This window comes from Akebia trifoliata, unplaced genomic scaffold (assembly GCF_017979445.1).
Source record: "Akebia trifoliata isolate Shusen 1 unplaced genomic scaffold, ASM1797944v1 Contig00283, whole genome shotgun sequence".
NCBI classification, from domain to species: domain Eukaryota; kingdom Viridiplantae; phylum Streptophyta; class Magnoliopsida; order Ranunculales; family Lardizabalaceae; genus Akebia; species Akebia trifoliata.
Genome location: NW_028236931.1, coordinates 1 through 67,657, shown reverse-complemented (window position 1 = coordinate 67,657; position 67,657 = coordinate 1). Strand labels below are relative to the sequence as shown.

The 67,657-nt window shown below is 34.5% G+C and overlaps 6 protein-coding genes and 1 pseudogene across 10 annotated transcripts; 2 read left to right on the top strand and 5 right to left on the bottom strand.

The window, feature by feature from the left end:
* Positions 1-192: 192 nt before the first annotated feature.
* LOC147381734 (uncharacterized) lies at positions 193-3,387 on the bottom strand. Its single transcript, XM_086430031.1, has 4 exons — positions 2,701-3,387; positions 2,540-2,590; positions 618-1,229; positions 193-523 (listed from the first exon to the last, which is right to left on the bottom strand). Exons 1-4 carry the CDS (start codon positions 3,319-3,321, stop codon positions 440-442), a joined length of 1,368 nt encoding a protein of 455 aa, XP_086286157.1. The 5' UTR covers positions 3,322-3,387; the 3' UTR covers positions 193-439.
* Positions 3,388-8,964: 5,577 nt separating this feature from the next.
* On the bottom strand, positions 8,965-10,978 carry LOC147381733 (uncharacterized). Its single transcript, XM_086430032.1, has one exon. It carries the CDS (start codon positions 10,338-10,340, stop codon positions 9,651-9,653), a length of 690 nt encoding a protein of 229 aa, XP_086286158.1. The 5' UTR covers positions 10,341-10,978; the 3' UTR covers positions 8,965-9,650.
* A 13,886-nt stretch (positions 10,979-24,864) lies between these two features.
* LOC147381732 (uncharacterized) lies at positions 24,865-25,985 on the bottom strand. Its single transcript, XM_086430033.1, has 2 exons — positions 25,280-25,985; positions 24,865-25,174 (listed from the first exon to the last, which is right to left on the bottom strand). Exons 1-2 carry the CDS (start codon positions 25,919-25,921, stop codon positions 25,094-25,096), a joined length of 723 nt encoding a protein of 240 aa, XP_086286159.1. The 5' UTR covers positions 25,922-25,985; the 3' UTR covers positions 24,865-25,093.
* An 8,412-nt stretch (positions 25,986-34,397) lies between these two features.
* On the bottom strand, positions 34,398-35,197 carry LOC147381731 (clathrin heavy chain 1 pseudogene; annotated as a pseudogene). The gene is made up of 3 exons (XR_015174387.1): positions 35,088-35,197; positions 34,809-34,892; positions 34,398-34,724 (listed from the first exon to the last, which is right to left on the bottom strand). The product of XR_015174387.1 is annotated as a clathrin heavy chain 1 pseudogene (transcript).
* A 278-nt stretch (positions 35,198-35,475) lies between these two features.
* On the top strand, positions 35,476-41,557 carry LOC147381730 (serine/threonine-protein kinase AFC1-like). Of its 4 annotated transcripts, XM_086430035.1 has the most exons (9): positions 35,476-35,758; positions 38,103-38,194; positions 38,335-38,491; positions 39,045-39,082; positions 39,218-39,288; positions 39,580-39,636; positions 40,469-40,617; positions 40,822-40,927; positions 41,216-41,557. In XM_086430035.1, exons 1-7 carry the CDS (start codon positions 35,716-35,718, stop codon positions 40,560-40,562), a joined length of 552 nt encoding a protein of 183 aa, XP_086286161.1. In that variant the 5' UTR covers positions 35,476-35,715; the 3' UTR covers positions 40,563-40,617; positions 40,822-40,927; positions 41,216-41,557. The 4 variants fall into 4 exon arrangements, with proteins under 4 accessions (XP_086286161.1, XP_086286163.1, XP_086286160.1 ...); XM_086430037.1 differs by having other exon boundaries at positions 39,052-39,082; positions 40,469-40,927; positions 41,216-41,548; XM_086430034.1 differs by having other exon boundaries at positions 40,469-40,927; positions 41,216-41,540.
* Positions 41,558-63,560: 22,003 nt separating this feature from the next.
* LOC147381729 (uncharacterized) lies at positions 63,561-64,701 on the bottom strand. Its single transcript, XM_086430030.1, has 2 exons — positions 64,039-64,701; positions 63,561-63,641 (listed from the first exon to the last, which is right to left on the bottom strand). The coding sequence occupies exons 1-2, from the start codon at positions 64,699-64,701 to the stop codon at positions 63,561-63,563; spliced, it is 744 nt and encodes a 247-aa protein (XP_086286156.1).
* A 1,011-nt stretch (positions 64,702-65,712) lies between these two features.
* On the top strand, positions 65,713-66,354 carry LOC147381728 (uncharacterized). Its single transcript, XM_086430029.1, has one exon. It carries the CDS (start codon positions 65,713-65,715, stop codon positions 66,352-66,354), a length of 642 nt encoding a protein of 213 aa, XP_086286155.1.
* Positions 66,355-67,657: the final 1,303 nt, after the last annotated feature.

The window sequence follows — 67,657 nt, the reverse complement described above, 5'->3', positions numbered from 1 at the left end:
TTATTTTATTTTATTTTGGGGCTTGATCCAAGGTTGACCACCGAACCTCTGAAGTGAAAATTATGTCTTTTTCGAAATTTTTTCAAAGTTCATCAAATTTTTATTCTCTACGTCTCTGTGGCATCAGATCATGTTTTTAGATGTCTTAAGGTGGGATTTATTGGTAGACCATTATCAGTAATTAGCCCTCACTGACCAAAAATCTTGGCTCCGCCCTGTAGCATTGGATGATATTTTTTAACAACACAAGGTAAGGGTCAACGACTCTTGGGTTTTTACTACAAATTAGTACCAGATCACCAAAACCCACGCACTGAGTATCCTTCCATAGCCATTCAAACAAAGTTAAAAGAGTCTAGAGAATCTTGATTTAACTCTTAAGAAGCTGAGACAAAGTTCCTAAATATGTTTACAAGAAAAAGCAGTACTACTCCAACATTTAATGGCTTTCTCTCCTCCTTTCGAGGAAAACATCAGTTAGAACTGTGGTTGATGACAATGATGCTCTCAGCAGTTCTAAACCCTGTCACCACCAAAACAAATAATAATTCTCAAAAGTAGGAAAAGTAATTAAAAAAAAAAAAAATGCATAAGAAAGAAGATGGTTTCTTACTTACTTCTTTCATAGTTAAATCAACCATCTGCTCCTCAAGACAACTGATATTCCCAATGTTAAGCCTGTTGAGGTGAGTAATACTAGAAATGGTGGACATAGGATTTACCTCTAAATTATCGGTCACCATGTATGTTACCACATCCTTCACATAACCTTCCTCGATAGATGATCGTTTCGCATAAATAGATCCTTGTGAATCAAAATGGATACCAAACGTTGAAGAACTGACAGGACGGGTATTAAAACCGAAGTTGACGTCGGGCTTTTGGTTCACAGTGTCAGATGACATGGGAGGTAGGAGTGGAATGTTGCCAGAACAGAAAGATGGCTTTGGTTTCAAGAGAGTATCTTTGTTTTGGTTAGGCTGCATGTAAGTAGAACTAAGGTTCTCCACACTCCCATACAGATTTCCAAAGCTCCCCACCATTCTCTGCTTTGTAAGGAGATTAATTACGGTGCCTAGAGGTAGAGTTAATAGACCGAAAAGAAAATCAACGAAGTCTTTGCCAGCTTCGGCAAATAAGACTCTGTTGGCATTCTTGTCCACCAAAAGCTTAATCGTCACCTTTTTTGTTGTTGCCATCTGTGGGTATTTAGTTACTTCAAAGCCAAGCTATCGGTATTCATCTATTTATAGATAAATGTGTGTGAGGAGGAGATGGAAATAGTTAGGGCTGTCAATGGGCGGGTTTGGTTGGGCCCTAACCTAGCTCTAGAAAAGAGGGCTCTAACTAGACTAGTCCGACTCCTATACCCCAATCAGGCCTAGTTCGACTAAACCCTAGCCAGTCCTTGATAGACTCGGTCTTGACTTGGGTTGGTTTTGGGCCAACTAAAATGTTTTGAAATTAGAGTCGTGCTGGGTGACACAGGATTTAATGTGACTCTCACAATTCTGGCGTGGAGATGCATACATAACCATGGATGATTTTTACTCGTATCACGAGAAAATACATCTATGGTTATGTGCATATCCCCAATAAATACCTTGTGTCATTCCAGCATTTTCCTTGAAATTAATATCTTATTAATCTATAAGACTAATGCTAGGGTGACACAGGACTTACTGTGATTCTCGCAATTCTGATGTGGAGGTGTGCAACTACTCATAGATGTGTTTCTTCGTGATATGAGTAGAAATCATCAACGGTTATGTGCACACCTCCAAGTCAGAATTGTAAGAATCACACTAAATCCTATGTCACCCTAGCACGACTCAATCTATAATTGTCATAGATGAGAGTTAAATTATAATCGTAAAATATATTTTAATTTGAAAAAAAAAAAAAATCATATAATTAAATATATTATGAATATTTCTATAAGATATAGTAGTGGACAGGGCTGGGCTGAGCTAAGTAATACTAAGCCCTAACCCAACAAAGATTTTATGAGATGAAAATTATTGAGGTCAGCCCTATCTTTGAAGGTTCAATATGAAGGCCCTAACCTTATATTTCCAGGTTAGTTGGGATGAGCTAATGGGCGAGTGGGATCAATTGACATGAATACCTTAGATTCGAAAGTAATTAAGAGATTGTGTTCAATTGAACACACAAAACCAAATTGAAATTTGAAATTTGAATCAATAGATTTAAGCTTGAAAAAGAAGGAAAAATAAAATTTGCACATATGTTTGCAAGAAGCTAATAAGAACAACAAACCAAAACACATAAATGATTAGTAAATGAGTCGTGATAAATGCACGTGGTTTTGGTATGCGGCTGACACGGCAATGGCATAGAACCATATATCTTTTTCATTATGATACACAAGAAAAAGATGTGCGGTTCTGTACCCTTGCCAGATCAGCCGTGTACAAAAATTGCGTGAATTTATCATTATTCTTAGTAAACACATATGTTTTACGGCAATATATAAAAGACTGCAACACTTAAGGGGTTACTTCTTCTCTAGGAAAACTTCAGATAGAACTGTGTTTGAACACAATGATGCTCTCAGTAGTTCCAAACCCTGACACCACAAAAACACAAATAATAGATTCATAATTCTCACGAAATGGAAGACATAAAATAAGAGATTTATATGAAAATGCATTAGAAAGAAAAACATTTCTTACTTACTTCTTTCATAGTTAAATCAACTATCTTCTCTTCAAGGGCACTGACATTCAGAACGTTTAGCTTGTTGAGAAGAGTAATGCAAGAAATAGTTGACATAGGTGTAATCATCAAATCATCCATCACCATGTATGTCACCACACCCTTCACATAACCTCCTCCTTCACTAGACGATGATGCCACATTGTAAGTCTTAGGACCAATGTAAGTTATCTCCGTGGATATGTAGCCCCTACAATTAGGACAGATAGTAATCCCTGCAGTGTCGGTCATGTACTTGGGTTTGTAGCAACTGTTACACGTGTAGTATTTTGGCTGTTTTCCATCCATGTTTGGAAGTAAGACAGGAATGTTGCCAGCATTGAAAGATGATTTTGGTTTCAAAATGGAATCTTTGTTTAGGTTTGGCTGCATGTATGTTGAACTAAGTTTCTCCACACTATCATAGAGATTTCCTAAGCTCCCCACCATTCTCTTCCTTGTTAAGAGATTGATTATGGTTGCTAGTGGTAGAGACAAGAGACTGAAAATAAAATCAACCACATCTTTGCCCGCTTCGGCGAATAATACTCTGTTGGCTTTCTTGTCAACCAGAAGTTTTATAGTCATCTCTGTTGCTACCATGGCTGTTTGTAGTAATAGTTAGTTCTTGTAAACCATATATGCTCTCTATCTATGATGTTCTGTTTAATATTTATATTTATAGATAGATAAATGTGTGAGGAGGGATATTGAGAATCACCACCGCAGCTAAATTCCATCAAATCAGATCTGTTATGATTCGGTTGCTAAATCAGATCAGTTATGATTTGATCCTTAACTATCTTCTTGATTCAAAATTCAAAGAATAAAGATAAAACGACTCAAAAAAAAGATACTCTTAAATACTAAACTGATGACGTGGAATGTGCAGAGAAATTTTTTTGCCTTGTGTATCTCGAGGAAAATATCTATGGTTTTGTGCACATGCTACGTCAGTTGAATATATGGTTTTAGTCAGTTTATCACGACTCAAATTGAAAATCTGTTGGAGATACTTATTTATCTTCTCCCGTAGATCGGGGATTGATTTTACTCTGTATTTTCCTTTTATAAATACTGTAAGTGGACGGATAATGGATCATGGGACATATATAAAAATAATGTAATAATAATAAATTTTCAAAATAGAATTAGAAGTTTCGGATTGAACTGATTTTTTGTGAGGATGATCTCTATGATGACAAAAGATTATCCTAAAAAAAAAACAGTCCAATCTAAAACTTCTAACCCCATGATTTAGAATGTGGACCGTGATTTTTTATCAATAATTTGTAAATCACTTTTGATGAACTTCAAAATTTCAGATTGAACTGATTTTTTGTGAGGATGATCTTCTCATCATAGTGACCATCCTCACAAAAAATCAGCTCAATCAAAAACTTCTAACCTATATTTTGAAAAACCATTGTTTTTTACATATGCCCCATGATCCGCCCCCCTAGCGTAAATGGATGATGTAAATAAAGGCATTAAAATATTTTCTCTAGAAAGGAGATAACTCTTCATATTTTTGGGAATATTACTTAAAGGATCCTGATGGAGGGATTTCTTTCTAACTAATCCCTAAGCTTTAGGGATTCTCTTAATAGTCTATTTAGTAAAACTTTTGTTTTTACTAATTAGTCTCTAAACCCCATTCACCACATTTGTCATGATTGAATGTCATAACTTTTCAATCTTACTGTTTTTGTTTAAAAATTAAATAAAAAGACTTTTGGCATCCAAATTGAGTTCGAAGATTCTATTCTCTATCGGAAAGATTTAAAAAGAAAGAAGAAATCATTTACAAGAGTTTTTTCAAGTTTTCTGAAGACATGTAAAAAATTAGGATGGTTTTTTTTTTTAGTTCTTTGTTTTTGGATGAAAATCGATCAAGCTAGGATGGTTCTTTTGGTTTGAAATCATTTATACAAGTTGTTATCTCAAGTATTTAGTCGATTTTTCTATGTATTAAAGTAGGAAAAACTTGAAAAACGAAGATAAAAGGGTTTTACTGGAGTCGTCCAACCATGATATCGAGTTAACTCGGACGATACGTCTCGTCTCGTTCGGCATTGAGACAATTGTTATTAACCATTTAAAAAATCTAAAAATTTTGAAAAAATTCATAAATAATTCATATTAAAAAATGAAGCCAAAAAGCATAAAACTTTAAAAAAAAAAAAACATAATATACCTATCAAAATAAATAAATTAAATACTTACATGGTTACATATGTTTCATTTTCATTATAGTGCACAAAACTTGTTTTCCAAACACAACATTTAAAGATCACAAAACTTGTCATAAAAAATATGAAAGCACTACCATCAAATAATTTATGCTTGAACACCGATTCATTTGAACTTTCTCGAAATAACACACAGGCACTATCAAACTTTTAAATGAACCATTCTAGAATTCCATGTAAACGTAAGAAAATATTGAGTTATTAGGAATCAATCAAAACACTAATTGCAATCCGATAAAATGGAAATGCATGATAACGAGTAGGTTCATACATGCAAAAATAAATTAAATATTAATATAATCTTCAGTTTGAGTTTAGCCTAATTCGAATCCAATGCAAACGTTGACTAAGAAAGACTTGTAAAAATATAAATCATAGAAGCGAAGCACCATAACGACATGAATTGAAATTTACACCGATGTCCGTTAGAGCATGTAACCCACTAACTTACAAAAGATATTTTGAACAAAAAAGTAAATCAGAAAATGATTAATTAGATATATTTGATAAAAATTAAGAAGACTAATAAGTTAAAATCACATAAAAGTAATTTTAAATCAATGTACTATTCTTATTCCTCATAGTATGGATGAGATTGATAGTCTCCAAGGAAGAAAAGAAAAAGTAAAGACATTAGTTGTGGTGTCGTTATGGGAAGGGAAGATGAGAGAGTGTGGATGACAAGTAAGGATGAAAGGTTTTCGGTGTGTTCCTTTTATTAGTTCTTGTGTAATAATGAAGATATTTCCTTTCCTCATGTCTCAATTTGGGATCCAAAAGTGCCAAGTAAAATTACTTTTTTCACATGGACGACATCTTTAGGAAGGGATTCAAATGGTGGATTTTTTTATGTGGTGTGGCTTGTGCAGGGCAAGTTGTTGCGTGCTATGTATGGATAATGAAGAATCATCAGATCACTTTTTTCTTTACTGTAAGTTCATGAATGGAATTTGGGCTCATTTTTTTTAAAGTTGTATGGAGTTTTAACTTGTTTACCTAAAATAATAAGGGATATCTTCATTTGTTGGTCATCAATAGGGCACTCGTTTGGTGGCACGAAAAGGTTGCTGTGGAGTATTACACCATTCACAATCTGTTGGGAGGTATGGTTTGAGAGAAATAGGTGTATCTTTGATGGGAAACAGAAAGATTGCACAGATACGATTACATACTTTTTGGGTCGTATTTTTTATTGGTCGAAAGTTTATAAGGCATTTACAGGGTTTTTTTTTAGGATTTTATTTACAATTGAGATGGGATTCTTTGTCTTTCTCGTGAGTAGCGTCTTTTTGTAAGGTCTTGCTAGGTTGGTCATCTTGATTGGCTTAGTTCTGTTTTATGAAAGAACTACTATTTATCAAAAAACAAAATGAGTGAGCTTAATAATAGTAATGCTAGGGGGAAGGTCGTCGGAATTCATCGACACATAGTTTTTTAACCAATGCATGGTGGGAAAATAAAGGTCATAAGTGGCTATTGCCACATAAAACAACTCTTAAACCATATATATATCACCAAGCATTCTTAAGAGAAATTAAGAGTAGAAACCAATTCGAATCAATTTCAGCATTTACGCTTTAAGGAAAAATGTCAAAACAGTCGATAAACTCCTCATAACTCTGTCATCACTTGTCGGGAATGCAACAATACCCCTTCTTAAAGATTCCCAAGCCAAACCTGATCACTCCTTTTAAATCTTACAGCAAAGAAATCACCCGAGGCCCAAAAATTCGAAAGATTGTATTTTTTAGGAAAGAATCGGGTCAGTGAAAAACAATGAGTCAAAATTGTACCAAAATCATTACAAATCGTGATGAATCAAGATTTATTGAAGCACACCCCATTCTTTCGTGTCAGGCCAAGGGCTGACATTAGTAATGACACAAGTTGATGGCAGTGACAACAGCTTGAACTTCATCCCTCCTGCTGTCTCTGTAGCTCTGATACCAACTTGAAATAGATTCTTGAGGAAAAGATGAGAAATATTCAAAGAATGAGGAGAGAAGAATAATGATCTAAGGACTTGAGGAGAAAAAGCAAACTACTATCAAAATCATGCTTTAGAGAGTCTACTAAATGTTTCATCCCATCTTTCAAGTTTCTTAAATTTTGTTGCATCATAGCAGTGTCACATTCACTTGTCAAATGGTCGTTGACACTCTTATTTGAAGTGATCGTATTTTGTAGGATATTTGTTTTCATCTATATTGGCATGTTTTTTATTATTATATAGTTTTAATTTTATTATACAAGTTTTCTAATGTGAAAAGATGGCAGGAGATGTAAGATTTATGGCTATGAAAGCCATTTAAATATTCTTGATGCATCTAATCCCAGGTGGTTGGCCTAGTGGCAAGCATGGTTTTTAAACTCGGTATTTGGTCTCGTCTCGTTCACCTCTGATACCGAGTTGACTCGGACGATACGTCTCGTCTCGTCGAGTCGTCTCGTTCAACATTAAAACAATGGTTTTTAACCATTTAAAAAATCTGAAAAAATCTGAAAAATTCAGGAAAAATTCAGAATTGATTCCTATTAAAAAAATGAACCCCTCAAAAAATATAAAATTAAAAAAAAATTATAATATACCTATCAATCAAATTCAAGGTAATTAAATAAGGGTCCCGTTCAATGGCTAACTTTTTGGCAAAACATTTTTCAAAACATGAGTTAGAAGTTTTGGAATGGGCTGATTTTTGGTGAAGATGATCTCTACTGTGAGGAGATTATCATCACCAAAAATCAGCCCAATCCAAAAATTCTAACCCCATAAAAAATAGTTTACAAAAAATGGACGGTCCACGATTTTTCAACTTGTAAACATGGGTTAGAAGTTTTGGAATGGGCTGATTTTTTGTGAGGATGATCTCCTTACCATAGAGATCATCCTCACCAAAAATCAGCCCATTCCAAAACTTCTAACTCATGTTTTGAAAAATGTTTTGCCAAAAAGTTAGTCATTGAATGCTACCCATTAAATAAAACACATGTTTCCTAAAGATTAGTATAAATTTCTAATGAAATTTTCATCAAAAAACTTCTAAAGAAAAAATAAAACAAATTATCAAAAATACATTTAAGTATTTATCACAAGAAAGTAATAATATCACTCAATAGCTATTGCTTGTAAAAATAAAATAGAAATTTTCATTTTTAACTTTTTTTTCACAAAACTCGGTTGTCTCGGTTAACTCGGACGAGATTTGAAAATCTCGTCCGATACAACTCGTTTGTCTCGCGAGTTAATGTAAAATCTGTAATATCTCGGATATCTCGTTTGTCTCGGACGAGTTTTGCGAAAATATCGTCCGAGACGACTCGCATAACTCACGAGACGCGTTCGTCTCATAACTCATTGTGAGTTGGTATCGTTCACCGCTGATACCGAGTTAACTCGGGCGATACGTCTCGGTCTCGGACGAGTTTTAAAACCATAGTGGCAAGCCGGGCCTTACTAAGCTCTTTAGGAAGAGTAGGTCAAGTGTTTGAACCCCACGAAACTATGAATTTCTTGGGATCACCCTCCAAGGTCTGATTGACCTTGACTCAACCTGTTGCAGGTAGGATTTTTCAAAGGGGTGGTGCATGTAACCTAGGGATTAATCCCACCCCAGGGTGGAGATACCCTTGATATCAAAAATAAATAAATAATAATAAAAATTCCTGATGTATCCATTAATTGAATCTAGCCGTTGGAGGGAATTAAAATCCCTTACAGGGTTCATAATGTAAGTTAAGAACCTGTCGCATATGCTATTGTACATGTTCCCTGTATAAAATGGGTAACAGGTTTAGGAAGAAGACATACAAGAAAATGCTATCATACCTGTCCTTGCAAGTTGCAACTGCAATCCTAGTTTGTTGGTTTGCTCAGTTTGACTTTGGGTTCGTGGTTCATCACTCTTGAATGAATCCAGATCGTAGAGGCCGTTAGTAGAGGATATTTAAGCTAGTTGTGCTAATCTCATAGAAGACGACTTGCGTCAAAGGGGGCATATCATCAGTTTGAAAACAGAGGGGGTGTATCTTTAATATTGACCAAATCTTGGGATTTCCAATGAAGGTAATCTCTGCATTGACCAAACCATGGAGGTTCTCTCTAAAATTCACCAAAACATGGGGTTCCTCACCGAACCTCAAATTGTTCCAATTTGTACCAGTTCACAGTTCGGTATTATATCACTGAACCTCGTAACACAGGTCAAGAGCATTTCATTGGTTTGAAGACAGAGTATCTCAATGGATGCGATTCTTTTACGGCATATCTACCACAATATATCAAAAAGAGTGAAAAGTAGATCTGCAAAGTAGTGTCCCTGCATTAATAGAAGACTAGAAGGATAATTTATCAGCCTTACAACACACATGTTGCCCCTGTAGAACGAAACCAGCCTACGAAAAATCCATTTCTTTTCGACATTACAGAACACATTACACAGAACTTCATTTTTTTCTATGTTACAGATGACACATTACACAAAGCAAAACAAAGAAAAACATGACCAGCAGCACAAGTGCCTTATCTACAAACATTCTTCGTGCCCATTATAAAGACAGCCAATATTGCATCTATATAAGACCCGCAAAGCAAGCAAAAACGTCTAGGAAAAGGAGACAAAGGAAGCAGATCACATCTAATAGAGGCCAATTTGGCTTCATCAAGCGACGATAACAGGAATATCAAGCGGAAAACTTTTTTCGTCTAAGTTTTACGATTTTCCGTTTAGACTTGTTACGACCACCACAGCCCAATGAGAAGCTTCCACCGGCAGATAACCCAACATTACCTGACGCCTGAAATGGAGATGGGTTTTGCGGAGCCACTGTATTCTGTTGGTTCCCAAATTGGAACAGAGGGGGTCCTCCTGATGGAACCGGTGAACCGAATAGGAAATTAGACGGAGGTGTATTAGTTGGCTGACCAAACACCGACGGGGTACTAGAAGCTGAACCAAACGTGAAAATTGGATTTCGGGTGGTTCCAAACATGGGGAATGATGGGGAGAGAGATGCAGAAGAGGTAGTAGCATCGGTTGAGCCAAATGTCATTGGTGAACTACTGGTGGTAGCTGCCGAGGATAATCCAAATGAAAACCCGGGTGCCGAAGATGTAGAACCAAATCCAGAACCAAAGATGTATGACGTAGTAGCAGACTGTGTACTGTAACTAAACAAACCAGTAGTAGTACCACTGCCCGAGCTGAAAGAACTGAGACCACTGGTTGTTGAGGAACTCAGACCAAAGCCAGAACTTGAGCCAAACGGATTAGCACCAGCGGTGGAAGAACCAAATAGAAAAGTGCCAGACCTGGAAGAGGAGGATCCTGTGAAACCGAACATTGGAGACGAGGAAGGTGAGCCAAACTGCATCGGGATGGTCTGTGTAAATGGTGAATCACCCGTTTGAGTAGCAGTGGGAGCACCGAACTGGTTATTGGTAAATGATGAGGGGTTTGTAGAACTAGATGAAGCCAAAGCTCCGAACGGAAAAGTGCTACCAATGGTGCTTGTAGTAAATGCAGAGAATCCCAAAAGTCTAACTCATCTCACAAATTCATCTACTTCATTCATCATTTTCAAAATTCAAATCCATTGAAATAGAATACATTTTTCATCTTTTAACCATTAGAAATTATAAGTTAAAACACATATTATACATACTATTAAAAAGAAAGGAAAAAAATAGAGAAAAAGAAAAAAAAATCTCAAGAGGAAAGAAGGAAGAAGATGAAACTTGATTTAGAGAAAGATAAAGTAAATTCACTTCGATTTCGTCTTAAGTCAGATGAAGAAGACGAAATTTTTTCCCAAAACCTTATTTTTTTGTTCACTTGATTGAGAAGATGAAGAAAAATCGATTTCAGTGAAAGAATATAAGGGTGAGAGGTTCTATATCATTTAACTCAGATGAGATTTTGCAAAATTTAATCCGACACGTCTAATTAATCTTGTGGTATTTTGATATATGCTATGTAACATTTGTCTCGGACAAGATTTTGCAAAATCTCATTTAAGACGTCTTGCTTATCTTGTGATACATAGTTATATCAAATTAGTTTGTGCATTTATATCATTTAGGTGGTGATCCCACCAATAAAGAGGGATATTAAGAAAAAAAAGTTTCACTAACTGGAGTATTCAAAAGTTACCCAAAACTTTACGATTATTCAAAAAAAAAATCCTTCGATCATGGTCTTTCTAAGTAATTTTTCTTATTTTAATTCTTTAAACGACTTTTTACAAGCAAGTGACTCTCACCTCTTTACTCCCACATTGAGCTCAATGCTTTGGTCTCAAAGGGCAGTCATCTTTTTTTTCATTTACTTTTCCTAGATGTGTAGTCTTCAACCTAAATAAGAAAACGAGTCGTGCTAGGTGACACAGGATTTACTGTGATTCTCACAAGTATGACGTGGACATGCATACATAACCGTAGATAGTTTTTACTCGTACCGCGAGGAAACACATCTATGGTTATGTGCACATCCCACGTCAGACTTTTGAGAATCGCAGTAAACACTTTTTATCATTTCAGCATTTTCGTAAGAAGAACTTTATGCTCCACATAAAAGTTAGTTTGGGATTTGACATAATCCAGACTGATCAATTGCACAATACCCCTTTTATTGATGGCATCTATAATTTACAAAAATACCCACACTACGAATAGTTGTGTATGCGGACTACAATTGATTAATTCGGGATTATGTAAAATTCTTGATTGAGTATTTTGTGTGCAAAAAATTCTCCCTAAATAACCTCTTCTTTAAATTTTTGCAAAAAGTCATTGCATTTTTTTCCGAAGCCAAACCCAAACTGAGTAAAGTTGGTTTGATTCGGTTCTATGAGTTGCTAATATCTAAAAAATTAATTGAATCAACATATTTTTAATATAAATAAATAAATATGAATATGAAATCTCATACAATAAGTCATTAATTTATCCATCACTTAAAAAAAAATATCATTAATGTATTCATTCGAAAAAAAAAAAAAAGTCAATAGTTTTTTCAATCAATTAAAGAAAGTCATTAATCTATCCATACAAAACAAATCAATTTATCCATAAAAAATGTGCATAGTTTATTAGATAGATTAATAATATTTATTTATAACTTTATTAATATAAGGATTATGTTCTCGGTTTGGTTCAGTATATACAAGGCATGAACCAAGAATTGAATCAAATGGTTGGTGCTCTACTTTGTTAACCGAGAATTGAATTGAAATTCATTATAAACCAAACTTAACCAATCCAAAGCTCTCAATTTGAACCGGGCCAAGTTGCACCCGTACTTTTAAACCATTGGTCAAGTGAAAAAAAATGTTTTTTTTTTCATTTCTTTTTCAAATGATAATGATCATCAATCATCATAGAGAGATTGAAGATTAAGTAGTTGCTTTTTTTTCTTTCTCAATCGAGTGTTCTAACAATTGTAGAAAAATTATTATAGGGAACTACAAGAAAAACTTGCTACATAGGATCTGCTCCCTCAATTTTAGGGGTTAGACATTGATACATTCTCCCAAGGGGCAAGAGGTTGCAACGGCCCTCCCCCATTTTTGGCTCCAAGTCAGAGTTTATCCTCTATGTTTTCAAAGATAATACGTCCCTCCCAAGTTTTAATCAATAAAATAGATGCTCCAATTGTATTTTGACATGACCTTCCCAAATTTCGGTCAAAACTAGTGATATCAACTCCTTGACCTTGTTCTTCTTCTCTAGGATTAATGAAAAATTTAATATATATATATATATATAAGAAATATGAGATTCTTTATTAAATGAACGGTTGAGATGAGATGAAAAACATAAATTTCCTAAACATCAGTATTGACTTTCTAGAGACTAGTACATTTTTTTTCCTAAGCATCTCAATTTTTGTCCGGGAGAGATCCTCAACCATTAATTCAAAGGCTTTTGTTTTCCTAGATTAATATTTACCTTATGATTAAATTTTTATATGAAATATTTAAAATAACCTTTAAAACAGTTTTAACGATTTTTTCTAACTTAAACCTATGGTTGAGGCTCTCTATTAAACAGATAGAGGTAACGGGAAAAACATATATTACCTAGACATTGATCATTTTCGAAATTCTAACGATTATTCTGACCTTTTCAGGGTATTCATTTTTCTTGAGAGTCTCAAGCATCTCAACTGTCTAGATGATGGAGAGCGTTAAACCATGGTTGATGCTAGTGTTTCCCCAAGTTTAAAGGTTTTACCAAAATCTTCCTTTAAAACAATGGAGTGTCTCAACCATTCACCAATACATTGAAGAGGCATTTGAAAAAATATTTAAAAGAGACGAGTTTTTCCGAGAGTAGGAGACCATTTGAAATTGTATTTTATAAGAAAATATTTTAGAATATCTTAAATAGTCAGTGTTCCTATTATAGAGATAGTTTTGTTTCGACGAGAGACAATTCTGGATTTCATGGAATCTTTTGATTAATGGTACGAATCTGTGCTGGAGTGACCTCAAAAGCTGGAACCTCATATCACACTTCATGATGTGAAATCCAACATTATTATATATCCCAACTTGACTTTTCTTTGAGCAAATAGACGCACAGTCATTTTCCTGTAGAAAAGAAATGGACCTCGCATTTTTTTTCATTTCTTTTGGGTGATGGTAGTAGTTTGCTCTTCTGTATTTTTGTTTTTGTTTTTTTTTTTTTTTCTTTATAGTTTGGTTTAGAACTTTTTTTTATCTATTTAAAGCAAATGAGTCGTGCCTCGTGGTCCCACGTTAAGACCACTTAGAATATTAAACTTTATTGTTTAAAAATTGAAATTGGGACAGATAATTATAACAAGGGAGGTGCTCTTAGGATCTATTTGAGAGATTTTTCTTACTTTATTTTTGGGCAAGCTGTTAGGGAGAATATGGAAAATGTAGCTAAGTTGGTAAAGGGGTGTGATATAGAGCTATCAAGTGCCAGGTTAGGCCGGGTTTTTAGTTGGGTTGGCTTTTAAAGGTCTAAGCCAAAATTTAGTTGAAACCTGGCCGTCTAATGTTCAAACTGGCCGGACCACCTGATCTCAAACAATCAAGGGTGAAAAATTAAAATTTTTTTTCTTCAAAATTCATAAAAAATTTTCCACTACAACTATGAAGCATTTGATCATAGTTTTGGATGCCACAAGTTGAGCCCAAGGACCTTTAGGAAGGGTGAAATCCTTACTAACTTAGTAAGGCCAATAAGACCCGGCATAAGGGGATTGACTCGTGGCAATGGATCGCAAAAGAAAAAATGCTCGTGGATGAATCTCTTTCAGATCCTCGCTCCCCTGCCAGCTTTATCGGTGAGTCAGCCATTCGGGAATAGATCCCTCCCTCTGGACCAAGGGGCATAGAAACGACTGAACCAAGCATCATACCTTATTCAGATGAAAGAGATCCAAGGAGATCGGCCTTGGAGACATGCACAAATGGGAGCGACTTGAATTGGAGCTTGCAGACCGTAGTACCCTTGTCGGGAGGAGCAGCTCGCCATATAGTTAAGTTAATTCCTTATTCCGGGGAGGCCTACCATAGAGGTTTTCATTCTTAATATTTTTTTACCTCTTCTTAGTTTTCATGTATTTATTTAAAAAATAAAATAAAGAAATGTGAATTTCTTGTTCAAAAGACATGAGATTAAATAAGGATATTTTAATGGGTAAAACACCTTAAAGAAAGTATCCATTACATCTTGGTTCAATTCATCCTTCAATAGTTCAAATCATTTGCATTTGGGATTATCGACAATAAATTTTACAAAATCTATCTCAAGATTTGTAAAGTCAGATTACAAATGATTTTATTTATTTTGATAAAATGAAGAATACAAATTTCAGTGTTTTTCTTTTATTAATAGTCAACAACAAAAATAGTGGTGACATGTATATAGTTTTTTTCTCTCCGGGCTTCGCATGTGATCGACTGAAAATGTAGCTTTGATGATGATTTTGTTTGTACTTGATCTTCTGTAAATTTTCTTCTTTTTGGACTTCGTATTTTATTGGCTGAGAATATTGATTTTTGAGTAAGGGATTTTGAACCTTTTCTTTTGTAGAGATTTATGTAGATTTTTTTCTCTCCGGATTTTGTATTTTATCATTTGAGAATGTTGCTTTGATGATGGATTTTGAGTTTAATTTTTTGTAGAGGTTTATGTAGACTTTCTTTTTTCTAGGCTTCACACTTTATCTTTTGAGAAGGATTTATTAACTTCTGAAAAAGGGCTTTTGAGCTTGATCTTCTCTAGAGATTTACGTAGATTTTCTTTTCTCCGGACTCCGCACTTTATCGGTTGAGAATGATTTCTTGACTTACGAAGAAGGACTTTAGGCTTGATCTTCTCTTTAATTGAAGTTTGATTCTCTTGAAGAACTTTACTTTTTGGTTATTAATCTGATCCATTTCATTAGATTTTGGACTTAACCACATGGGCTAACTTATTTGTTGGGTGTATGAGTCCAATACTTACGGTAGATCACTTGAACTTGGTTGGATCATGAATTTTATTTGCAAAAAACCAAACCTAGACGGTAAAAGACTCGAGCCCATTCAATGGGCCTTATTTGGATGTGTGTGGGCACATATGACTTCTAAGGATTTCATTCTTATTTATAAAATTTGTAAAAGCATCCTCAAAATTTTGGTGCCTACAGGGATTAAGTAGAAAATATTTTTCTTCATAACAACCATGAGGGTGGGATATCCTTTATTTGATAAGCTAATAAAATGAGGTGATTATGAATTGGCTAGAACCTAGATTTCTAGACATTCGATGTAGGTCAATTTCAAGTATAAATATTTCATCATGAATGAATTTTGTGATGATTATGTAGGATTTGGGTTTTAAAGGACACTTTGGGTTGCCCTGTAAAAGAAAAAAAGAATTGATTTCGAAGAAGATGAAACCCATAACTAAATCACCAATATTATCTGAAATTTTAGATGGTCAATGAAAAGTCTACAATAATTTATGCAATCGTCAAACAATCGATTCGAACCAACAAACAAACAATCACAATTAATGAGAATCGAGCAAAAATTATATGAAGAACAATTAATTAGAAAGCAAATAAACAAGGTCCTTTGCACATAAATTTAACTTAAAATATTGAACAAACTTCAATAAAATTTTTGCCAACACAATTCACTGCATCAAATATTGATATATTTATAATTTCTTTAGCATAAACCTAAAAAGAAATCTAGAGTACTTCTAATTCCCATATCAAACCTAGTCCCAAATGTTGCACTTTTTAATAAGATGATCAACCAAACAAGACCCACATGCAGTGGTGGAATTAACAAACAGTGAGCAAACACGTTCATTACGTGGGTATATTTTTCAGTGATGAACAATTAGAGATCAATCAGCTCAGTGAAGAAAATTTTGGATAAAACTTTGTTCGATACCAAAGAAGTACTCAATAGTTCCATACCCTGATAGCACAAAACACAAGGATAATTCCACAAACAAAATTAAAGTTGATTTAGATGAAAAATGCATCAGATAGATGAGGATATTTCTTTGATTACCTTATTTAAAGTTATATCAACCTCTTTCATCTCAATGGAACTCACATTATCAACCTCGAATTTATTGAGGATACTTAAGCTTGACTCGGCAGACATGGGCATCACCACTGTATCATCTGTCACCATATATGTCACCACTGTGCCCTTCACATAACCTTCCTCTCCAATCGATGTCCCATAATCGAGGTAGGTTAACTTTTTGTTCATTTTGTTATTGCAAGAGCACAAAGTCCTTATATTGTGGGTTATTCTTCCGCAATTGTAGGGACGCTGGTAGTATATATATTCCACCCATATTTGGAGGTAAGAGAGGGATTGTATCGGGACAATAACATAGTTTTGGCTTCAAAAGCAAATCTTTGTATTGGTTTGGCTGTAGAAATTAGGGGGCACTAAGGTTCTCTATACTCTCATATAGATTACTTAAGCACCCTCACCATCTTCTTCTTAGGGGCTGTTTGTTTGAGTTTATTTTCAGCATTTAATGCTGGAAAAGAATAAAAAAATTCAGCACTTTTTGTTAAATCAGCATATTTGTCTCAATATTTTCAGCACTTATGACTGAAAAATAAGTGAAAAAAATTAAGTGAAGCTGGGTTTAATTTTTTCGTCGAAGCAGTAAGCTCCGGTCTTTTTTGACATGGACAAATATGCCCTTATACTTAAAACGATATTACCTCTTATATCCCATGGATAATTATATAAACACCCCACAAATTAATAAGGCAACCCACACAATAACCGAATTATTTTGTCTTATATGGGTTAAAAGTTTCGAAATGAGCTGATTCTTGGTGAGGTTGATTTCTACAACGAGGAGACCATCCTCACCAAAAATCGGCCCATCCCAAAACTTTTAATCCCATTAAAATAAGTGCAAGAATCGTAAATCATTCATTTTTTTTTAAACTAGTTTTGATGTGGTTAGAAGTTTCAGAATGGGCTGTTTTTTGGTGAGGATGATCTCTAGACCATATAGATCATCCTTACCAAAAATTGACTTATTCCAAAAAAAACAACCCATATAAGACAAAAAAAAAAAAAAAAATTTGGTTATGGTGTGAGTTGCCCTTATTAATTCATGGGAGTGGTTTTATAATTACCCATCCTTTATTTCCATAAAAAATTATCCATCCAAAATTAAGTTCTTTCATCTTTGAAATAAGATGATGGGATGCTCCAATTGTTACTACGAAAGAGAAGATCGTGCGTGTTGTATGAACATATTTAAATTTGGATGGAAAAGTTATTATCTTGTAATTTAAAAATTGGGTACAATGAATTGCGCACGAAATTTAGAATATCAAAACATATTATCTTTTACATTTATACTCTTTTTATTATCTGTGATATGAATTAACAGTTAAAACAGTCAAATAGAATATATTATGATTAAAAATGGAAATATAGTAATTTTATCAGCTTTCAGCAGTAACTAACAAATAATATTCTGTGATTACAATGTTTAATTTGAATCAATTTAACACAATTCAAACAGGTAAACAGACAACATTCTCAACACTTAAATTCAACACTTATAAAGTTTCAGCAATTATAGTCTTTCAGCACTTATTTGCTCAATTTAACAAACAACCCCTTAGTGAGAAGGTTGATTACTGATTCCAAATGCAATGTCAAGAGACTGAAAAGAAAATCAACAAAATCCTTGCCAACTTCTACAAATAGTAGTGTATTGGTTTTCTTGTCTACGAACACTTTAATGGTCAATCTTGTTGTTTCCATCACTTTGTGTAGAGTTAGCCATAATGTAAAACCATGCTCTTTATGCAGATCTATTTATAGAGATACAAATGTTTGTGGAGGTAGATGGAAATACCAATAAAATATGAGGGCTGCAAATTATTATTTTTTATCCCACATACTGGACCCACTAATCTAATGAATATAAGATATACTTTAATATATAAAAAATGATGTCTTGCCCTTCTCTTTTTCAATAACATACTACTAAGGAAAGTTATTTTTATTTTACTTAGGGAAGAAGGCATTTAGCATTTTCCCTTTTTATGTTTTTTTTGTGAGGCCACTTTTTCTTTTTTCCATGTTTGTTTTTTCTTAATGTTGGTAGTCTTCAACTAAATAATTTTATCTTTAAACTTTTGCAAAAATAAGTGCATTTCCTTCCCCCCCCCCCCCCCAAAAAAAAAAAAAATCAGTACTCTTCAACCTCTTTAATTTAAAGGGAAAAGCATTGATTTGTCCTCCCCCACTCTCTTCTTCCCCCTTGAACCCTTGATTTATTTGGCAAAAATCAAATAGGATATTTTCATCCATTTAAAAGAGTTGAGTAATAAATAAAATTATATGGGGAAAACAAGTGGCAATCTTGACCCAAAAACCCTAGGTTGAATACATTATAAAAAAAAGAAAAAAAAACATTAAAGGCCTTAGGCAAGAGAGAAATTATATGAGTACTCTAACCATTTTATCTTAGTTGTTTATCAAATACCACAATTAAGGAATAAGGAGGGAGTGGCATTCATCATGCATCTCAAATCTACATGAAACCTTTGAGTGGTATGTCGAAGTTAGTACTTATTTCCGAATATTTGTGAAAATCGAAGTGTTCTTGTAATTAATTGTATGCAATTTAAGAGAAGTTCTTTACATATAGAGTCTAATGAAGCTTTGAAAAAGAAGAGTTGAGGGAGGGTATTGTGGTGTAGAGACGCGTCGTGATGCTTAAATTGCTTTTACTTTTTTCCTTCGCATTTTCTTTTGCTTTTGCATTTGTTTGTTCAGCAATCGAAATTTGAAATTGATTTTTTGTTACCACTTTTTTTTATATGGTTAGGTGAGCAAAGAAGAATATATTAATTTTGCTATGGATCACATCAAATGCACCTTCTATAGGATTGAAGAAATAATATTACAACATTTAGTGGATCTCAATTCTTTCAAAGGAAAATATCTATGTAGTCCTGTGCTCGATCACAATGATGTCTTCAGCAATTCCAAATCCTGACAGCACCAAAACAAATGATAATTCTCAGAAAAGCCAAAAAAAGAAAATATAAAATAAATGTATGTCCTCGAAGAAGACATCCCCAATGATCATATAGCATGAAGAGAATAAATATACCATGAATCAACTCAAATCAGATAGATACCCTTGAATAAGTGACATACACGAACGGCCTTTCTTGTACCTTAAAATAGATTCAGTACAGGTTCCATCGTGACTCCATCATTAATCATTACTTCTTTGGGGTCCAAATGAATCTATAATGTGTGCCCAGTGAGTGGTTATATTTGGGCTTTCATAGGCCAACTATATTCAAGAAAAAATAAAGGGACTCAATACCCTTGTATTTTGGTTTGAAATTGAGATACTCTGTTGCCACCTCTATCTCCAATAACTCCCTCCAATTTTTACCCCCCCACCCCCCCTCTCAAATTTTTGGATGATTAGACACTCCTTTATACTTCGGTGACTATATGAGTAACAAAACATGATCAAAATACCCTCATTTTCAACTTGCAATAAAAAACCTTACTTTTATCTTTTTAAAATCATTCATCTTAACACCGAGGGGTTGGTTGAATGGAAATTTTGGACCGATATGCAGTTAATGTCCGTATGTCGTGAGTTCAATACACAGTTTGTGCATTAATTCGTTAGGGGTGACCCACGAGGGCGTACCTTCACTTTCCTGATGTGTGTGATGTTCGGGTGTTGCACGTGCCCCGAGACTAGTCCTTTGACAAGAGCATGGTCTATGGACTGGGCAAAGTCCAAATACAGGCTTGGTCCGTTATCTACAGGTATACCTGATTATCAAAAGAAAATAAAAAAATTATTCATCTTCAAACATTTAAACCTCTATAGAAAATTAATTTTAATCTATCTTGTTCTTTAGATTTGAAAGTTATAGTACATAACTTAAGCTTGGAAACAAGGGTAGGTTTTTTTACCAAGAGGCAGAAGATGACTAATTTTGGGAAGAAATCGAATTCAAAAAGTGTTTGATTTCAAGTTGAAAAGGTAATAAAGTCATTTCATTTCTCTATTGGATAAGACCGAGTTTGAAGGGGCATGTAGGCATTCTGGTGGATATTTGAGATAGCCTATGATTTTTTTATTAGAAACGGGGATCCACCAATCACATCAAACCGTGTGTATTGAATGACATCCCCAATTTACAGAATTACACTTGTTAGTTATAAAACTACCCTTGCTATGCTTGACATGGAACACACTGGAGTCTTGAGCATTAAATCACTCTTGCTAGAGAGACTCAACCATGGGTTAAGGCTATCATTTTTCTTTTACAAAAATTTATCAAAACTACTCTTGAAGATACTCAATAAAATATAATCCCTTCAACAAGTGATGGTTAGCTCACAGACCAACACTGTTTTGACAAGTGATGGTTTGCTCTCTCTTGCCCACACATCCACTATTTAGAAATTTTTTATTTTTAAATTTCAAATCTTAAAAAGTATTGTGAAATCCACATGAATTATCATATTGGCAATCGAACACCACAACCTTCTAGATTTCATGAAAAACCTCATGGTAAAAATAAAAAATAAAAATCGAGTTTGATCAATGGCATTGAAAAAGGATGGCTACCGAGCACCCAAATTTAAAATTAAAATATAATAGTGAAAGATAACTTAAATTTTTTTTTTTTTTTTTCTGTTCAAATTCATAGAATTTCATCATCTACACACTTTTGTATTGGATCATATTTTTTTAATGTGACAAGATGATTTTATTAGAAAATTTCGATTTTTTACCATGGGCAGGAGAGAGAAAAAATTTCTTATAATTACTTATGTCATCAATGCCACATGTCAAAACAGTGTTGGTCTATGAGCAAATTTGCTCACAGCCATGTGAGCAAATAATCACTGTCCCTTCGACAACCTAGAAGATGTTTTTTAACCCCCATGTTTTACGAAGCAGAGGTATTGACTTCAAATCCACCCTTAGTGGCCATCCTTAAGGATTTATCCCAAAAACATAAGCATACCTCAAATATTCAATAAAACCCTAGTTTTGTAGTTAGTCATATAAAAATGTTTGAAGTAGGGGGTCAGTTCTGAAGGAACTAGCACTATTAAATTTGAGAGTTGCTATTGCCATGTTGACTTTTACTAATGACACACCAATTACATGGTTGGTGTGGCATTAGTAAAATTTGGTGTGGCGACAATAACTCTATTAAATTTATTGGTTTTGATTTCTATCAATTCCAATTCCCATTATGAAATTAATGGAATCGAAGGTAGAATTGTCAAAACTTTTCTCCTTAAACAATTTTGATCCTTGATTCCTATCGATTTTTATCGGTTTCAGTTCTCAATCTATTCGACTTCCAAGATATTCGATATAAATCAATTCCAGCAAAATGGGATCTAGAATAAGAGTTTTCGATTCTAATTCTGGTTAGGTTCAAATTAAATGGGTACCCATTGACACTCCCTACTATTGAGGATGGTTGGACAGAGACAAGTACCCCACTTTAACATTTAAACTTAATATAAATAGGGTCATTTGGTGAAAAATCAAGAAACCCTAAAATCATGTTGATTAGTTTTCAAAATTACAAAATTATCTTTTTTTTACTATATAATTTTTTAAACCACCATTTAATTAATATGCTGAATTACAGATAAGCCTTTTTGATACGTGTGCTTGCACATGCCACCTTCTAATCTTTAATACTATAAATTTATAATGGGAAAATGTGGAGTAGAAGTGGTTCGACACCAAAACTTGGATTCCAAAAATGCCCCACTTTAATATTTCGACTGTATATAATCAGGGTCATTTTCGTCAAAAATCAAGAAAATTCCAATGGCACATCCCTAAAATCATGTTAGTTAGTTTTTAAAATTATAAAACTATCTTTTTCCACTATGTAATCTTCAAAACCAACCTTTAATTAATATTTTGAATTACAAATAACACCTTTGGATACATGTGCGTTTGCACATGCCACCTTCTAATTATATATGAAGAATTATTTCAAAATGTCCGCATAATGTTTTCTAGATGAGTCTTAAGTAGATCGTATATTTAGTGGGATTTATTTTATAAAGCGTTGAGATAATATGCCGCCCCCTTCTAACAAACACCCCCATCACAAACCGAAGATCATTTACCTTGGGATATGCAGAACATAAATCTTTTTCTTATGTATCCTAAGGAAAATGATCTACGGTTCTATGATGGCGGTGTAGTCTTCCCGCCTCCTTTTAATGCTTTTTAACATTTTTTGAAAAGCAAGTTGCTTGTCCACGTTGGTGGGACCATTGGAGACATTAAGGCCACATGGAAATAAAAATTCAGACCTTGATTCAGATCTGACTGAGATAATACCAAGATCGTATCCAAATCCATCGGGTCGGTCAATCAGGTTGGGTCGGTTTGAATTGCATTTCACATTAGAAACAACACTAGACCTAGAGAAATCATCTGTAGATTTAGATCAATTGGGTCAGGTATGTCAGATTAAGGGGTTAAATCATATTGGACCCATTATTTTTTTTGAACTTTTATAAAAAATCTCATTATTCTTCCACTTCAAAAATCTTATATTATTGTTTAGAGTTGAAAATTAAAGTAGATTAATCATAAGATTGAAAATTATGGTAAAATTTTGCCCAAGAGGTTGATAATAACTGATTTTGGTAAGAGACATCAAATTTTTTTCGATTTCTAGTTTCAGGTTGGAAACAAGGGTAATGATGTCATATTGCATTAATCTATTGGAGAAGATCAAGGTCAAGGGACGTATAGGCATCTTGGTTTAAATTCCGAGAAGGATAATGCTGAAGTGACCTCAGGCTGGAGACTCGTATAGACAGTCAAGATGTGCGATATGAGATTCCAGCCTGAGGCCGCTCTTGCACGACTCATTCGAAAAAGAGAAAGAAACCCTTTGTTTGTAAATGAGTTGATGTAGACCGATATCTTTGGATACTGTGCTGACATGGCAGTGTATAGAGAATCATAGATTTTTGAGTTGTGTTGGGGTGACGTAAAGGTGACAAAAACTCATGGTGTCGTGTACATTACCGTAGATGCTTTTTTGCAAGATACGAGTAAAAAGCATCTAAGGTTATGTGCATGCCACAACATCATTTTTGTCACCCTTGTGTCTCCATTTGTGTCATTCCAACATTTTTCAAGTCCTTTTCCTCAAGATAAAAGGGAAAAATCTACCATTATCTATGCTGCCACGTTAGCAGAGTTTGAGTGTTTGTTCAATATTTCTCTTTAAATTGATGATGACATTGCCCAATTAACTTGGGTCTTCATTCATATATTGAAGAGAAATGACTTAAATGCACTTCCCTTCAACCAGTTGAATTATTTTCAACGAATCAGTTATGTTCAAGCTCTCCAGCCTTGCTATTAATTATAAGAGTCATGATAATATGACTCGTCAGGTGGCATACTCAATTAACTCCCTGACATGACAAGTTTGTGTAGATCTGTATGCCTCATGATACACAATTGCACTTCCCCATAAAAAGTGTATCCCGAGGTGCGTAGATTTACGATTCCAAACTTGTCCACATCAGGTAGTCAATTGAGTATGCCACCTGACGAGTCATATTATCATGACTCTAACTATAATTTGCCCCCCCAATATAAGAAAATCCTGACTTCACCCTTGAGAAAGAGAAGGACTATTCTACCTTAGATCGATATCCACGGCTTCTAAGAAGCTTCTAGGATTTTTAGGTTTTAAGGGAGGTGACACAACCATGATTTTAAAACTCGTTTTGATGTCTCGTCTTATCCATGAACAAGACAGAGTCGTATCGGACGAGTTTTCTGATATGATTGAGTCATCTCGTTCAACAATGAGACCAATGAACCATGGTTTTAAATCTAGTCCGATACATTTGACTTGTCTATCCGTCTCGTTGGTGGATGATACCGAGATGTATCAGACGAGTCGTCTCATCCATCCGAGATTTAATACCGTGGAAACAACTCTTAGGTTAGTTGATACCGGCCACCATCCTTGAACAAATAATGAATTACGGCAATACCATCCTCAAACCAATAGTGAATCACCACAATTAAGAAGTTCACAATTTGTAGTTTTAAGAAAAATTCCTTCATTCAGCAATCCGCCTACACTCATCCAATTAGCCCTCTTTGTTGCTCTTGAAAATTTTGAGCGAATGCAAAGGTTTATTTAAGGAGTAATATAGTGATCTCCTTTGTCTCACCACAGTTCTTCTGCGTTAGAAGGTGCGTTAAAAGGTATTGTGGTGAAGTGATGCATTGTGAAACTCAAACTACTTTTACTATTGTATTTGCTTTTGCTTTTAAAGATATTGAAATTGGTTGACGGCTACTGATTTTTGCTAAGAAAGCAAAGAAGAATATATTTGCTACTAATTATTAATAATTAGACCAAACCCATCGATTACCTCTTTAGTATCCCTCTACACTTTCAGTACTTCACAATATCAAGAGTTCTTTAAAGCTTGCTTGGGTACTAAGTAGCTAATAAGATCTAACAAACCAAGACCCATACACGATTAGTAAACATATATGTTTACAAGCAATAAAAGGACTATAATACTTAACGGGTTTCACTCTTCACAAGGAAAACTTCAGAGAGAACTGTGTTCGACCACAATGATGCCCTCAGCAGTTCCAATCCCTGACACCACCAAAACATAAATGATGTATAATTCTCAAGAAATTGAAAAGCAAACCAAGAGATTTAGAGGAAAATGCATCATAAAGAAGAACGTTTATTACTTACTTCCTTCATAGTTATATTAACCACTTTCTCTTCAAGGAAACTGACATTCTGAACGTTGAACTTGTTGAGAAGAATAATGCTAGAAATGGTGGACATGGGTGTCACCACCAAATCATCCATCACCATGTATGTCACCACACCCTTCACATAGCCTCCTCCTTCACTGCTAGATGATGATGATGTTGATGATGGTGATGATGATGCCACATTGGAAGTCTCAGAATCAATGTAGGTTACCTCAGTGGACATGTGGTTCCTACAATTAGGACACCTAGTAGTCGCAGTGTCGGTAATGTACTTGGAGTAGCAACTGCAACATCGGTAGTATTTTGGCTGTTTTCCATCCGTGTCTGGAAGTAAGAGAGGAATGTTGGCAGCATTGAAAGATGATTTTGGTTTCAAAATGGAATCTTTGTTTAGGTTTGGCTGCATGTATGTGGAACTAAGTATCTCCACACTATCATACAGATTTCCTAAGCTCCCCACCATTCTCTTCTTTGTTAGGAGATTGATTATGGAGGCTAGTGGTAGAGACAAGAGACCGAAAAGAAAATCAACAACATCTTTGCTCGCTTCGGCAAATAATATTCTGTTGGCTTTCTTGTCGACCAGAAGCTTTATAGTCATCTCTGTTTTTGCCATTGCTGTGTGTAGTAGTCTGCTCTTTTTCTTTTCTTTTTTTATGGGAAGTTTGCCTTGTGAACCATGCTATAGCTCTATCTGTGATGGTCTGTTTAATATTTATAGATAAATGTGTGAGGAGGGAGATGGAAATAGTAATAAAGCATGAGGCTCGTAAGATATTTACCCATGAAGGAGATAACTGCGTTATTAAGTGAAGACTCTCCCAACCTTTTCTTTATATTTAACTTAGGGAAGAAGGTATTTCACTTTACTTTTTTGCTTTAAACGTTTTAGTAAGCTAGTCCCGCGCTGAGCTTAATGCTTTGGTCTCAAAGGACAATGATCTTTTTTTTTTTTTTCATATACTTTTCCTGAAAGTGAGTAGGGAAAATTATTAAAAGAAAAAGTAGGCATCCGGTCAGGTGTCCCGTTCCTAACCAAGGTCAGGTGCCCCTCATTTTATGTCATTTGGCATTTCTTTTGCGACCTACTAACAGTATGGATATGTCGTCCATCCCTTGGTGAATTATACACAAAAGATCAATTTGATTGATGATGTGAATCCATTGATAATAGAATTGTCTTAAGAATAATTTCTAATTGTTCGATTTAAATTATTCTATAAGAGATTAAATCTAGTGGATATAAGTGTTTGATACGATTTTTGGTATGTAGGTTCACCAAGGGATGGACCACGGATCACATATTCATATGTCAATGGATCCCTAAAAATGCCACGTGACATAAAATAGGGTGCCACTTGACCTTGGTTAGGAACGGCTCACCTGATTAGATCCCTACTCCAAAAGAAAAAGTCAGGATCCAGAACGATGATCAATTCTTATAACAACATTAGATGTCTGCGTGACACATTTGGAGTTCAAACACATGGACTGTGTGCACAACATGGTTTAGAGCCTTGGGTGTTTCAAACTTCAACAAAAATGTGCCATGTTGACACTTTACCTTTATTATAGGAACGAGACACATTATTGGATCCCAAGTCTTTTCAAAATTGTTAACACAAATCACAACCCCAGTTGAAGTAGGGTTTTCGTTAAAAGTTTATTTTTGTGATTTAATTCCAAAAATGCCCCTACTTCTTTTTGTTGCCAATCTTAAAATGTGTAATTTTTTAAAAATTTATTAATTATTTTGTTAGTTTATACTATTTGATAATAATTTTTTTGGGGAGAATTACTTAAAGGACCTTGGTGGAGGGACATTTTTCTAAATAATCCCTAAGTTTGGGTGGTCTCTTAGTAGTTCATTTAGTAAAATTATCTTTTCTTAATAGTCATTACCTCATCTCACGTTTATAATGTCTATGAAATACCTAAGCTACCCTTTTTTAATCTTTTCACCTAGGGTTTCCAATGGTGATTGCGATCATTTACAATGATCTTTGATAATGAATGACAAATGATATTCTCTTAAGGTTTTTTTTTTGTAATTATTTTTTTTCCATATACTTTCGTAAAAGTTAATAGTCGTCAATCTAAATAACAAGAAAATTTTTTTTGTTGCATTTTCACAGAATTCGGACATATCACTTGCACAACGCCTTGCGTATTGAGGGTATTCACAATGTAGATACACGGACTTCGAAACCTTTGGAGAGGTTTTAAGCTCATCTACACGGGTTTAGGAGTCGCCACCATTCAATTAAAGTATGAATAGACACTATAAAAAGGTTTTTTCAAATTTTATTTTTCGGCTTGTAGTGACTCACATATCCAAAAGATAAAAGAAATGATTTACTTAGATATCTATAGTAAGGAGGTTCGGTTGAAGGACAAGGAATGTATTAAACACCTTATCCCACATTTCTAAGATGGTTACCAATATATGACCATAGGTAAAGATTTGAAACTCTTTTTGGGTTTTGAAAATAGAAAAAAACTATACAAAAACTAAAAAAAAAAAATAGCTATAATCTTATTTTGAAAAATGAACAGATTAATATGATGAGCAAGTCTCTACTAGAAGTAGGTGCTTGTTAGAATTTTTTGTGAACTTGTGACTTTGATGAAAATCCACACAGATTTAATCATTTAGAGTCCTAAAACTTCAAAACAAGTTTATGTACTCCTTAGGGAGACTTTTAAAAAAAAAATTGTTGATAAGTTGAGGCTATGAAGGGCTCCACCCTGATATATTAATTAAAAACTAATGTCGAAAAAAAGAAACATTCAAATCCTCCAAGATGATATTATACAGATCCACAAGAACATTCAAAGAATTAAAAAAAACTTAAATTTTCATGAACTGCTCTACTCCTAGCTAACCAATCAGCAGCTTTGTTAGATTCTCGCCACGAAAACTCCAACTAAATTGAATTAAAGCCACGCATAATAGATTTGATCTCTTTGACCATATTAATAACTTTCCACGGCGTATTCCATTTTTCCTTGATCCCTTGAATCGTAAGTAACGAATCTGAGTTGACAATTACATCCAAGTAACCTCTCATCAGCAAATGATTCAAACCATGAAGAATGGTCTCCATCTCTATAGTTATGATATCTGTATGCATTGAAGGACCAAACCCAACAGTCAACAATTCTCCACTATCATTCCTTGCTATGAATCCAATTCCAGCACCATTCTTTGACAACGAGCCATCAGTGTTCAACTTGACCACGCCCATTGAAGGAGGATTCCATCAAACCTCTCTATTTTCTTTAACAACCATCTCTCCATTACAGCCCCATAACTAGACCAAATGAAAAATAGCTGCTATAGGCGTCCTTATACCTTCAAGCTTTCCATATACATCTGTCATAATCATTTGACTAAGCTGCTGCACAGTGACTTCCCTCTCCTTGAAAATTTGTCGATTCCTTTCACGCCAAAGATGATAAATGGTTGAGCAAAACATAAGGCTCAATACATTTGACATGTGCACTTAGTTACGAACAAAATCAGCTTCATCTTCAATATTGCCCACCGTCTATCTAACTAGTCCACCACAGTTCAACACAATTTCCCAAGTTGCACTACAATATCTACACTTGAAAAAAGATGCTCGTTATCCTCCACATTGTTACAACACAATACACATCGAGAAACCAACAATAATCCCCTCTTCCTCAGATTCTCAACTGTTAACAGACTTTTATTAGTCGCAAGCCAAGTAATAAATGAATGGCATGGAATCTTCAGCTTATTCCAAACCACCTTATGCCAATTGATCTCCGCTTCATGTTTTCGAATTGAATCCCAAGCTAATTTTAAAGTGAACTTGCCATTAGAATTGGCCTTCCAAACTATCTTATCTTTTTCATTTGGCCATGCAGGGTGATGATTTTCCACTTGATTTGCAATCTCAGATAATCGAAGCTCATCTCTAACTAAGCCCTCCCATTTATTATTCCCCGCAAAATCAGAAACCAATGCATTAATAGTACTATTCATACGAACCACAACTCTTCTCCCAAACTGACCAATCAACGTACCACCATCTAACCACGGATCATTCCATAATTGAACTGACGACCCATCTCCCACTAAAAATCTAATATGATTTTTAGAAACATCACGGACTTTCATAATACCTCTCCAAGATAGAGTCTTTGTTAAACAATTTCCTTTGGAGTGGATTCAATTCTAGAAGGTCTTTTCATCTAGTTAGTTAGTCCAAAGTTTGTCGACCTTTAAAAAAAGTGGACTTGGAATTAGAAGAATTAAAGATTGGAATACCATTGGGCTCATGAAACTTTTTTGGAATTAGTTGGTCCAAACATCACCATCTATTAGCTTCTTGAGCTCCTCCTCCTTTTTGTCTTGAATATGGGTCCTATTTATAGGAGTTTGGAAGACCCTTGGGGATAAACTTGTCCCAAATCATGGAGTCCTCAATATTTACAACAAAACCTTTATAGAAAATCTAAATGACCTCTACACTCCTTGGACTTAAATGAGATAACGAAATCTGGATACACCAATACTTAGTACAAGTAGAAAGATACAGATCGAAACAAATACTTCTCGTGATCCAAAATCCAAAAAAGAAGAGTTTGGAGTATTAAATTATGTCTTTCACTCTCCTAAGGTCTCACCAATCATGACGATTAAGAGGGTAGGATTGTAAAAGGCCCTAGTTTTTAGAAAATTCTTTGAAGAAGGTAGAAAAGTCATAAGTCATTGGCTTTGGGTCAAATGTTAAGGAAACAACCCAAATGACATATAATTAAATGGTAGGCTTTTGATTTCTTTGATCATTTTCCTTAAGAGAATCTCTAACAAATTAATGATAGATTGGTTATTAGACACAAATTCTAAATAGTTCTCTTGGGTGGACAAATTAGCTATAAGATTTAGAAATTGGTCAAATTACATTGAATGCCAGGAAATTCTTTGAATTGTGAAGAATATAGAAGTGGTAGAAAAGAGATTTGCCTCTAATGTGTCTCAACAAACCAAGGTTAATGGGGTAATTGACCTTAAGTGGAGACCAATCAATACTAGAATCCTAATTAGGGGATTTGGTGAATTACTAAAAAGAAAGATAAAAAAATTATTTAAGCAAATAAAACAAAGATAAAAAAGTAAAATGAAAAGATTTTCTAGAGGAAATACAATATTAAGAAGTGGTTTAAGGTAAATAACCTTAACAAATTTGAATGCACATGAGACTTAAAACTATCTAATAGACTTGGCCTTAGGTGACTAATGGCTAGTGCAAATTTTCCTTCTAGTTGTTGGTCACCTTCATAATGAATAAAAATTTCTTCTGACCGTTGGTAACCTTTAGCCAGGCCAAAAAATTAAGCCTGGCCGTTAGTTACCTCTATACCAGGCTAAAATCACAAATGCAGTTTTATTTGTTGACTCCACGTAGGATCTTTACGACCACTTGAACATTGACTTGAGTCAAATCCCTTCTCGAAAGGTCTTTGGTGCTCTCGAGTTCGATCTAGACAAAAATGGGGTGTCTACACACAATTTATAAAAATACCACATTAGGAAAGCCATCAATACACACAGTGTTCTGTGATAGGTCAATCCAAGATTCGATGAAATTTCAAATTAACTTTATTGTGCACAAAAAATTCTCCATAAATAATCTCTTCTTTAAACTTTTGCAAAAATTCTTCAATTTTTTTCCCCAAAAATCAAATCTCTTCAATATTTGAAAGTGGATATTCTATAGCTCTTTTTTCCTATAGTTCTTGTAGCACTTTATAATGATTGAAAAAGTGCCACATCATCCATCTAAATATGGGAGTGCAGTGACCGTCCACTTTTAAACCTTTGGTCAAGTGAAAAAAAAAAAATGTTTATTTATTTTTCAAATGAGAAGGATCATCAATAATAGAGGATTAAGTTGTAATTTTTCTGTCAAGGTGCGTGGTGTTCTAAGTTCTAACAACTGTGGGAAAAGTGCTACAGGGAGCAATAAGAAAAACTTGCCACAAAGGATCTGCTCCCTCAATTTTAGGATTAGACATTGAGCGAGAGGAAGCTACTCCCCCCTCCCACCAATTTTGGACAAGCCCTTCCCATGTTTTGTTCAATATTTGGAGTTATCCTCCGTGTTTCCAAAGATAACATGCCCCCTCCCAAATTTTAATCTATAAAATCCATGCCCCATTCCCAATTGTGTTTTCAAAACTTATGACATGCCCCTCAGAGATTTTGGTCAAAGCTAGAGATAATCTACCCCTTTGGTTCCATTTGGTCCCACGTTAAGCCCACTTAGAGTATTTCACTTTACTGTTTTAAGAAATTGAAATTGGGCCTGCCATTGGAGATGCTCTTAGGATCTATTTGAGAGATTTTTCTTTTGAATCGTGATAATCTTACTACCCCATGCGGCAAACTCAATCGACTACCTTGACGTGACAAGTTCGACGACAACCATAGATTTGTGCTCCTTGGGATACATGGCTGCACTTTCATCATAAAAATGTGTATCTCAAGGAAATTGTGTATCCCGAGCAATACAGATCTATGGTTTCCAAACTTGTCATGTCAGGTAGTCGATTGAGTATGTCACCTGGGGTAGTCAGATTATCACGACATCACTACGTCATAATGCGCCAAAAACGACTGTCCAGGACAGTCATTTTTCAAAAAAACGATTGTCCAGGACAGTCATTTTTCAAAAAAACGACTGCCGCTATAGTCGCAAATCGGGTCGTTTTAAAAGGAGTGGTTTTTTAATTACGACAACCCAAAACTGTCGGAAAAAACGACTGTCCCAGATAGTTGGAAAAAAACGACTGTCTTTGACAGTCGGAAAATATGACACTTAAACTGTTTATGACAGTTGGAAAAAAATGATTGCTTTTGATAGTCGAAAAAATCGACAGCTAAAACAACTGTTTTTGACAGTCGTTTATTTACAAATGCATAAAATAGTCACTGACTGTCATTTTTTTATTTATTTATAAATTAAAAAAAAAAAAATCAATAGCTAAAAAGTGCAAATTGAGGTTGTATCATCGTTTCTGTTATCCATTTCAATGTAATAATTTTTTTACTAAAAAGAATTTGTGAGATCCAATCGAAGACCTAACAATGTCACAACAAATTAATGGGCACATTGAATTTGTGGGTTTGACCCAACAATATCTTTCTCTACTGTTGTTGTTATAATTTGAACTTTCAGTCGAACTAACTGTATTTTGGTGACTCTCTTTGCTGATCTAACAATTCTCTGGCTACTCTTTCATAATTGTATTTTGGTGACCCAGCAATCCTCCTCCAACTTCTTTGACACCGCATCTCGTGTTTCTGTGTGCTTGTCTTTTTTAGCAAAAGGAACGAAGTTGGTATTATTGTTGGCTTGCTCTATGACCATTCGTCTTAATATTTAAATACTTAAAATCAACTCTCTACCTTACTTAAAAACGACAGTCACTGACTCATAAGCAGGTCATTCGTCTGAAGCAATATCTACTCTCCATTGTTATCAACCTGATGAGACCCATAAGAAGGTCTTAATAAGAAGTCAATACGCACTAACTTACACCCCAACGCCTCTTTTTTGTCGTCCTCTGTTGTTTAACATCTGTTGTTTCAATCACAAGATCACATAGTGGATTGGGATTCTTGTCAGCCTCCTTCATAGAAATTGGCTCCTTAAAACGCTCTCTCCTCCGTTCCATCTTTGCAAGCGTTCCAAGAATTTGATGGTTTTCAAGCTCACAAACAACAGCATCTTTGGAGTGATTGCCGCTCCATGTCAGCAGGTGAAAGCAAGTTTATAAAACATGTCATAGTGGAGTAGATTGCAGAAGATAGTACGCAGTAGACATATACTACCTGTAAATATGAGTGTAGAAATTTAACTGGTTGTAAACAACTCAATAATATTGCATAATTAACAAAGCAAGTCCATGAACTAACCGTAACATTTAAAGTCCCAAAACACTTCAAAAATTAAAGACATAAAAATTATCAAAGTGACATTTTTTACATTTTATAAAATTGATGAAGCAATGGCAATCAGATTCTTCAACAAGTGTATGGAATAGATCATTAATGCAGTGGAATAGCAGAAAAATGTCAAGCATACAGGCAGTGGAATAGCAGAAAAATGTCAAGCATACAGGGATGATAATTTGGGTTTTTATTCTTAGTTTTATGATTGATACTTTTTTTTATTATGCTTGGGTGGTAGGCCTTAGACATAGCCATGATGTTTTCATTAATGCAGGTTGGATACATGCCTGATTATCTCTTCCTTCTGCAAACAATTCTGCGATCGGATCCGCAGGTATTTCTCTCTCCTATGCATAAATGAGGGAAACAACAATACTTTAATTTCTGCAATAGTTCTCAAACAAAATGGTTCATGTATTCTAAAAGCTTGGACACACCTTAAGACTCTTATATTTCTCAATAAGCTTTCGCTTCCGTATTTCCGCTGCAAAAATTGAAAAACATATTAAGCTTTGTAAAATTTCTCTGTGAAATTATAGTAGATATATGAGAAGGGAGAGATGGAAATATACATTTCTTGAGATAAAATGATTGTTTCCCCTTCTTTGCCGCTTCTCGCTCTTTCTTCTTATGCTCAGTCAGAATCTCTGTTTCACACACGTTTTGTTGACCCTTCCCTTAGTTGTTTGTCCTGAAGATGTAACTACAAATTCAGCTCAAGTTCATAAAAAAGAGGCACAAATTCAACATTTAACGATCGTATCCATTCATCTAGAAATTCAACTAAATTATAGAACCAATCAGTTTAAATCATCAAAATCAACACAAATTTCAACCATGCAAGCAAGAATTCGGTAAAAGAACACAAAATGCAACTCAAATCAATAACAAACTTTCATCTTCTATAACCAATTACTGAAACTACATGCAACTAAAAATTCACCTCAAGCATAAAAAAGAGGCATAAATTCTACATTCAAAAATCCTATCGGTTCATCTACAAATTCAACTGAACTAAAGAATAAAGAAGTATAAATCATCAAAATCAATACGAATTTTAACCATGCAAACAAAAATTCAGCAGACGAACACGAAATGCAACTCAAATCATCAACAACCTTTCATCTTCTAGAACTGATTTCGAACGAAAAATCACATAAATATTAAACCTAACAGAATTGATACCTGAACCAAGAAAGGAACCAAAATTCCGACTTGATATAACACCGCCTACTGCCATTACTTTGACCAATTCTTTGTAGAAACCACAAAAGATGATTCCAATAGGCCATACCTGAAGGGCATGCACATACAAACTAGCTTTTTCACAAAGTTGTGCAATTTGGGGACGGTCATAGTGGCTGAACATTCTATTAGCCAATATAGCGTCTGCTACATTTGGAAATGTCACTAGATTGATCTCCAAGACCTGCACAGAACACAAATGATATGGTGCTTAAGAGATATGTGAACTAAAGAGAGAATTACAAGAACTCTATCAACAAATAATTACCTTTGTTTGAAGGAATGCATGTTCTGGTAAATTTGGTTTCAGGATGTCCAACCGAAAGGCTATTGCCTCACGAATCAGGTTCCTCTGGAATAGAAAACAATAGAAACAAAACAATCCCAAGTGTTATGTTATTCAAATATTGGAGCAGTAAATCATTGACGTCAGGCCAACCTTTGCAGCTTGAATACATTTTCCAGATGGTTAAACAAATATGGGAGCACTCTGTTATCAACCTAATATTATAAAACCAACATAAGAAACGACATACAAGAGATGTACCTCAAGGAAGAGATCTGTGATTGTGTTGTAATCAACTGGACAGCCTCCCTCCATTTGTGACATCATCAGAGCAAAATTGACAGCTCCCTGTCATCCAGAAGAAGTTGCAAGTCATCCACAAATCACAATCAGAAAATGAGTTCTGGTAAAACATAAGCCACGAATAATGTAGAATCACTACGTCATATTGGATTTTTTACGATGCCAAAATTGCGCTAAAAACGACTGTTAAAGGCTGTCGTTTTTTGCGACAGTTTTTAGCTGTCGTTTAACCGTCGTTTCAACGAACCTGACGTTAATAAGTAAAAATTGGGGTGCCAATAGTCACTCTTAAGAAAAATTTATTTCCAGACCTTCGTTTATTGAAGCTCGATCTCCGTCGAACTTCTTATCTTCTCTCACTCGACTCTCTCCTCTATCTCTCTCCCGCTCGACTGCTCTCACGCTCGCTTTACTGCTCTTCTCTCTCTCTACTCGTCTCTGTCTCTCCTCTCACTCTCACTCTACTGCTCTTCTCTCTCAACTCTGTTTGTCTTCGCGCTTTCTCTTGAATCCGTCGCTTTTCTCGAATCTATCTCGCTTTTGGAAAGAAATCGATCGGCGTTTGATCCAAATTTTTAGGGCTTTGATGGATCTCTCTCCCTTTGCTTGGTTTGTGATCGAATCTTCAGGTATGTTAAAGTTTTTGATTGAATCTCAGATTTTCCTTAATTAATTTAGGTTTTTTTAAATGTTTTCTTCCTTGTTAAAGCAAATACTGTTGTGTCCTGTTGATTTAACCTTCTTCAAGACGTTGTTTGCCTCAACATACCCAACTACTGTCACCTTCTATTGTTTCTTGTTTATGTCCACAGATTTAGCTCCTAAACAAAAAACGAAAATATTGGAGAATTTTTTTTTATGTGATATAGTTTATTCTTATAATTTTTTTTGAATGATTTGAATTGCTAGCGTATGAGGATTTACCTAGTTTTATGTGATATAGAGTTAGTTATTGTGATTGGTTCAGGTTCATTTCGGCCGGGTTTGATTTTATGCAATATTTCTCGCTCTATATGATTACGACTACCTAAGGAAACATGGTCTTCTCTACCTAGGCTTTTCCTTGTGGAAAGGTTGGATATAGTTCAAGGGACCATTAGTTTTCATTCATGTAACTTTTACTTGGATTCATGTCCTGGTATCCTACATTGACTTGAGATGGCAATACTAGACATTTAAGAATAAACCTACTTGTTTGGGTAGGTGAGGGCCTAGTTGTTGAGCAACAGATCTTGGGTTTGTGATCTGTCTGCACCTTTTGAGTTACTGATCTCACTATAAACAGGCTTACGCATTTGCAACGCTAAACAATTTTTTTTTACCTAGGCCAATCGAATGGATTGCATTCGATAAATATTTTCTTTCATTCGCTTGCATCTAAATCATGTACTTTTTTGAGCATTCAGGATTGTTTACATATGATGACTTGTCTATAACTTTATTATGATGTTGGGAAAATTTTATGTTACACTCATTGGTGATGTCAGATGATAGATAGTTTGGCTTTGTATTGGTCCACATGAGCTTATCAGAAACAGTGGACCAATATAAAAAAAGCTACTGTGTTTAGTACCCAAATAGTAGCACATGGAACTCTTTGGGACCAATAACAAGTGAATACTCTCTCTCTCTGTCTGGATTGGTTAATTTTAGTGGAGATGCCCCAAGTTGGAGGGTTTTACCAAGTAATTGTTGTTATCTTTTCTGGATTTGATTAATTATCAATGTCTACTGATTCACTTCCATTTACTTGTTCAAGAATTGTGCTCCAAACCCCCACCCATTTGCGTAAGGCCTAATTACTATCCTCCAATAGGCTCAAATATTAGGCCCCAACCACATTTCAGAGGCATAAATGAGCAAGATAAAAGAGTCTACATTCCATTGACGGGCATATTTGAGATCACCAAATGCTTGGGAGTTCCTCTATTAAATTCTTTTCCTTCTTGTGATTGGACGTTTCCCACTCAAATCCGTATAACGAACCATTCAGCATAGTTCTTGATCCACAGACAACGAAAAAAGTGTTCAAGTCATTGATCAACTACCTATATGGATTGCATGTCCATGTGGCATCCAAAAACATGATCGGATGCCACATGGATGTAGAATACAAAATTTTAACAACTCTTAAAAAGACATGTTTTCACCATTGGATTTTAGACTTTTGAGAGTTTGTTCACAGTCCATTTTCAAAGTCTTTCTTAAACAAATACATTTTTTTTCTTTTAAACATTTTATTTTTCCTGCTAAGCCATCAAGGGATTAATGGGGTGAAGATGGCTTCAATGGGATTTGAACATAGGTCATGGGATCAACTCTCCTCAAAGCCTACTTGGCTAAATGGCACCTTTTGTTTTTTTGAGTTGTATAATGATTTATCATAATCTGACTACACCACATGGCACACTCAATCGAACTTGTTGACGTGAAAAGTTTGGGAACCATAGATCTGTACGTTTCGAGATACAAAACATACAAATCTACAGTTCTCGAACTTGTCGCATCAAGAGAGGAGAGTCAATTGAGTGTGCCATGTGGGGTAGTCTGATTATCACGACTCTTGTATAATACATCCGCAGATAAAATAATTGTATCAGCAATTTTGAATACAATATATTGTTTGTCACAAGAAATCTAATTTCAAGGTAATGTTGTGGTCCAAACGCTATTATAAATAGTAAGTGTGATATTAAAAAGTTTATAATATGAGTGTCATTTTGGAATGAAATGTTATTTCAATGATATTATTTCAAAGAGTTGTGTTGGAGTGACCTCAAGATTTTATCTCATATCATATATCTGGACTGGAAGTAAAAATACTGAACTGGTTTGACTATCATTGGCAGTCCTCTCTGCCTTTGCTTGCTATTATCAGTTAAATTGTTTAATCAGTAGATGGTTGTTATGTTGAATTATGTGTCCACTGCTACAAGTGCTTATGTTTTGGTATTGTATTTATAAAATTTGCAGTTATGCATGATTTGCGTCTCATCCATACTGATTTGAAGCCAGAGAACATACTTCTTGTTTCGCCAGAGTATGTAAAAATTCCAGATTTCAAGGTTAGTTACGTTTTAAAAGATGGATCTCATCTTCTTCCTACCAGAAATTGAAAATCCTCTCTTTCTTTTTTCTTTGCCTACCTTCTTTTATTATTATTTCATTGGTTTAATAACACCATTAAAATATTGTAGATGTAAAGGTTTCATCTCGATCGCCCAAGGATGGGTCTTACTTCAAGATACTTCTGAAGTTAAGTGCTATCAAGGTGATTGATTTTGGTAGCACAACCTATGAGCATCAGGATCATAGGTACATCGTATCAACACGGCATTACTGTGCACCTGAGGTTATTCTTGGTATGATGTTATTGATATCCGCATCTCCCTTGTTGCCTACCTTTTTTTTTATTTTTTTGGTTGTCTCTTAAGAATAATTGGCAGCTTTGTACTACTGTTAACCACTGTGATTTTGTCCGTACTGGACTTGGATGGAATTACCCATGTGATATATGGAGTGTTGGTTGTATTCTAGAGTTGTGCTCGGTAGGCTATTTTAACTATTTGATTTTTTTTGTTTTTGTTTTTTGTGTATTTCCAAATGACTGGTTGGTGTGTTGTCTACCTATATGATATATGAGGTCTAGCCACTACGTCATATTGCCGTAAGGCATGTAAGGAGCACAAATACAAGTTGTCAGCAGCCATGGAATTCCTTTTTTAAGACTCTATGCTTAGTTATGCTTCTCATGCTCATAGTTTTAGCTCGCCACCTGATACCTAGATACTTTATCAATGTCTCTGGTCCACATGCATGGTTTTTGGTGCATAATTTTACCATGTACTTTACTCCATTTATTTCATGTAGTAGCTAACAATCTTACTTCTGGAATGTTTTGATGGTTCATCAAAGAAAATAGGAGTGATCCCTACCGCTTCTCCACCTATTGCGTAAGTTAGCAATAACTTGTGCATTTTATCATTGGCGTCATTAGCAAGTGCATTATATTAAGCTACTAAGGATTTGAGCACCATTAGCAAGTGCATTATATTGCCCAGTTAGGCTTATAATTTCCCTTGTTTCAGGTCCCTCCGGTTCTTATTCAGAAGATCTTTACTCAGATTTTCTCCTATATCAACGTCCAACTTTTTAACAGGTAATAACTGTTCTGTTGTGCCGTCTTTCGACATAAATCTTTAAAAAGTTTACTGTATATATAAGGATGCTGTTACATGCTGCTTTAGTCTTCTGCTACGTCATGAGTGCTGTACATTCAGCAATGGAGAATATGTGAAATCTGGGTTGGCTGAATTAGAGTTATGGTGTGCCCAAGCAAAAGAAGACGCAAGTCCCTTCCATGATTTTCACTAGCCTGTTTAGTTAGCTTTACTTTATTATTATTATTATTATTTTTTAATTATATCTGAAGATTCCTGGTTCATTGCAGTATGCAGGCTCGTCTTGGGATGAACTTAAGCACATTAGGCAAGCTGTGGGGTTCTTGGTACGTCTTTCATGTATTGAAGCTTAATACGATAACTTATTATTATTATTGTTATTGTAATTATTGTTATTACTATTATTATTATAATTTTCATAAACATGAGGTACATTAATCTAAACCAAGAGGAACAAAGGAGGTTAAGGAGACCTACCTACTAATACAGCAGAAGAGAAAAGAGAGGAAAAGAAAATTAAAAATGTAGATACTGTCACAACTGGTTAAATTTATCTTTACTAATGAGTTTCTGGTGTATGATATGCCTTTGATTATTTGAAGTTTCTCACTTGGCTTAAGAGCTTGTTAGACTGCATGGATAGTACTAAAACTGTTGAATTTGGGGCAGACTGGTCTTAAGTATTTTTTGTATGGTATAGTGTCAACACTTGAAGCTGATATGTATATCGATATGGAACTTGCGTGGATGTTGCATACTGCTATTTAATTTGTGACCTTGGTAGACCACTTCAATTTGGTTCAACTGTGAAGTTCATACTATCAATCATTTTACTGTTTGTTGTAAATTTTATTAATTATTACCTACAAAATACATTGGTGTCCAAATTAAAATTCCAGTGAATATTTAAGACATGATTAGCCATACAAATTTGGAACAATGACAATCTTAAGACATTCAAGAAGGATGTTTTGGTAACAGCATGAGATTACTTGGAAAGCATATTTGGTAACTTTTTCTTATTTAGCACCCGTTGATTTCATCAACAAGTGTGTTGGTTTTATTGAAAATATAATGTTTTACGAGCATTGAATTTAGTTACTTTAAAATTTCGCCATCTTATGTTATCATCACTTCCCTTGGTTGGTTGCTCCACAGGTTATACACCAGAAGTCAAGAATTTCCTACGATGAAATCACCAATGACCTTTGCCCGCACCTCTAACTACCCTACAAACCAGGTTCATTCTTGAGTGGCAAACCACGAAATGCAAACCCGAATTCAAACCAAGCGAACCCACGAATCAGGTAACATGGGTCTGAACCAAGATTTGAAATCTTGCCATGAGGCATTCTCTTAGTCAGGAGAAAAACCGAGACTGCCTTGACCCATACAATATGAAACATTCCCCAAAGCCGATGTTTTGTTTCAGTCTTGGCGGAAGCATTGTAAGATGATGTGGAACTTTTACTATAGTAAGAACTACTTCTAAGCAGTGCCTCTTGGTGCAGCATTCCCTTCTCCGCTAATGACATATCCAATTCTTTGCAAGAGAAGGACTTCTCGGATGTTAAACCTGCAGCAGTGCTTGTAGAGAACCCTGCCTTCCACTGCCAGGTTGGTGCTATTTAATGGATTTCATTCAATCTCTTGCCAATTCTGAATTTGGGGTATGCTGTTTTTTCTTCTTTTAGTGTTCCCTATTTGTTATATTTATCACTCTTCTAATTTATGGGCTACAAACTCTTGGATCTGGTATGAAAGAACTATTTGGATTCTCTTGAACAATTAACACATCTGTTATTTGGAGATGGTTCCTTGTATGTGAATGCTTATTTTAATTTTTTAGTAGTAGTTTTATCACCTTTATAATTTGTGGCTATAATAAGGATGCATTTATGGCAGCATTGTACGGCGATAGATCTATAAGGGCTCATGTCAAACATTCATGAGAATTGCGTTCTCTTTCCACTCTTCAAGCCTCGTTATCAACATCACTTGCGTTACTGCATGAGACATCACGAAACACAACTGAAGGTTCTGTATATTTGGATATGTTTTGCGTTACAAGCATTAGATTGTTCATTGTTCCCTATTGGTAACATATTGTGGTTCTTTTAATTATTTCTCTTTGTTATTTATATCATCTTTAACCTCTTATCAAAAAAAATTATATCGTCGTGAATCCGACACTCCTTGCAGGTACGTATACTGTCTTTAAATTTTTTGTTATTAGATCATTTTTTATCTTTATTATTTGTTTAAAAGTTTTATACTGACCATTTCGAGGTCTTACTTGGGATTAGGTTCAAATTCTTTCACCATCAACCTTTTTATCCCATTTTGAGTTGTTTCTACATATTAAAAAAAAGAAGGGAATTTTAAGTTTTTTTTTTCTTTTTCTTTATGATTTCTATTTTATCTGTGTCCAAGTGCTTGATGGATTGTATATCTGTCTATTTCAGAATTATTCTTTGTGATTTTTAGTTTGAATTGAATGTGGGTGTTGATTTGAAACAGGAGTGGGAGATCATTAATGATTTTTAGTTACATTTATGAAAGTTGAAGACGAGGGGTATTTGGGTCTTTTCATATTGTTAGTTGGGGTCTAGGACATCAATGTCAAACATAGGGGTATTTCCACTATTTAACAACAGGTGAAGGGGGGCAGGTGTAAAATATATTTTTTTTATTTTAAAATACCCTATAGCGACGGTCGCTGACCGTCGCTATATCCTTATTTTACTGTCGTTTTTTTCCGACTGTCTTTGACAGTCGTTTTTTTCCGACTGTCTTGGACAGTCGTTTTTAAAAAACCACTCCTTTTAAAACGACTCTTTTTGCGACTGTAGGGGCAGTCGTTTTTGGCGCATTATGACGTAGTGAATACAACCTACAGAGTTGTTTCTAGCATTTTGTACACCCCTACAGAGGTGGAGGTGTCAAGAAACCATTTAATCTTGTCACTCCTCCACAAAATCTTAGATTTTGATTGAACAAATATATATTTTAAGTGCAAGGTCATTATCAACAGTTACAATGAAAACATGCACCAAGATATCAGAAAAAGATAAAGAATGTATCGTCACAAATTACATACAATCACCAATTAGTTATTTTTCTGTTTTCCTGTTATGGGCATGAGTGAAATGGATAATAGTACACTTAAAACTCAACCCCTACACATATACTGATTCAGAGTCCTATGATTTCATTTTCAGTTTCAAGAGATGGAGTAAAATTTAGGGAAAGTTGGCAAATACCAAAAAGTAAAGGAAACAGATGATATGAACCCAACTTATACCTAACGTATAAAATATAAATGGTGCAGAAAGTTAGCCCAACTTTAATGGCAACATCAAGTTAGAGAAAGCATACTGAATTAAGTCATTTCTTGGCAACCAACTTCTTAGGAAGCATCTCTACAAGTGTTGTTTTGAGAAGAAAAAGTCTGGCTACTTTTAACCTCCTTTCCATACCAAGATCCCAAGACCAATAGTAATTGATATTACTAACAAAAGCAACAATAATAACAACAAGAAGAAAAAAATGCAAGGGATTAAAACAGATACTTAAGAGCAGCCTTTTGAAATAAGAACACTTGCAAACATGATTTTGTAAACTATCATGGAATGTGCTCAATTTAGAAATGCAAAAAAATGTAGAATTATACAAAAACATGAATATAACCTAAAGCAAAATATAACCAAAGTTATAATTACATATCCAAAAGTCTAGCACTATCAATAGTTAACAACAGAAATTCCAGCTCCAAACAGTCATCCGGACTTGGGACCATCCTTTTCCCTCCTCCTTTATCCAGGCTTGGGATCGGCAATGTAAAACATATAATTTTACATTGGCGGAGTTAAAAATGGGTTAATTAACAACAATAAAAATAGATATAAAAGAAATCGTAAAACATACGTAGGTAAAAAGTCTATGTAGTGAAATTAAATGTACCAAAAACTAAATGTATCGAAATGACATTGGATTTACACCTAACTCTCGACCTGACATTGGATTTCTTTGTGCATCTGCATCTGTATCATCACAACATTTAAGTGTAGCTTCTTAATAAGAAATAATGCAACTGCATATACGAAATTAAATTACTTTTTTTTCATTTCTTCATCAATAAAATTGTGTCCTAAATTTGGGCCATTCAGTGACATCTCCGATTATCAAATCTTCAAAAGTTCCTTCCTCACTTTGTAGTTCCATGCTCCCAACAAGGATATCATCAATAATGACATTGTAACAATCTGGATCAGTAGCAGACACACATGTCACTCTCCCTACGACAATGGGATCACACGACTTTCATATACGAAGCAGCTTACAATGGCCTCTAGCTGTTTGCACAGTTGATCGATTTGATTGTGCATCCTGTTGTGTTGTATCGTGTCTCGCCTATAAAATTGCAAAACACTAGATGGCAACATAAATATTTTATAAATTCAAATATTTAATATGAATAAAATCTACTATTTAATTAAATTAAAATTTATACTTTAGAAGAACTTCCAATATTAAAGAAAGGTTGCATCAGTGTTCCAGTTTGGGTATAAAAAAGCAAATTTTCTTTTAATAACTTGCGTGCTCTAGACTTTTCTTGTAGTCGTTCTGTCAACTCTTCAAACTTAGCATTATACTTAGCCTCCAAGTTAGCCTCGAATGTTTGATGTGATGCTTGTTGATCTTTTAGGACTTTTTTTAATGGAACTGTATAATGCATGAAGGTTTTGGAAACACCGAGACCCATGCCTCATACAAGACCTCGATTATCACAACCATAAATCTATTCAAAAAATAATAATAAATAAATAAATAATGTTAATACTTTCAAGAGACATTATATAGACTAATTAAGAGTTTAAATAATGCACATATTGTTGCAACTGGATCATGGTCCAAATCCCTATGTACACTAGAGGGATCAGTATCAATCATCCTATTAATCGCTTCCTACAAATTAATTGAATAATAAAAAAATAATATTTAATTTAATAATTTCTTGGTGCAATTAATATCAAATGAATAAAATAATTAATTCTTCTTACAAGTTGTTGTTTATCAAGCCCATCTTTCTTAGTATAGTTTCAAGAAAGACATATGTCCTTATGATCTCCCCATTAAGATTTGTTCTCTCTGTAAATAAGATAAGTAAATACATTAAAAACAATTAATATGTTTGCTAATTTCATGCTTATAGTATAAACTTACCAACTCTTCGGCAATCGTTACTTGTCCCTTTCGACCTGAAGTGTGTGTAGTCTTTTGTGCTTTTCTAGTTTTTTTTCCATTATGCCTCAATGTTTGCACCTCGGATCTCGAACACTCGTCAACGAAAATTTTCCAATCTTCTTTCTTCACATATAGAGGTATATGAATTTTTCTTTCTATATCCGTATTATATTTATCATATACCTCACAAAGAAGGTAACTTTTCCAATCTTTCCATAAGAGATTGGCCTTTTTAAGGACCCATTCTCTATCCTCATCTGAAACAGCATATGTATTCTGCAAGGAAGATAAATTATTTTAAATTAAGGGTTAAAATATGCATAACAAATAAACAAAATAACAAACATGCAGAGCAAATAGACAAAAGAACTCACATTTATAACTTCCCACATTTGATTTTTAAAATCATTGGGCACATTACTCCATTTGACATAAATCAACGATACATAAGTCTTCACAACACGCCATATGGATGTAAATAATTTGTTTGAATTTTTCCCAATAGGTTGCCCATCTATACTAAATTTCATAGGAATACGTGCACCTATTACAAATAGTCGATAATTTACAAAATCAAACATCTAATAAGAAATACAAAACACAACAATTAATAACATACTCTGAAAAGTAAACCCATGAGAAGTAGATGCAAATGATCTATCGCTTGACATAGTACCTATCAAACAAATACAACAATGATAAGAAACTATATACACTTATAATTAAGATTAACATGCATATAAAATTGATTTGTTAGAATTAAAAATAAACAAAATGTCTAACCATTGATTACAAGCGTTGTCAATCATCATTTTCCATGTTATCGTCTTCTATAATATCATCTCATAAAATTATTGTTAAAACATCTTCATTCATTCTTGCCTCAAATACAAAGGAATCTTCATAAGTGTCCACATCTCGATTCAATCTCTTCGGAATTTCCAAGACAACATGCCAATCATCCATAGGTCTACTATGATATTTGCAATAAAATATTTGAGTTGCTTGAGAAGCAAGAATAAATGGCTCATTAGTTTCTCTTGTATTGTTCATCAATCTTTTAAAATTAACATAAATCAAATTTATTTCTAAATCAACTGCATATCCATTTGCGTCTTCTATGCGCACCCAATCACAATAGAATACTGTAATTCTAAAGTCATGATAATCAAGATTTAGAATATGTTTCATAATACCATAGTAAGTGACTTCTTCATTCACCAGATTCGTATCCCTGACACTTGACCTAAAACTAGTTATGACTTTCATAGAGATCCCGTTGTTCTGTGTTGCTTTATTCATTTCTGAATCTGTTGTACAAAAAATATATCCATTTACTGAATATGCACTAAATGAAATGGCTTCAAACTTCGGCCCATCAACAAGTCTTTTTAGGGGACAATTTGGTTTAATTTGTAATTGTTGTCTAAGCCAAGGAATATAATTCATTGCCTTTTCTTGTCGTAAATTTTCTCTTCGAATTTGACTGTCGAATGTATGGCCTTGAATATAAGTAGCATACTTCCTATGCACGAAAGTAACATGAATGTGTTATATAATCTTTAACATAATGTTCAAGTTTATAAGGAAATCAAATTATAGATACCTTTCCCACTCAGCATTTTCAGGCGACTGGCAGAGTACCCATGTACGTGCTTGTTGATATTAACATTTTCAAGAATGTAAACCTTCCCTTTTTTATCAATAGGATAGGATCCTTTACTACCAGCATCCATTACTATCTCACATGCTTGTTTATGACATATTTTTCTATCATTGGGCATGTAATTCATGGCGTACATCATTGCCTCATCCATGAGGAAATACTCAGTAATAGACCCCTCTGGATATATATGATTTAGTACATATCGTTTGTACGTTTTCATCATCCTGATATGCATATGTCGTCGAATATTAGCATTTGACGTTAAACTTATTAATACAATATAGAAACATATACATTATATAAAACTTTTTTACACGAAGAAAAAAATAAAGAAAGAAACCTATCCAATTCTTTGTTCGTGGGCTTTGAGCTTGAATGAGGTTTCTATAAAGTCATGCGAGTGACTTTTCTTCACATCAACACCATTGGCTTTATCACTATCTACTCTCAGCCTACACAGCCACAGGCCCACAACTATGATTTGAGTACCAACATGAATAAAGTACGAGTAAGAGACCTATATATAACTACAACTAATATCCCATCAAATGGTCGACATGGAATTTAAGGCCTCCCCGCATGGAAGCTTAAAAAAATTTTTGGTTAAAATGTAATTTTTATTATTGTAAAAATTATTAAGAAAGATACTAGTATTGAAATGCAAGCAAATAATGTAAATTTAGTCACCCACTGTAGACACCCCATTTTTGTATCTGCCTAATTCAACAATTCGTCACCCGGTTACCTTGAATTCCTAATGATGTTCGTAAAGAACTCGAAGGCTTGTGAGTACTATCCCTGATTCCTTCCGTTTCCACTCTTTTCATCTCCCCTACTCGTTACAACTCGATATAGAAATTTACGCACGCCTAGGATCGCTACACGTTACACCCGATTTAGCAAGCACGTACGCTTAGATTCGCTACACAGTTCGATAACTTAGAGACCTCGCTACGTTAGGAAAATACAACTTTGAAACATAGAAATAATCACGTTGTGACTGAAAGAAACCTCAAGAAAGAATTCGTAAATATCGACGAAATGACGAAAATACCCTTCATGAATTTCGGACCTCCGAAAGACCTCGAAAGTGCCTCCATTGCACTCAGAACATGATTTTGAGTCTAACGGGACCCAAACCGACGAAAACTGAGAAATTTAAGAAAAGTCATAAAAATGACCGAAATGCCCCTTGGCCTCCAAACTCAACTTAGAGACCTCGATCCTTAGGAAAATTAAAATCAAAATCAAAATCTAATTTAAAATCTAATTTAATAAAAATTAAAATCAAATTAAAATTAAATAATTAAAACTTAAAACCAAATTAAACAATAAACAATTAAAATCAAATTCAAAATTAAAATTAAAATTAAATAATTAAACAATTAAAATTAAAATTAAACAATCGACCAAATTAAAATTAAAACGTAATCAACAAATTAAATATAATAAATTTTTGTAAAAATCGATCAACCAATAAAAATATTTTTTCAGTTAATTAATCAACAATAAATTAAAAAATGTCATTTAACCAATCAAATCGACCAAATAAAATCTAATGGCCAATTAAAATTCAAATTAAAATTAAAATCAAATTAAACCTAAAACAAAAACTAATCAACTAATAAAAATTAAAATTAAAAAAAAAAAAAGTAATCAACCAAAGAAAATCTCAAAATAAAAAAATTTAACCAATCGACAAAATTAAATCGACTAATCGTAACTCAACCACCATCGTGCTACGAGTAGCGGGGGATCACCCCACCACCACTCTCCAAAAAAGAAATACGTGTTAATTGAAAAAAGGTAAAAAAAAAAAAAGAGAAATTAAAAAATTTAGAAGGTTTTTTTATTATAAAAATGTCTTCTTCTCCAACGTGAAGGGGGGGCTTCGTCTTCTTCTCCAGCGTCAAAAGGCTGGCTGGATTCTCTTAGGGACGTCTCCCTTGCAGCTCTTCTGCTCTGGACATCTTGATCTTCCTCTCTTCTTCGGCAAAAGACAACTCCTTCTTGACCTCTCTCTCCACATCGTCCCCAAGCTCCTTGCAGCCCTTTGTATCTCCATTGCAAAAGAGGCAACAGCCATTTCCTTCTTCCCCATTAAAATCTGCAACTTTTCCCACAGCACCCCTCCAAAGCTTGCTCTTTGCATCAAGAGGACATCTCCCCACGTCTCTCTCTATTCTGGACAGCAACCGTGTCTTTAGAGAGAACGCCCATGTTTGAGGAACTCTCTCTCGCATTGGGCAGCACCTACAAGATCCTCTCCTCCATGCTTCACCTTTGAAACATCTCTCTATTGGACGTACAAACCAGCAGCTCCTCTCCACGTTCTCCCTTTGATGTCCCTTACATCATCTCCATTGTAGAACCTGAACTCTGACCTCACTCATCTCTCTCTGCCTGCAACATCTCCCACAGCCCTCGCTCTTCACGTTTTTTACCACAGCCAAGCTCTCTGTCCCTGTTGTACTTCATCTCCTCTAACACCATCCTTGCCATGTCGTTTTGCTGCCTAAATTTTTACCCAGTAACCTCTCCAACAGCAAGATAACGCCCAGCCTTCTATGGCCATCTCAGCCCTCCTTTCTCTTTCACGTCTCTGCTGCACTCCTCAGCCCTTGCCTCTTCATTTTTTTGGCGGAACTTGCAACATAGGGTTGCTGCTGTGATCCCAAAACACCCCCTTGCGGCCAACGTTTTTTTCCAACCCATCTCCTTTCCTCTTCACCTTGCTACAACAGCCAACTCCTTCAGCCACTATCCCCTTCGCAACCCGTAGATACTCACAAGCTTTGGAGGTCGTACCTGACAGAATCGGATCTTTTTTTTATTTTTTTATTTTATTTTATTTATTTATTTATTTTTGTATATCGATAGGGTTAGGAGAACATTTAGTTTACGTTTTTTTTATTATTTTTGCATGTTGGTAGAATTAGAAGAGTTTATATATATATATATATAATATTTCTCTATTTTTTATTTGTTTTGTGTCTCAATAGGGTTAGGAGGATGTATTTTTTTTTATATGCTTGTTTATGATTTTTTTTATTATTTCTTGGCCTATTGATGAGGGCAATATATATATTTTTTAGGTTTCATTCATTTTTGTATATTGATAGGGTTAGGGGTTTCTTTATATTTATTTTTGCACATTGATAGGAATAGGAGAATGTTTAGGTTTCATACTTCTTTTTTGTTCATTTTTATTTTATTTATCTTTGCATGTTAATAGTATTTGAGTTTGTTTTTTTGGTTATGATCACTATGCTCGAATTGGATTTTCATGATTTATGATGATATTCAAACTCTTCGTGTAATTTTGAGATTTTTCCCATGTGATTAATGTATCCCTTGGCTTGATAAACATGCATGTCATTGAACAATAGTTGCTTTGGAAAGATCAAAAATCATGAATGCATAACCGTTTGATTATTTTGAGAATTGGTTGAATATGGGATTCTTTATTATTTTGTTAATTTCCAATTTGAGGATTCATCATAAATTCATAATTCCTTGATTTGAAAACTCCTATTTGTAATCCCATTGGAAAATTCATATTTGGAATTTTCTGATATAGAAATTGCATAATTGCCTATTTAACGAAGGAATATATTTATAAATTCCTATTTTAAGAATTTCATATCTCATCAATTTCTAATTTAGATGATTTTGCAATCTCTATTTAGAAAGTTTATGAATTTAGAAGTTTCTAACTCAAAATTGTGATTTTTGGAAAATTTCTATTTTGGGAATATTCCATTTTTTAAGAAATTTCTAATTTGGGAACTCTGCATATATCTCTTGAATTCGATTTAGGAAATTTTATGTTCTTAATTTGGCAGGTTTCTATTTGTAATCTTCCCATTCAGAACATTCTCATGATTTTCTTTCTTGGATAGTTTGAGGAATACTTACAGGTGGAGTTTCTTAATTGATTTCAGATCATGGAGCTGATTAGGACCTTTTCAAACCCTCCCATACTTTGTGGAATTCAAAGAAGAATCATGTGATAATTGGGATAAATTTTAGCCATGGGATTTGGTTGGAAAATCCAACATGAATTGATGATGATGACTGGACTGTGGCCTTGACTGTAATCTTTGTATGTTGACCATAGGATGATTTTGGATCATGGTAGAGACCGATCAACTTGATCGGGCGGGTTCGGTGCCTAACACGTTCCGATACCCGTAATCTGACCCCTTACCCATATCTTTGATTCGTGGACCGACCCATATCCATTTGGAGTTATTTGTGGTTCCTAGACCTAAACTAGGTGGCGACTCCCATTTCTCAAAAGTCCCCCATTTATAAATCGGACCCCTATCCACAATTTAGTGCAAAACGGGTTGAGGCGATTTCACCCACAAACCTTCTAGCTTCTTCATCTCGTAGCTTAGCATCCATTTCCTTGCTTAGAGGATATGGTGGGAGGATTGAGGGATCACACGCATCTATCCTCACAATTTTCTAAGAGAACACAAGGGAATAAAAATGTATCAAAAAACAGAGAGATGACCACTCATAGAAAAGTGATACATATGAATTTCTTGTTAACTAACTTGATATTCAACAAACCTTGTAAGAGGAAAAAATCATAAAGTAGAGAAATTGGGAAAGAGTACATTGCAATCCATACACTCATCATCATCAAAGCTTTATCCAAAAAAAAAAAAGATAATAATAATAAAATAAAAATAGGATCATCCAACTGAATGGTAATGCAAGCAATATGAAACACAGAGATGTAGAGAGTACAGCTTTCATGAAGTAGTTTACAACAAAATAGCATGCATGGCCACAAAAACAAGAACACATTTATAACTTAAAAAGATGAAATCTCTTACTCAAGACTAAGGAGCAATTGTATGCACTGCAAAGCTGAAGCAGTGCTGCTTGATTAGCTAGATCGAGAGATAATTTAATAAATGTTGGGTACTTTCCAGGGGAAAATTGAACCAAACAGATCAGACTGAAGAATTGTTAGAATCTTACTCGCACAAGAATGCAAAAACCACAAAAAATAAATAGAATCTTACTCGCACTACAGAATCCCACCAAATACAAAATCTTACACTTAAGTTGTCTTCGTTTTTTTTTTTTTCATTATAGCAGGTGCTCTCACAATTTATATCAAGGTGGAGAAGAAAAATACCCAAACCGTGTTCTTGTGAATGTGCGTTATTTTCTCTAAAAAATAAAAATAAAAATTAATGTTTAAAATCTCGTCTTGAGGCAATGTATTGATCAAAAGTTGATCGATATTTTGATCGATAGTCTCTAACAAAAAAAATATTCCAAAACTCTATGGACACATTATCTAGAGTTTAAGATATTAAATTAATAACAATAATAATAAATAAAAAAACTGAAAACCTTAGAAATCGAAGCAAAGAAAAAACAATGAGAGTCGAAATAATACTTGTAAAATCAAAGAGTGCGAGAGGAAGCTTGATAAGCCTTGTGAGAGAAGGAATCCTGGGACGAAGAGGATTTTCAGAGAAAAATCTCTAATTTTAGAGAGGGCTTGAACCAATCCGAGTGCACAAACCCTAGATTTGATTGAGATTCGTAGATTTGGGACAAATCTAGGAAGCAAGTTCATAAACCCTAGATTTTGGATGCTACGGAGAGAGAGTGCGTGCGAGAGACAGATCTAACGATAGAGAGTTGGATTGAGAGAGAGAGAGAGAGAGTGTGTGTGTGTGTGTGTGTGTGAGAAACCGAGAAGAGAGAGGATAGAGAGGGAGTGCGAGAAAATGAGAGAGAGAGAGAGAGAGAGAGAGAGAGAGAGAGAGAGATTTGCGCGAGAGTCGAGTGGGAGAGAGGGTCGAGTGAGTGAGACTTGACCAAATCGAATCTGTGAGTGAAAGAGAGAGAGTCAAGATATTCGACCTGAGTCGCATTGAGTGGCAGGAAAAACACTGATTTGCGACAGTTGTGATCTGTCACTTAAAATGACAGCCTAAAGCAGCCATTTTTCTCCAAAAATGGTGTCGCCTTTTATCCCGTACGACGTAGTGGAACAGTGATCCGAAATCATAAATTCGTCAAAAATTGATCACTTTTTCATAAATATCCCTTGATTAAATATTTTCTCAATAAGTGAAACTTTGTTATTAGATTAAATATTCGTTACAAAACACTTAATCTAATTACAGACCATGGGAATAGTGTTGTTATATAAAGCATATTTGGTGACATAACTCGACTTTGGACTTTTATGAGAGATTACAAGAAAATAGCCCCATCAACCTTCTACCAGAAACCTTGCACTTTTAAAAAAATCGGTGATTTTCAATATTTACAATTTTTAAGGGAAAACATTGTTTTATTTGGAACTGAGTCCACTTCATAATTTTTAAAGAACCCTCCTCGTTACAAGACACAAGCATTTTAATATTAAGTAATAAACAAGAGAATTATGCCCTGTTTGGTAACATGCAAAACATTTGCAAATGCAAAAAAAAAAAAAAAAAAATTGAAATTACTTTTATGAATGCTTGGTTGCACAATGCAAATGATTTGCATGGATCATCAAACTCTTAAGAAATTTCAGCAAATAATTTGCACAAAAAATAGTGCAACAAATCATTTGTAAAAGTCATTCCACCCTTTACTTATATAAACTTACCCAAACACCCGTCCATCAAAGATCCTCTAATTTGCACATGAAATTACAAAACGGTGAATTACCATTTCGTGAGCTAAAAATGAGTTATTTACTATTTCGGCTAACTATTCATTTTAATTATCAAAAAGTGAATCATCACGTTTTCGTTAAAAAAAAATTCAGAATAGTAATGAACTCGGTGGTTTTAAAGTGGTTATTTCCCATTAGTCACTTTAAAACCTCCGAATTCATGATCGTTCACGTTTGGCAATTAAAATAAATAATGAGCCAAATGCAAATAAAATAAAAAATTTGTCAAAAGTTTATACTTTTTTTTAAATATCCCTAAGAATAAATGCGACTGTTTGGTGAATGCTACTACAATTCTGCTCACAATATAAAGAGATTAGTGAAACATGCCTTGGATGCTAATTAAGAAGCTACGATAGATGAACCAAACCACAATCTTCATAAATATATGTTTAAGCATATAAAAGTGCAACATTTAATGGGTTCCTTTCTTCCCAAGGAAAACTTCAGTTAGAACTGTGGTCGACCACAATGATGTCCTTAGTAGTTCCAAACCCTGAAAACGAAACACCAAAAACAATAAATACTTGTCAAGAATACAAAAATTAAAAATAATATAAAGTAACAAACAAGAGACTTATGCCCTGTTTGGAAACATGCAAATGCTAAAAAAAAAATTAATAATAATAAATAAAATAAAATTCAAACTACTTTTATGAATGCTTGGTTGCACAATGCAAATGATTTGCATGGATCATCAAACTCTAAAGAAATTTCAGCCAAAGATTTGCACAAAATATAGTGCAACAAATCATTTCCCCTTTACTTATATAAATTTCCCAAACACCCCTCCATCGAAGATCCCCTAACTTGCTCATGAAATTACAAAAATAACCCTACCAAAAGAATTATTCAAATACTAGATAGTACAGTATTTAGTATTTACTATATGAATATGTGTATATATTTACAAAAATACCCTTCATCTAAGAAACTTGAAGTTGCATGTGAATTAACATTATTACCCCTTATAAAAGATAGGTTTTACTATAGCAAGGAAACATTTTCTTAATTTGAATAGTTTCCTTCGGGTGGTCGAATAATTAGAAAAAATCGAAAAAAAAAAAAAAAAAAAAAACTTTTTGATATAACAAGAAATCACTACATATTACCGAGAACTTTTATGTTTTTCCACCACAAAATATTTGCCTTGCAAATCATTTACTAATACAAATGATTTGTAGTGTACCATGTAGGTCCTTAGATGAATATGTATCAAAAGAAATTAAGTTTCATACTCACTTCCTTCTTACTTAAATCAACAATCACCTCTTCAAGAAAATTGACATTGTGAACGTTGAACTTATTAAGCAAAGTAATGCTAGAAATGGTGGACATGGGCTTCACCACCAAATCATCCATCACCATGTACGTCACAACTTCCTTCACATATCCTCCGACTTTACTTGAGAGGAACGAGTGGAAATCAGGCTTAGACTAGTTTGCCCATCAAATAAAATTGAAGGAGAGAAAAGGAAGAGAAAGAGAAAGAGAAAGGAAAGAAACTCATTTAGTCACTTAGATTAGACAACCCAATAGAAGAACTGAGGAAAAGATTTTGAAGAGAGATAACATACATGGAAATTGACAAGTAAACATGGAGATGACATATTATCAGGACTCTTGAAAAAAGAAAAGAAAAAAGGAGCCCCTTCAACCCCAGTTTACTCATAAAAAAAATTGAACAAAAAAAATAAAATAATAAACAACAGATTTAGATCAAAATGCATAAGAAAAAGAAGAAGGTTTCTTACTTCATTCATAGTTAAATCTACCTCCTTCTCCTCAAGGTGACTGACTTTCTCAATGTTGAACTTGTTGAGGAGAGTAAATATAGAAATGGTGGACATGGGCGTCAACACCAAATCATCCATAACCATGTAAGTCACCACACCCTTCACGTAACCTCCTCCTTCACAAGACGATGATGATGATGATGGCCACATTGGAAGTTTTAGGATCAAAATAGACCATCTCGCTGTTCATTTCGTTTCTACAATTAGGACATATAGTCCCTTCAGTTTTGGTCATGTAGGTGTGACTACTGTGGCCAATGAACATGTGTAGTATTTACTAGCCATGTTCGAAGGTAGGAGAGGAATGTTGACAGCACAGAATGATGGTTTTGGTTTCAGAAGAGAATCTTTGTTTTGGTTTGGCTGGATATAGGTGGAACTAAGGTTTTCCAAACTCTCATACAGTTTTCCTAAGCTCCCCACCATCATCTTCTTTGTAAGGAGATCGATTACGGATCCAAGGGGTAGAGACAATATGCCGAAAAGAAAATCGACAAAGTCTTTGTCCACTTCTGCAAATAAGACTCTGTTGGTATTCTTGTCCACCAGAAGCTTAATGGTCACCTCTGTCGTTGCCATGTCTGTGTAAACCATGTTGTCTATGGAGATCTATTTATAGATAAAATGTGAGCTGCCGAGGAGATGGAAATACAAACAAAAACATATTTACTACAAAAAGACTTCTCCAACATGCCGGACCCACTAATCTTAGTTTCAGCATTTTCCTGTTATGAATTGTGAATGCTTCTAAGATACTTTTAATAATTAATAATGAGTCGGACTAGGTTGACTAACTTAGTAAAATTTTGAATCATACTAAGGGCCATAGGTCCCACATGGATTACTAGATTGGCAATTCAACACCACAGTCTTCTAGATTTCATAGCAAATCTCAGATTCAAGGAAAAAAAAATTCACATCTATATATATATATATATATATATTGAACTTGATCCACAATGTTGAGAATGGAATACTATCGAACTCTCAAATTTAAAATTCAATTGTAAAAAAATTTATTTTTTAAAAATCAAATTCAAAGTTCTCAGAATTTTATTCTATGCAAACTTGTGGCATGGGATCAATTCTTGGAAGCCAAAGGTAATGGATCAGGAAACATTCCTTACTTAGGAGATTAAGTATTTTACTTTAAAAATAAAGAAAACAGTTTGGATCCTATACACCAGGGGGTGGGAGGATTTTTCTTCTTTTTTTTTTTCCCCGCTAAGTGAGCAAAGAATATGTTGAATGAAAGAGTAAGGGAATGAAGAGTGATCTTTTGCTCACAGTCCAACAACTGCTTGATATGTGGGGCCAATGACATAGTAATAGAGAGAAAGCTTCTCTCACTTTCACCCGTGTCCTCTGCCCACAAATTTATTTTTCAAGATTTCAAATATTTAAAAAGGTTGTTACTCCGACATCAACAATTTGATCCAAGGTGTTGAAAATTGAAGGCTACTTAGCATCCAATTTAAAAATAAAAGTCAAAGGTGAAAAATAACTATTATTTTAATTATTTTTTTTTAAGTTCATATAATTTTATCCTCTACATCCCATTGCATCGGATCATGTTTTTGAATGTCACAAGGTGATCAGATCAGAAAGTTTTCTTTTTGTAAATATATGTTGAATCTTCCATATGCAGCCCTTTAGAAGCATACAAACCTGAACCAAGGAGTCTACTTGCCAAGGAACTAACCCTTCCTTAATTCAATCCATTTACCACCAACCAAGTATGAACCTCAATAATGATTCCAAGCACAGCCATATTCAGCAACCTAACGCCTCAACCACTGCCCTTCCTTGAGCCACATTGTTTATAGACCAAATAACCAGGTTGTTGCGAAGATTAGCTAACCCTGGTAATTAATTCCTAAAAAATTATTAATTTTTCAAGTTCTTGATTATGTGGCATGTTTTGAGGTGTGAGGATTCCTCCACCTTCAGTATATACCATTTGGACTCGGAAAAACAAAAGACAGATTTACTTGGAATCTTATTTTATTTGTTGCATTTTTATTATGAAACTCCCTTAGAATTCTATCAACTCCAAGGGAATCTTATTTTATCGAGTTGGTTACTCAATAAGTTTTAGAAAAGAATTCACATCATTTTAAAAGATTAATTACATAAAAATTTTTTAGTTCTTTAAATCAAATATCTATTATATTCTCTCATTCTCTCTCCCAAAATCATGGATCGGACTAATTTTTTTTTTTTTTTTTTCTAAATTTTACCGTGAAATTTAAAGGGTTGTGGTGTGTTGTATTGCCAATGAGGCCATGTGGGTGCAACCATGGTTTTAGGTGAGAAAATGGATGTTGAGCGGAGTCAAGATGTCATTGGTATTTGATTTAAAAAATTGAGGTTTCTTTGGATATTTAATATTCTAAAATAATGTAGATCCCACTCCAAGGTTTGTTGAGTAATAAACTTAAAAGGAATGTTGTGAAGTATTACACCTTTGGCAATTTGTTGGGGGGTGTGGTTTGAAAAGAATAGACATATTTTCGAGGGAAAATAGAAAGATTATCCAAATACGATTATATCTATCTTGGGTCTTATCTTTTGTTGGTCCAAAGTATATAGGGAGTTTAGGGGGTCTTTGTTGGGATGGGATTTGTTGTTCTATGCGTGAATAGTTTTGTTTTGTAAGACCTCACCAGGTTGGTCAACTCGACCGATTTGGTTTTGTTTCCTAAATACAATGCTATTATCAACAACAAAAAAAAAAAAAAAGTAATAAACTTGATAAAGTAAGATTCCTTAGTTGTGAGAGAGTTTTTTTAAATAAAAATGCAATAAATAGATCGGCCCAATAAATCTTTTTTAAAATGTCCTACCTTTTCTTAATTTTTGAAGAGGATGTAGATGTAGTAAAAGTCTCACTTAATCTAGAATGTACATACAACAACGATCATGCATTATGACACATGGAAAGCTTGATAAGGAAGTGGGTATTTCAAATGGGCTTTTCTAGCATCAATCCACGGTTGGGGCTTTTCTAGCCTCAACCCAATATCAACATGACGGTTAGGATTTGAGGAGAAACTACGATTTCCTAAAGATCACCTTCGCTCTTCTAGGGATTAACATAAATTTCCTAGGGATATAATTTTCTTGGGAATCCCTAACATCCCAATGATCACGTTGATGGAGAGCGTCAATCCATGGGTTTAGGCTAGCATTTTTACGCATTTGTTCTTTCAACCCAAGAATTCTTGCAATAGTAGGCAATTCAAGAGAAGTTGCTTGCCAAAGCACTTTAATGGTAGGTCATGTTCTTTGCTTTTGCTTATTCGGAACTAAAATGGTATTTCGCAACTGATATATAATAACATCAAATGCAATTCTTTAGTATCTCAGTACACTCTATGTTCACAATTAACATTAATACTTAAAGAGTATAGTGAAGCTTGCTTCGACACTAAGAAGCTAATAAGATGGACAAACTTCGTAAATAAGCCTAACAAGCAATAAATAAGGAAAGAATCAGATAGAACTGTGCTCGACCACAATGATGTCCTCAGCAGTTCCAAACCCTGGCATCACAGAAACAAATGATAAATCTCGAGAAAACAAAAGAAAAAAAATTAGAAAGAAAATAAAAATAAGACTTTATCTTGCAAGAGCTTGCGAGAATTATAGCAGATGATGTAATATGTAATTTTACTTGTGAGTAAATTAAATAATAAAAGAGTAATGCTGGAATGATTTCCTTGGACATTGAGCTGGATGTGGAGGTGTGCATTCCACCATAGATGGTTTTTTTTCGTCGAAGGTAACCACAATAGATGATTTTCATCGTGGAGGTATGCACTGCCATAGATGCTTTTCCTCACTTGATGAAAAGCATCTATGGTGGAGTGCATACCTCCACGTCAGCTCAATGCCCTAGGAAATCACTTGAACATTTTCCTTTAAAAAAAGAGTTGTGTAATATGACTTGTCAGGTGGCATACTCAATCGACTCTTTGACGTGACTAGTTTGGGAACCGTAGATCTATACATCTCAAGATACATGGTTGCAATTCCCCAAAAAAAGTTGATCCCAAGGGAACCATGTATCCCGAGAAGTACAGATCTACGGTTGCCAAACTTGTCCACAATAGAGAATCGATTGAGTATGCCACCTGGCGAGTCATATTATCAGGAATCTTTAAAAACATAGAAAAAAAAAGAGCCCCTTCAACTCCAGTATACTCATTAAAAAAAAAAAAAAAAAAATTGAACAGTAAATAAATAAACAACAGATTTAGATCAAAATGCATAAGAAAGATGAAGGTTTCTTACTTCATTCATAGTTAAATCTACCACCTTCTCCTCAAGGTGACTCACTTTCTCAATGTTGAACTTGTTGAGGAGAGTAATGCTAGAAATGAGAGACATGGGCGTCACCACCAAATCATCCATAACCATGTATATATGTCACCATACCCTTCACATAACCTCCTCCTTCACTAGACGATGATGATGATGCACTATGTGAAAAAAAGCCTATATTTGACAGTCTCAGTCCGTCAAATTTTGAAAATTTTGATGGACCAACCTGTCAAATATTTTCTTGTATAAATTTTTTTTTACGGCCCTTAATTGTCAATTTTTTGGAGGATGAGCTTAAAAAAAAAATTCTATAGTCTATGACCGTCAAATTTGGAGGTTTAACAAACAATAAGACAGTCATCTAATTCACCAATCACAATAATTGAAATAGTAATAAAAAAATCATAAAATAAAGATCATTCGTAGAAACCTAATCTTGACCACCCAAGAAACTCAATTCACATTAAATCCAATTAGAAATCAAACACAAAACATATTATTACAATTCCAACTAATTCACAAACAACACTTTCATCTGTTCTGAATAGCTTTAAGAACTCCCACCAGGGGATGCAAGAGTTTGAGGTCCCTGTTGATTCAGTTGACGATCCTGCTTTAGAATGTACACACCTTGAACCAAGCTGGTTGCAACAGATCTTCAATGATGTGCACTTTTCTTCAAAATCGAAAGTTAATTTTCACATCCTCGTATTATTAATGCTATAGTATAAATTTAGGAAACCAGCATGAAAGATTGATAGAAATTAGGACAGTTAATCTATGTCCCACATCAGAGAGGCCCCACTAAACTACACCTCCAATTTTAAAGCTGATCTTACCTGAAAATTTTCGGACTCGAGCATTTTTTTTTTCGAATCCACAAAAGAATAAGATGGCATAGATGATTGCAACCATCCAATTGGTTTGATTTTCAACCAAGGATATCAAGTCCAACCCCATTCACGTGTGATATGTAGATTAGTGTCTAGTAGATAGTTAGGATGGTCTATCCCAAAGATGCTATCGAATTCTACTTATATAAGATAAGAAATCGTGGAAGTATGGGGGAAAATGATCTTACCAATCAATATCATTGAGTATGGTCATCTACCACTAGAAAATAAACTTGTGCTGGGGACAATTTATAGAAAATTACTAATGAAAGGAGTGCTTCATAGAAAAATCACATTGTATGAGTATAGGAATGAGATATACAACTTCATATAGCAACAATTAAAAGCAAAACGAGTATATATATAATCTGCAGACAATAAACAAACAGGTTCTAGCAATGAAGTATAAAACAAAAATAAAGATGAAAGACATCCTATAATCCTTTTGAAGAAATTAAGTAGAGCTATTTTTCCATGTAAACCGTCAATATGTTTAATGCTTTGTCTAGGACAGGTTTAGGAAATATAGAGTTTTTTTTTTTTAAGTCCTTACTAAAATACCTTGCAATTCTGTTTATCAAAGCAATAAAGAAAAAAAAAAAAAAACATGTCATGGCCTTCAAATAAATACCATAATGAATGAGAAATAACAAGGGTGGCACGTCACATACTAAAATGATTAGTCAGTATTTCTATCATTTTCAAGAACTTGGGATTTGATGCACCATGAGACAAGCTTTGCTGTTTTAAAAGTTTCGCCTTCTATATGACTTCATTCCTACTCAGAAGTTTGGCAAAATACCTGGAACAAGAATTTACTTGAATAAAGACCTGAAATGTTTATTGTAATGTCACCTACTTGAAGAACATATGCATAAACTTTTTTCCAATCCAAGGCCCCAAATCCTTGTACATTGGTAAAAAAATTAATTAAAACATTGAAAATTGTTATTGACCCTCCATGCTATCCAATTCATGAAAAGATGATGGTAAATAGAACCCTAAAGTTAGAAAAACATGGATATTTTAATCTTGAAGGTAAAAGATCCAAATACTTGTTTTTTTTTTTTATCATTTTCGATAACTTGGGGTTTGTTGATTAGCATAATATAGCCACCATATAAAAAAGTGTTGTGCTCTTCTTACCCCTTTTATACTGATGAAATCAGTAATAAGCCTACTCGTGATCACATTCTCTCATAATGAAATTATGTGTTTTTTTTGGGAATTAACAAACTAATAGTTATAAATGCATTTTAAGTTGAAATCTACTAATAGAAAAAGAGAAATGAGGCAAGTAATTGATCAAAGGCAAACTTTTAGATGTTTTTCACAACTCTTCAATATCTTGCCAACACCGACAAGCATTGTTACATGTGCGTCATGCCCACAAGCAGACCTGAAAGCAAAATGTAATACTAATGCTCCTGCACACAAAAATAATGGATGCTCTTATGTAAATTATGTTGCTAGAGGTATGCCAAATCCTAATGATATCCATATGCAAAGGTGAAAACTATAAATCAGAACAATGACCATCAAGTCTAATGCCATCGATTCTCCTATTGGGAGAAAAAATTACTAATTTTTTCGTCAAATTTCAAGTTTTTCACATAGTGATGATGCCACATTGGAAGTTTTAGGATCAAAATAGACCATCTCATTGTTCATTTTGTGTCCACAATGACATATAGTCCCCGCAGTTTCGGTCATGAGGTTGCTTTCTAATCTAATTACTCTTTAAAATCAATTTTACAAATTAGATCAACCAATAACTTTGTTCACTTTTGCCTTGGCAAGTTTCAATTAATGTGTTTCAAGTATTTGTGGGATAGTGTAGTTGTTGATAACTTTCCTGCAAATAAGTTCTTTAATTACTTTGGGTTGAATCCTCAATTTATTCTATCTGAAGAAATACAAGAGCGTGCTGCTAGCTTGGGTTTTCTGACAAAGGTGAAGTTTCCTCTTAATGTTTAGTGGTCCACGTGTCTGAATTAGTGCACAATGACTTTGTTTCTTTCACATATTTGGAACTAAATCGAATTTGAGAACCAACTACTACTTGAACTGCTAGTCGGCCCTGCTAATGAACCTTTATACACAATCATGTGCAAAGACACCAATAATAAAGTTAGAAATGAATTCAAAGAAATGTAGGAGTGGATTCCTATCTAAATGAAATGAGCTTCTGAACCCCATTGAACAATAGTTCAATTTCTGTTAAGTTGTTGGTTGTTTGGTTTCGTGAGATCTTTTCAATGTGAGTTGATAGTTTTTCTACAATTCCCTTTATATTTTCCAATGTATTGTGCAAGATGGTTTTCATGATTGCTTGTTTTTTGTTTGTAGTTCTTCACAACTAAGTCATATGTGTGTGAGCCCTCAAGCCTCCCACAATATCCTCCAAGCAAGGAAATGGATGCTAAGCTCGGGATGAAGAAGCTGGGGAAGTTTTTCAAGGTCTCTTGCAATATGAACAATGGTGCATGTAAACTTAAGTTGAAGGAGTTTAGTCAAGCCGCTAAGTTATGCTCAATGGTACTCTTGATTGCATTTCCATCTGATTGATCCGCATCAAAGTTATTTCATTTTAATAAATTTGTTTTATTTACTATATTTGTTTCAAAACAGGTATTGAAGCTTGAACCTAGCAATGTAAAAGCTCTTTTTCGGAGAGCCGAAGCATACATCGAGACACTTGATTTGGACATACCTGAGTTGGACTTGAAGAACGCATTTGAGATTGATCCTAATAATGGGTTCTCGATAATTCTAATAATAGATAATTTAAAGCAGGTGGTTTAGAAAATAGTTAGATTTATGGAAGTTGAAGACGAGGGATATTTGGGTCTTTTCATGTTGTTAGTCGGGGTCTAGGTCATCAATTTCAAAATATAGGGGTACCTCCAATATTCAGCAACATGTGAGGGGGCAGGTGTAAAATCAAATTTTTTTTTTTCAAAAGTTCTTATAGCGAGATCTAATATTTAAAAAAAAAAAAAATACCCAATAGCGACGGTTGGTGATGGTCGCTATATCCTTATTTTACTGTAGCAACTGTCATTTTTTTCGATTGTTTTGGTCTGTCGCAATTAAAAAAACACTCCTTTTAAAACGATTTTTTTTGCGATTGTAGGAGCAGTCGTTTTTGGCGCATTATGACGTAGTGTGGTCACTTTAGCACTCAAAAATTCAGAATACAATGGCAAAATTTTGTTACGAAATCTTTTTCCTTATAATGAGAACATTATATATCTTAAGCAATTCAAGAAAAGTTAGTTTACACCTTCATTTTTTATTTAGCTTGATTTGTGCATATTCAAATAGAAAATGGTAGTTTGGTCATGGTATTGCAATAGCATGATTCCAAAGTCTAAACAACTGTTAATGAATAGCACATGCTGAGTACATATGCAAGATAAACATTGTTGCAACTTTGAAAGAGAAAATCTGATTTATAATTCAACCCAAACACTTCAGTGTCCCACCACACTATATGTTCACAATGTCAGGAGTTCTCTAAGGCTTACTTAGGCTCGAAGAAGCTAATGAGACCCAAAAACCAAAACCGACAAAATCTTGGTTTAACAAACATAATACTGCTACATTAATTTAATTAATTAGCTCCATTCTTCCCAAGGAAAACATCAGATAGAACTTTTCTTGACCACAACGATGTCCTCAGCAGATCTAAACCCTGAAACCACCACCAAAACCCAAATGATAATTATCAAGAAAGCAAACAACAAAACAAGATATTTACAAGAAGGGTTTTGTTAACGTGCGCCATAAGGTTCAATGTTAAAGTGCATTTAAAAACACCTTAGAAATAAGCATTTGAGGGTGTTTTTGGAAGGAAATTTTTTTTTAGGGCATTTTATGTAATAAAATAAGTCCTGGAGGTGTATTTAATGCATCTTAAGTTCTTAACGTGATGCCCTTAGGGAAAATGCTAACAACACCCACTACGTCAAAAAAGCCCAAATTCTGCACTTATTTAGCGTTTATTTCGACGGCCCAAATCTCACGTTTATATTCGCCCTAGCCCAAAATAGTAATTAAGCCCATTAGAAAGAAAAATATTTCTCACTTACTTCCTTTATGGTTAAATCAACCACTCTCTCCTCAAGTAAACCGACGTTGTTGACATTGAACTTGTTGAGAAGAGTAATACTAGAAATGGTGGACATGGGTGTCACCACCAAATCATCCATCACCATATATGTTACCACACCCTTCACATAACCTCCTCCTTCACCAGACGGTGGTGTCACTACAGAAGTCCCAGTTGGAGCTAAGTAGAGTATCTCAGTGCGCATGTAGTGCTTACAAGTAGGACACACTGTCCCGGAAGTATCGGTCATATACTTGGGATTGTAGGAACAGGTACAAGTGTAGTGTTTTGGTTGTTTTTCAACCGTGTTCGAAGGTAGGAGAGGAATGTTGGTAGCAATGAAAGATGATTTTGGTTTCAAAATGGAATCTTTGTCTAGGTTTGGCTGAACATAGTTGGAATTAAGGTTCTCTACACTCTCATACAGATTTCCTAAGCTCCCCACCATCTTCTCCTTTGTAAGGAGATCGATAACGGAAGCTAAGGGTAGAGACAAGAGACCGAAAAGAAAATCAATTACTTCTTTACCAGCTTCAGCAAATAATATTCTATTATCTTTTTTGTCAATCAGAAGCTTAATAGTCAGCTTTGTTGTTGCCATGCCTCTGTGTCTAGTCACCAGTGAGCGATACCCTAAAACCATGTTCTCTGTGATGGTCTATTTATATTTATATTCATAGATAGATAAATGTGTGTGGAGGGAGATGGACAGACTTCTCTGTCATGCCGGGCCCACAAGTAGTGGTGGACCTAGAACACTTCAAACAATTGGATTCAATCAATTTTCGTCTATGATTTGTATCAATTCGAGGATCCTTCTAACCCCATTAATTGTTAATTTATTTCCTGGACTGTGTAGTGGAGGGAGACGGACAGACTTCTCTATCATGCCGGGCCCACAAGTAGTGGTGGACCTAGAACACTTCAAACAATTGGATTCAATCAATTTTCGTCTATGATTTGAATCAATTCGAGGATCCTTCTAACCCCATTAATTGTTAATTTATTTCCCGGACTGTGTAGTGGAGGGAGACGGACAGACTTCTCTATCATGCCGGGCCCACAAGTAGTGGTGGCCCTAGAACACTTCAAACAATTGGATTCAATCAATTTTCGTCTATGATTTCTATCAATTCGAGGATCCTTCTAACCCCATTAATTGTTAATTTATTTCCTGGACTGTGTAGTGGTGCCTGACTGTAATAAGCCTTGGTGGATGATATAGACTACATGAGTGATGAGTCCGACTAGCCTTACTAATTTAGTAAGATTTCAATTTCAACTCTAAGGTAGTTGAGCCCACCTTGTGGCATCCAGAAACATGATCGATGAAACAGGGTTGTAAACTTTGAACAAGAGGGGGTTCAAATGGGTATCACGATGTGTATTGTGTTGGAGCTATCAAGAGACTAATGACCACCTATTCTTCCAATGTTCTTATACGTGCTGGATTTTGAAGCAATGTCTGATGAAGTTGGGAATAAGTAGAGAATGAGTGGGGAGAATAGAGGAGGAAATGCAAGTGATCAAAAGTGTACGATATCAAGAAGAGGAGATCATGTCAATGCTCTATTCTTCCTTTTGTGCAACTGTTTATTATTGCTGGAAAGAAAGAAATCAAAGAATCTTTGCTGAAAATAATACTTCTAAGGAAATGTTGCTGAAACAAGTGAAAGAGATGATTAAGAATCGGCATGATGGAGCAAATATTGAAGACGGTTCAAATCAAGTTAGTGTCCAGATTTTTAATAATTGGAATTGCTACTATAATGTGGTTAAACCAATTATGAAACATATAAGATGGGTTCAACCAGCAGAGGACGTGGTGAAGATAAATACAGATGGTGCGAGTTCGATGTTGGGGGCGGGATTTGGTTTCATTGGTAGAAACACGGATGGGCAGATGCTATTTGTTGGATGGAACAAAACGGAGGCAGAGGACATTATTCATATAAAGATTCAAGCAATTTCAGAAGCTTTGAAGTATGCAAGAGCAAGAGAAGTTAAAAGAATTCTGATTTCTTCAAATTCTTTATACTCTATAAAGTGCATTAAGAAGGAAATCAAGACTTCATGGAAGTATGAAGAAGTGCTGCTAGAAATTGCAGAACAAAGCCAATGGTTCGATGAATGCTCCTTTGAATTTCAGTGGAGAGAAACAAACAGGACAGCTGATTTTCTTGCAAAGTTGGATTCCTTCTCAGATGATTTTTACGTTATGGAAGACACGACTAATGCTCCTCAAGAACTTGTGAGAATTTTAGAGGAAGATTTAACGTGCATTTACACTCGATAGTAGAGGTTTTGGGAGGGGCCCCATCAACCCCAGCTTATCAATAAATAAAAAAACTTTGAAACAAAAAATTCAAAATAAAAATAAAAAATGTTATTTTTCACCATTAAATTTTAATTTACGTGGAAGTTGGTAGCAGTCCATTTTCAAAACCTTAGATTAAGTCCATAATAATTGTTTTTGTATTTTTTATTTCTCATGTCTTATGAATTTTTTTTCATGACATCAGCAAGGACCCTTAGTAAGAATTGAAATCTTACTAAGTTAGCAAGGCTAGTCGGCCTCCTAGTTATATGTCCCTGGTGGTAGAGAATTAATGTTGTATCTCAAACCAATTTTCGAAACGAAATTACGGCTGCTCTAAATAATTTTTCTTTCCCTAAACAAAATATGAACTTTAAATTTAATGAGGAACTACAATTAATGGAAAAGTGAAACAGAAGATAAAAAATTTTACTTGGTTAATTTTGGAGCATTCAAAACTAGGGAAAAAATTTTGTGAGTAGACCACTTCAAAATTTTGAAGTGGCATTTTCAAGGAGGTATTCCAAATTTTGACAGAAATAAATCCATAATGACATGTGGCATACTTAAAATACTCTCCTGATGTTGCATGTGCTAGAACCACCGTTCTTTTGCCTTGGGATACACATATGCATATGATAAATCTGTGCATTTGTATATCCCAATGAAAGAAAATATATGGTATTGACACATCCCATATCAGGAGAATATTTTGAGTATCCCAAGTGGGGTGTCATACGTGGTATTGGATTGCCAATGTGGAATTCCATCTAAAAAATAATCCTGTCAAATCTGAGTGATTGTTTGCTCATAGACCAACACCATTTTGACATGTGGCACTGATGACATAAGCAATAATAAAAGAATTTTTCTCTCTATTGTGCATAGTTAACGACAGAAATTTCCTGATAAGATCATCTTGTGGCATTTAAAAATATGATCCAATGCAATAGTGTTGTAGAGGATGAAATTCTATGAATTTCAAACAAAAAAAAAAAAAAGTTATTTGTCACCGTTGTATTTTAATTTTAAAATTATATATGTGCTCGGTAACCATCCATTTTCAATACTACTAACGAATCTCAGAAAACTTTGTTTTTTTTTTTTACCATGAGGTTTTTCATGAAATTTAGAAAGATGTGGTGTATGATTGCCAATATGATAATCCATGTGGATCCTACAATATTTTTTATGATTTAAAATCTAAAAATTAAGATTTCTAGGTAGTGAATGTATAGGCTGGAGAGAGAAATTGCTCTCTTATTACTATGTCATCAGCGCC

What these genes read in the sequence shown, in the direction of transcription:
- LOC147381734 (XM_086430031.1), bottom strand. Translation starts at nt 3,321, where the DNA reads ATGGTAGCAACAGAGATGACTATAAAACTTCTGGTTGACAAGAAAGCC. An exon ending in TTGATTTAACTATGAAAGAA is followed by an intron (nt 2,591 to 2,700) that starts GTAAGTAAGAAA and finishes TTGTGGTGTCAG; the next exon opens with GGTTTGGAACTACTGAGAGC. An exon ending in CAAACACAGTTCTATCTGAA is followed by an intron (nt 1,230 to 2,539) that starts GTTTTCCTAGAG and finishes GAATACCGATAG; the next exon opens with CTTGGCTTTGAAGTAACTAA.
- LOC147381733 (XM_086430032.1), bottom strand. Translation starts at nt 10,340, where the DNA reads ATGCAGTTTGGCTCACCTTCCTCGTCTCCAATGTTCGGTTTCACAGGA.
- LOC147381732 (XM_086430033.1), bottom strand. Translation starts at nt 25,921, where the DNA reads ATGGCAAAAACAGAGATGACTATAAAGCTTCTGGTCGACAAGAAAGCC. An exon ending in TTAATATAACTATGAAGGAA is followed by an intron (nt 25,175 to 25,279) that starts GTAAGTAATAAA and finishes TGGTGGTGTCAG; the next exon opens with GGATTGGAACTGCTGAGGGC.
- LOC147381730 (XM_086430035.1), top strand. Translation starts at nt 35,716, where the DNA reads ATGGATCTCTCTCCCTTTGCTTGGTTTGTGATCGAATCTTCAG. An exon ending in TAAAAATTCCAGATTTCAAG is followed by an intron (nt 38,195 to 38,334) that starts GTTAGTTACGTT and finishes GTAGATGTAAAG; the next exon opens with GTTTCATCTCGATCGCCCAA. An exon ending in ACCGCTTCTCCACCTATTGC is followed by an intron (nt 39,083 to 39,217) that starts GTAAGTTAGCAA and finishes CCCTTGTTTCAG; the next exon opens with GTCCCTCCGGTTCTTATTCA.
- LOC147381729 (XM_086430030.1), bottom strand. Translation starts at nt 64,701, where the DNA reads ATGGTTTTAGGGTATCGCTCACTGGTGACTAGACACAGAGGCATGGCA. An exon ending in TTGATTTAACCATAAAGGAA is followed by an intron (nt 63,642 to 64,038) that starts GTAAGTGAGAAA and finishes TGGTGGTTTCAG; the next exon opens with GGTTTAGATCTGCTGAGGAC.
- LOC147381728 (XM_086430029.1), top strand. Translation starts at nt 65,713, where the DNA reads ATGTTGCTGAAACAAGTGAAAGAGATGATTAAGAATCGGCATGATGGA.